At 37.3% G+C, this 72089-nt stretch overlaps 1 protein-coding gene across 2 annotated transcripts; it reads left to right on the top strand.

The window, feature by feature from the left end:
- Nucleotides 1-64522: 64522 nt before the first annotated feature.
- Nucleotides 64523-68521, top strand: IL2 (interleukin 2). 2 transcript variants are annotated; one of them, XM_087866345.1, is made up of 5 exons: nucleotides 64523-64672; nucleotides 64760-64819; nucleotides 66757-66759; nucleotides 67287-67433; nucleotides 68411-68521. In XM_087866345.1, the coding sequence occupies exons 1-5, from the start codon at nucleotides 64523-64525 to the stop codon at nucleotides 68519-68521; spliced, it is 471 nt and encodes a 156-aa protein (XP_087722471.1). The 2 variants fall into 2 exon arrangements, with proteins under 2 accessions (XP_087722471.1, XP_045654595.1); XM_045798639.1 differs by lacking the exon at nucleotides 66757-66759.
- Nucleotides 68522-72089: the final 3568 nt, after the last annotated feature.

The raw sequence follows: 72089 nt of genomic DNA, 5'->3' as shown, positions 1-72089 counted from the left end.
TCAGTATTGCAAAGTAAGGGGTTCTCTGAACTCGAAAGGAAGCTAATGTCCTGTGGGTAAGAAGTACTTCCAGTCTGCTTAGTAATTGCCCTCTTTATTATAAATAAAGGCCCCTGTGATTTGATCTGTGTGTTGGGGTTCTGTTTAGACCCCTTGAGGCCAGCTTTGACAGGCTCCAGCTAGTATGTGGAACAAGGTGACTCCTAGCCCCTGCCTCAGAGGCAGTGGCTTTATTCCATTATCCCTAAGCATCTTCTATTATAATGTGGATATGCTATTTGCTTTTCTTTGTTTTTTAAGATTTTGTTACTAGAAATAAAGGTACTGGCAAAGGAGGGTAAGTATTATGATACACATGGCCACTGCTCAGACCTTAGTTCAAACTGTGACTACTATTTAGTACTTAATGAGCACAAGAGGATTACTAGGCATTTTCCAGGAAACAGATAAAAAATAGGCCAGCAGTTCTTCTCAGAAGAAAGCACCAGTCACTACCAAGGAGTTTGGCCTTTGCTGCTTAGAAAGAAACCTGAACTGACCAAGAGACTTAGGATTTCACTAAGGTAGATGGTTCCAGAAAAGTGTTGAGAAATATTTGAAAAAGAAAATAAGAATGATTTGATATTCAAGTATGGTGAGATTTTCCAGATATCTTACATTGGTATATAAAGATTCATTAAGATTGGAAGAACTAGATTTACTGTGGTAATTATTTCACAATATACACAAATACTGAATTATTATGTTGTACATTTGAATCTAACATAAAGCTATTTGTGAATTATATCTCAATTTTTTTAAAAAAGCTGAACTTCCTTAAAAAGTACTGAAAAGGGGTGACTGGGTGGCTCAGTCGTTAAGTGTCTGCCTTTGGCTCAGGGCATGATCGAGCCCCACGTCTGGCTCTTCCGCTGGGAGCCTGCTTCTTCCTCTTCCACTCCCCCTGCCTGTGTTCCCTCTCTTGCTGGCTGTCTCTTTCTCTGTCAAATAAATAAATAAAATCTTAAAAAAAAAAAAAAGTACTGAAAAGATCAAATTGCTAGGTAATTCAGGGCAGAGCAAAGGAAACAAGAAACTCTGTCGCCCAGTTTGTGTAGGAGGATAGGAACCTAGCTTAGATGGGTGCCTTATTCCAAGATATAACACCATCTCCTGCCATAAAAATGGGAAGTTGTTTTTTTTTTCTTCAGATAAAGTCAATTAGCTAGCACAGAGGATCACTCTAATTATGAGGTAAAGTGAGGATAAACTATGTGTGACAAATGGTACTATCAAACTGTCTTACTTGAGGACTAGTTATGGTTCATCTTAAAGATATGTATATAACTGGGGATGAGATCTTTCTGTCTCTGCAATCTTTTAGCAGATTGCCTGTGATGTGCATTCAGGCTTAATGCTTATTCTCCCTAAAAGACAAGAAAAAGAAAACAGGTTTAGTAAAGAATATGAAAGGAGGTTATAGAGGGAGTGCACTAAATATGGGCACTGTGTTTATATAGCTACCCTATGAGGTAGGTATTATTATTACTATCATTAATACTCCTGTATAAAGGAGAAAAATGAGTGAGTGAGGGGAAGGAAGTAATTTTCCTCGAGTTTCCCTGTGAAAGACATCGGATTCTAATGTGGCTCATGTTCTTAATGCTACCATGCTTCCTGACCCCAGAGTTTGCATTCTTAACCATGATGCTGCCCTGTCTCCAGAAGGGAGTGTAAATCTAGAATAAATTGAGGAAAGACAGGAGAGAGGCTCAAGGGAGGTGGTCCTGGATCTAGCTTCTCAGCATTCCTGCCACACTGATAGATGAGTACAATTTATTTTAGTTTCCCTGGTAATAAATCTCTGTTATTTTATTCCAGTTCTACGTGCTTGAGGGTCTTTCAGCACAGACATGGCATTACTTCTTAAGTGAATCAGACTTCAGCAGAGAGAAACCACTCAGTAGATATATTCAGTTTTGTGACCAAAACTTGGGAATAATGATATCTATAAATAGTTTGATGACAAGTTGTCCTCTAGGAACTAAGATAAATAACACCCATCTTCATCACTTCAGTCAAAACTATGTAAAAAACTGCATACATTATGGAAGAAGGCAAGCATACTATTAGTGAGAGGAAAATCATCATCAAGCATCTCTATTTAGTGAGAGGGAAATATCTGTTGAAAGAAAGGATTCCCTGGGAAGAGAATTCTTTGCACCGAGTTCATGGTAGAGAAGGCATTTCCCCTCTTCTCCATGTGAGGAAAGATAAGAGCTACATGTTCCCTAAGTGCATCTGGGAGGCCTCAAGAGAAGTATTCTTACAGATGACGGTTATCTGCCAGAACAAAACAGGTTATCTATCTGACCTCACATCTCTTGGTGCGACACTTACCATGTGCTGCCACCACCAGAGTGCACAGAGATGAGCTCTGGGGTCAAACTCATGTGTGCTCCCAGAAGCTTAGGGACACATGTGAATAAGAAACCAGAGCGGCCCAAGAGGGTAGGCAGGACAAGAGGAGAGAGCAGCAGTAGGACTGGGCAGAACAAAGATGCCACATGTTCCCCAGGCCAGTTCTGGGTGAATGGGTAGTGGAATGGCCACATTGAGAGCCATTCCTAAAGGGCTCCAACCCAAAAGGCTATCCACTGGGGGGAGGAAATCATGGCAGAACAAGGTCACATGGGGTTACCACCAGATAGAAGCTGATGGGATATCACAAGAGGTCATCTGGAGAGGAAATCACCTAAGTCAAGAACCAGGGCAAGTGGAGATCTCTGAGGAATTCACAAATGTGTGCCATGAAAGGGTCAGTATTTGAATCCCCAGTGTGAGAGAGTATAGTCAACTGCACCGAGTAGTTAAAGCATCATGCTTTACTTCTTATCCCTCTTCTGTCCCTGGCCCTGAAGGAACCAAGGGTAGCAAAAATGTGTGTTTGCAAGGGGAGAGAAAGGACAATGAAAGAGCAGAGTATCCCACTCCCTCCTTCCCTACGGCTGGTTTAAATCCATGAGTCAATTCTAAGCTGGCAAGTAGGAGAAGGCTTAATTGGATGAAAGATTTAGATTTTGATGTTAGACTAACCTGTTCTTATTGGCTGAAAATAGGAATTGTTCCACTATCCCAAAATGACTGTAAAAGATTAGCATCTGCCTCACATATTATCCAGTTTTGGGAGATGGAGAGCTGGTACAGTATTCAGGGGCAGCGATGGGAGAAGAATAATGCTATTATGCCTGCTGAATACATCTGTAATGATAGTATCATATATATAAACTGATATACATTAGCATTGTATATTTTGAAAGAAATAAGAGTAGATCAACAAAGATGAGCATTGTCATTAAGATGGATATAAATTTCCTCTCTCAAAATAAAGACACTGAGAACTAAATAAGCAAAAAAATCCACTACTATTGTATAATTCAGAAGCCATTGGAAATCACTACATTAATTTCTTTAGAGACTTTTAAATTTCATTCTGCCCATAGAGATTTTTTTGCCACCGCTTTGCTACTATCCATTCTACAATACAGTCATTATTGTCAAACTTAAACATGAAACACAATTTATAAAGTTTTGTGGCTCAGATTACCATCAGGTAAAAGAGAATTAAGAGATGTATTATTAAGTCTTTTAGAATAATAGAAAATTATAAGCTCTAGGTGTTTTGTCACACTATATAAATGGTGCATACTCCATTATCATTAATAAATAGATCTGCTTTCCTCACCATGAGTTTAATGTGCTTACAAAGAAATATAATCATTCTCTTCAATATTGTTGATCCTCTTCATCTTTCCTCCCTCTTGGTTCCATGATACACTCTGTCCTAATCTTATTCTTCCTTCTCTAATTTTGTCTTGTCTTTTTCTTTAGCATCTCTTTCCTTTTTTACCCTGTTTGCATTAGTTAGATTACATTCGGTTGAAAGTAAGAAAGACCCAACTATAGTGGTTTATACACACAAGGGTTTATTTTCTCCAATAAGAGAAAATCTAGTTATAGAGTGTCCAGAGCTGGTATGTAACAGCCTCAGGAAGTGAACAGAAATTCAGGTGTTTCTACTGTTTGTGACTTCCTCAAGGCCACCTCACGACCAACATGACTGCTAGCATCAGCCATTACCTTTGCGTTCCAAGCAATAGGAAGGAGAAATGGAGAAAGAGGACTTGCTCTATCCTTGAAGTCCTGTACAACACTTATGACAATAAATAATTGGCTGGAACTTAGTCATGTGACCAACAGCTCTGTGGTATGTTGAGAAATGTGTTCTTTTATTTCAGGAGGTGATGTGCTCGGCTAAAACTCTGCCTTCTCTTAACTAAGGAAGATAGAAGAACGGATATTGGGTAGGTACCTAGCAGTCTCATCAAACCTTTTACCTCCCTCTATATCCTACATTGGTAATCTTACCCAGTCCCACAGTTGCGTGGACAGCCTCTCAAATCTCCAGCCTCATTTCTCTTCAGCTTTTCCTTTCCCATTTACGCATTCCTGTTCAACTTTTCCATCCTGTTCTCTAGATTCTCTAGATTGTATCCAGAACTATCTCAAGTTCATTATATCTAGAACCAAATTTATAATCATCTTACCAAATCGCCAAGCCAGCTTCCACACAATGCTCTACACTCATACAACCAGCTCACAGCACAAAAAGCAGTTTCCCAAATCCTCTCAGCATTTATTGCCTTCGGGTTAAACAGCTTGCTGTAACTCATATCATGTTTCACATCACCATTTACTTCTGATTTTACGTGACTCCCACAACCATTTTGAAAAAAAATCAGGTTTTTTTTTTTTTGTTGTTGTTGTTGTTTTGTTTTGTTTGTAATTTTTCTGCACTTAGCAAAGCCTCCGCAAGTGCCGGACTAGTCTCTTTACATGCCTCGTCATTATAAAGTAAAATAAGCATCAGTGCCTAAAAATACATGAAACAAGTGACTGGAAATATGGTTTTGCAACCAGTTCTGGGTTTGTACCAGTTTGTCTTTTCAGTCAAATTGTTTTTAACCCAATAATCTGGCATGTGCAACATAGCCTTATTGGTGGAGTGATGGTCCAGCGGGGGTGTTTATTGCCAAATTCATTAATACAAATTAGAAGCTGTGCACCAGCTCTGAGAGTTTCTGTTCATATAACAGTTCTTTTTACCAGAACTTGGTGTGCAAATAAGGCAAGAAATAGCAGCATCTTCTCTATGGCAAAAAAAATCTGGGGGAGGAGAGAATGATCCTTCACATAGGAAGAAGGTAAATCTCAGTATATTTGGGGAGAAGGAGAAGGAAAAAAGGAAAGTGAAGAAATCTGCTTCTGGTTGTCAGAAGAAGCTGGGATTCTAAGTAGAGGCTCTAGAAGGTAATGTTAATGCCCTTCTTTTATGGCTACTAAGGAGACACAGGCTGCGGTGAGTAAAATAATGTACCAGATGTCCTTTGTCCACCCCACTGAAATTGATATCTGAGGTCACTGACGCTGAAGGCCCTCGTGTTTATCTATCCTACTCAAGTTCTCTATAGCATAGCATCAGGCACTATAAATTGCACCTCTCTTCCCTTGGTTTTCAAGAATTGAGAAACACTCCCATCTGATTCTTCTACCTCTGTAGTCAGTCCTTCTCAGTCTAATTGCTGGTTCCTGTTTCTTAATCCTTTTATTAGTCCTGCTGTTTCCTGGGGTTAATCTTCCACTTGCTTTTCTTCCCTTTTCTTTTCCTGCTGATCTAATTTATTTCTACAGCATTAACTTTATGCATCAATGATTTCCAAATCTGCAGTCCAATCCAGATTTCCTTACCTCTAGACCTATATCTACTAGATATTTCCACCTGAATAATTTACAGATATTTAAAGTTCAACATGTCATTTTTCTCTTTAAATCTGTTATTGCTCTTGCATTTTCTGTCTTGATTAATTTTGTCCCACCCACCCAGTCACCCAGGCTGGAAAGCCTGTAGTCATCCAAGATCCCTACGTCTTTTTCGTTCCCATTCCCCATTTCATCAGTCACCAAGATCTGTGTATCCTTATAGCACATACCACATGGATCATTGTTTACCTGACCATCCCCACACACCACCTTCACTCCACAAATGATCTGAGAATAGAAATCATGTCTGATTGTAGATTCTTATCTCATATCATTGGACCAGATACTTGGCACACTGACTACTTTGTAAATGCTTTCGTATTGTTGCTGATTCCCCTAGACACATACACATTTACAATAATCAGTCAATACCTTGGTCCAATAAGCAATTCTGAGAGAAAAATACTCTCTGATATATTTGTTTCTCCCAACAGAAAAACATAGGACATGGTTACATTTGTGTAATGAATTACTGTTCACATACCTAGATTTTTAGTTTCTGTAGAGAAATCAAGCCCAGCTTCCCCTCAAAAGGTAGTATGTAAAAAGAAGGATACTGTGGAAATGCCAAAAGGTAAAAATTATCACAGAGTTCCAATGAGGAGAATTAGTTTGGGTCCCCCCAATGAAAGGCCTGAGACAGGGATGTGAGTTCAGGCCTCCTTACATCTCCATGTGGTGATCCCAAGAAGCAGGACTGATGGAGATGGGGGAGTTAGGCAGAGGGCAAAGACAAACAGGTAAGAGGGATTTGCTGGGCTGGTTTCCACCATGTTCAACTAGCTGGGACCCTCAAAGGAGCATGTAGAATGCTCCTTGAGATTGTGTAAGTGCAGAAGATTGGGGCACTGTCTACTGACTCCCCTCTGTCCCTAGAGAAGGATTATCTCTAGGAAAATAAGCCTTCTTGAACTTCTGGACTACTCACATGTTTGGGCCAATGAATTCTTTTGGGTTTGCTGCAAACCCTGGGGCAGGAAAATGGAGAGAATATGACAGATGTCTGAGGAGGAAGATTTTTAGTGGCATGCATAGAAATGTCCACCATGGCTGCAATTGAAATCAGAGGTGGGCCAAGAGGAAACAACTGCTACAAGAATGAAAGTGATCAAACAAAAGAAATAGGTTCCCTGGGTATCTGAGCAGATTGGGTGGATGCCAGGTGAGGACTTAAATGAGTTTGATGACTATTTCCACTAGAAATCTTAAGCACTCTCTACTTTTTAAAAAAATATTTTCATGAGGGACAGAGGAGGAAGGAAGCAAGTGGTAAGAATTGTTTGGGAACCCTGTATGGGTTCTCTATTGGACACTGTATGTTGGTTTCCCCACACCCAAATCCAGCTCTCTACTGACTCTATCTATTCGAGAGGATGTAAAAAGTGAAATAGTTTATTTCCTTTGCCTTCTTTGCTAGAATCTCCAGACATTACCAAGTGATACCATTCAGGCAAAAAGACATTAGAGAAAATCTGCTGACACTAACCTTTTACTCCTTGATCCTCCCCTCTAGTTTCTTGAATGAATAGGATGTGATATCCTGAACTCCAGTGTCCATCTTATAGCCATGAAGTGATACATGAGGAAGAAATCAGTCCTAATTGATACAGAGGCAATGCAAATCCAAATATGGCTGGCTCCCTTGAAGCCTTGGGCTGGCCAGGCCATGCATGAGGTCCTTGGCTACTGCTTCACGTAAACATTTCCTTTATGAAAAGGTGACCAGCTCAAGGAAAATGCTTAAGCCTAGTTCCAATCCAATTGCTGTAGGATAGTCTTACTGTGGCAATACCTTGTTTTTAACCTAGCCTTGATTTTGAACAATTCATCATTCTATCTCTACCTACCCATGTTGTCCCCATCACTATCTCACTGTTCCCAGAACGTACCATGTTTCAGGCTTTTAACCTTTAAGTGGCATTCGTAGCTCTCGTCCCTCTTACCTTGCCAACCTGTTTCAGCCTGGCCACAGTGCCCTCTGTTGCTCCCACTTGCCTTACCCTGTCCTCCTCAGATGGGGCAGAGATAACATTATGAGGAAACAAAGGACTGCAGAACATGAGAGTGCCCAGTTCCCTTTTCCTCCACCTCAAGTTCTGCCAGAATTAAGTCTTTCATTGGCTTCCCAAAACCAGCATTTGTGTTTATGAACTGTTACAGCCAAAGAGGATCAGGAAGGACCCTGATTTTTCTCAAGGTTTTTCTCAAGTATAGTACTATGCAGAAGAGGTAAAAATCTGTACATAGTGAAATATAAAAATTTAGTGGGCTCTTTCTTCTGAAACCACCCCAGCCTTTTTATGTTCCAGTCACACAAATAAAATCAAGAATTAAATAATTCTTAATTCTAAGATTAAACTTTACAAAAGAAAAATCAACACAGAGTTATTGGGCCAGTGAATATATCTAAGGGCAATCCCCCCAAAAAACTGGCCAAGAGTCAATAATTTGTATGCCCATTGTCCCTTGAGACCTTCCTGAATGACATCCTCTCTTCTCTAATATGAACTTATCTCCTTGACATGGTAGCAAGTTCTTTGAGGGCAGGGACTGGAGGCTTCTATTTCTCTTGTAACCTACAGGGAACCTAGCATGTTGTAGTCCACACTGTAGGCCCAAGAAAGCTTTAATGAGTATATGGTAGATCACTTTCTTTATTCCAATCAGAACACCTTCTAAAGTGATTTAGACCATTTGTTAAATAGCAGTCTTCTTAGATGGGAATGGAAAATTCCTGCTCTTTGGTGGTTCATGAGCCAACATAAAATTTGATGGTAGGTGGTTTCTGTTTAGTTACTGTAGGTAGACAACTTTTCTTTCTGAAGACATTGCCTTTTACAGTAATTAGTACTCCCGGTGTTTTTGGTTGGGAGACCAAATGAGTCATGGAGGTCTCAGGTCACAATTGAGGCAGGTTTTAAAACCACATGGGAAAAACATTCTACCTAAGGAAATCAAAGTATACAATTTTCTATCATGATATCATCGCCACCTATTCTTGTATTCATTCAACACATAATTGAGAGGATACTGGGTACTAAGTCATGTACGCTAGAATTGGGGTAGAGCAACGAACGAATGAGATAGAGAAGCTGCCTTTCTACCTTATAGTTTAGTAGTGGATACAGACAAATAGGAAATGTCAACAGAGTACAATTGCAATACAATCAACGGATAATTATGAATAGTCAAAGCAAATCCTGAGAATCCCCATATTTAAAAAATGTAAGTGATGACATACAAATAGACCACCATCCAGTAATCAGGAGAGCTGGAGCAAGAGGTTCTGTGTTTTTCCTGATACTCAAGCTCATAACGACAATAATAATGGCAATGATTCTTCATACTTGCAAAGCAGAGGGGGATTCCTAAGCTGTTGTAACATGTTATACTATTTAATCCATACAACAAACTGTTTGAGAAATATTTTATTATAATACTTTACAGAAGAGGGTACTCTGGCTTAGGGAAGTTAAGTTACTCTGAGGGACTCCCTTCACATTTCAGTGACGACAGCACATGACACTGTTTATTATGAGCATACTCTGTACTAAACGTTATTTGATAATTGTTATCAATTTTCTAAATTAAACCCTGTACTCGTAAATACTGTAAATAAGATTTTTTCTATATAAGCAGGGACATATTTACCCAAGATAAAAGCACCTTATGAGAAATGACTTGGGGACTGTGACTAAAAGACCCAGAACTACTTAGAAATTTCAAGTCTCACTTTCTTTTATCTTGGAATTCTTTTTAAGTTTCTCAATTTTAAAATGTTCCACTCTCTCCTACATGGGAAAAAAGTAAAACCTGTCTTTCTATTTTAAGTTTGTAAAAACATGTTGAATGATCCTTCATAATGTAGTCAATATTCTCAGGACCCATGGTTAACAAACAGACACATCAAACAGCATTTCACAGCTCAATAGATATTAAATAACTACTGATCCTCAAAACACATTCTATAATCATAGTATTATCAATATGCACATCCTTCAAATTCACTTTTCCTTCAAAGCATGAAGAAATGCGAAAATCAGTAAATTCTATTTGTAGTACCACAGTAACAAATGTTCCATATTTACACATACCGGTTATAGTTTGAATACTTTCTTATTACTTGTTAAACCTCAAAATCTAAGAAATAAATTTAAGTTTGTTTTCGAAACCAATAATTAGAGTATATATTGACAATTATATAAATATTTCAATTATTTTAAATGTTTTCATTTATCACTGCAAAATCAATGAACACTTTTTAGGAAAAATTTATCTAAAAAGATACATGGCTATATTATGAAATCAGTTGCTAATATGCCTGAGAAGTCACTCGATTTTTTAAAAGATGTATTTATTTATTTATTTATTTATTTATTTATTTATTTATTTATTTGAGAGAGAGAATGTGTGAGCACACAGATGGAGAGGGAGAGGGAGAGGGAGAAGCAGACTCCCTGCTCAGCAGGGAGCCTGACGTGGGGCTCGATCCCAAGACCCTGGGGTCCTGGAATCATGATCTGAGCCAAAGGCAGATGCTTAACCGACTGAGCCACCTTGAAGTCGCTTGATTTTGAAATAACAGGAAGGAATAGTTTATCTGTAGATTTCTCACAATCTTTTCTGGGGTTTCATTAGTTGGCTTCATTGCTTTTTTAGACCTGAATGAGCATATGTCTTGTTTCTGAAGTATAAGAATGATATTAGGACATTTGCCTGGTTTTCTGAAGGGAGGGCATGTTCTCATTTTTCCCTGTGATTTTTCTTATTTGTCAGACCAAAAAGTCACATCATGTTGGCAGAGGACTATTTAATGTGAAGGAAAGGCAGGATAAACCTTGGGACTCCCCCCTTAAACCGATCCCTTCCACAGCACTAGGAGGGTTCCTATCAATGTGTTTCTATGGTCATATGTTTCTCTCCTTTCCAATTTACATTCTGTCACATTTCTTCTTGGGCTGAATGACATTAGAATGGCATAAACATTTGGGGGGATTTGGTAAAGTATGTTTTCTTACTGAGGGTGATAAATTCCTCCCAACAGAGGCAAAACATCTTACTTTTTATGTATATAGCATATACATACGTTGCATAAGCATATCCATAATATACCTTTGGTATTAAAGTTTCATGTGGGAAGCAATTAAGAGAAAAATATCTATGAATGTTCCATGAAGAAAGGTAATAAAAATGAAAAAAAAAAAAAAAGGTTGAGAAGCACTGGTCTAAGCACTGGTCTAAGGGGAATTACACTGGAAATACCTTTAGTTTCGGTCAATGGCCTATACTTTCCCCATGAAATCAAAATTGTATTGGATGTATCTGGATTAGATTACAAATATGGATATATTTAAGATACATTGTTTGCTGTGCAGAACTGAGAAAAAAAATTGTGCTTCTCAGCAGATGTAAGCCATAAAAGATGTGTTAGTTGCAATGCTTGCCTGAGTAAGACAAGTAGTTATTAAATGTGGGCTCCTGCTTCTAACTGATGAGACTTGGTGGTAAAATGATTAAAAGAAAAAAAAAACAAAAACCCTAACATTTACTGAGCAGTCACTGTCAGACACTATTCTAAGCATTTTAAATACAGTAACTCATTAAATATACACAACAGACACAGACACACACACAAGAACTAAAGGAAGATACTGTCATTTCTCAATCTTTTGGTTACTTAATCACGGAGATTAACTAAGTTACCCAGGATCACAAAGCTGGTAAGTAGTGGAGTTAGAATTGAAACCCTGCAGGCTGACTTCAGAGCCTGTGCTTTTAACCAGGACATTTCCGGCTTCCAAATAAACAACATAGGAATGTGTGAAAAGTAAATGATTAATCAGTGACCCTTTAATCACTGATGGACTGAGGCTCACTCGAAACAAAAGGAAATAGTATCAAGAACACTTTACTGGCTACATCTCAAATAAAGATTAACTTCTCTTCTCTCTGAGGCCAGTAGGGTCGGCAGGCTGCAGGCGGCAGACAAAAGAGCGAGGCCCTGGAAACGACCAAGCTCTAGGTCAGTGGCTCTCAACCATGTCTGTGCATTAGAACCACCTAGGGAACTGTTCGAAAAATACTAGTGCTTGGACCCCACTCCCCGGATATTAACTCAACTAGTGTCAGGGGACAGGCCCACCCACTGCATTTTCTCGAGACTACCCAAGGTGATTCTAAAGTACAGACAGGTTTGAGACACTGCTCTAGACATACCACAAACTCCTGCCATTGTTATTTTATATATCTCCTGTCCTGAAGCTGACCTGAAACCCAACTCTAAACGTCAGTGCCCACCCACCCAGCCCCACCTTCAGCACATTGAAGGTCAGAGCCCTGGAGAAGCCCAGCCACTTTGCGCAGGAGCTTTCACTACAACACCAATCCTGTCCCCCTGGTGGTGGTGGAGGGGGGGGGGGACCTCACAGTGAGGTGACTCCTGCGCTGAGACCAAAAGAGAAAAGGAAGGGTCGGGGCACAAAGTTCTTTGCTGCCCTCCCCACAGAGTGATTTCACTCTACAAAGCTGGCAGGATCAGTGTTTCACTCCTTTTCCTTCTAAAGGTGATACTGGGAAGAAAACAGAATGAGCACCTGATAGAGTTGGGATTTCCCAGGAGCTGCTGATAGAGTTGGGACTTGCCTGGTACCTAGCCTGAGTTCACAGTCAAAGTAAGGACACCAGGATCCACACTTGTAGCTGTCTGCTACTTCCCAGGGAAAAGCCATTGTTTCAGTTGTGATCGTTATCCTTTTTATTGGCTGTTCTAAGTGAATTTGCTTTAAAGCCTCTTTTCGTTTAAGTGTTGCCCACATAATCAATCAGCCTGAGCACTGCAGGTATGACAGACCGCATCAAGGCCGGGCATGGCAGAGCTGTTAAAGCAGGAGGTGGGCAACGCGTGCATACCATTGTTAAATCAGCTAGACAGAGCTAGGGTCAGGGGCAATACTCCAGAAGTTCTGTTGTAGGGGGCCCCAGCGCCTCTGATTCCTAAATGGCTCATGGCTCTGGAAGTAATTCATCCAACCAAGTTTACCTGGAACTTAAGCTCTGCTTTAAAAGCTTGGTGAATTCTCTTGTTACAAGACACATTCTGGTAAGTCTAACTTTACCACCAAGATTCTGTGTTAGAATTCATCCACTGATGCGGAGCTATAGGGGTCCCAAAGGAGATAACCAGCAGAGGGTGCTGACTGGGAGATGGGAACAGAAGTACACATCCTTTTCTAAGAAGAAAAAAATAACTAGAACATGTTAACCAAAGAGAAAGCCAGGGTTTTCTTAGTGACTTCACCTGTTCTCTTTCAGAAGTGGCAATGGAGAAAAACCATTTCTTCCTCATTTTAGAACACAAAGAAACGACCAATCAAGAGTTTAAAAATCTCCATTTCAGGGAAGTTAAAGCCTATAGCAAAATAAAAACCAAAGACATACTGATTCCTGGTATATGTTTTTCAATTCTGGAATGTTTTTCAATTCTAAGTATAAAGATTCAAGGTGAAGAGAAAAGACATCTATACAAGTGCAGAGAAACAGGGCGAGATTAAATAATAATTGATCACACCTAAGAATTTGTAAAGTGCCTAATTGTTCCTAAGTGTTTTTATTTATTTAATCATCTTTTCTGTATTTTTTAGCAATATGACTGATATAGAACTATGTTTTTGTTTTGCCTTGTTTGTTCACATTTTTAAGAATTTAAGTGGGAAAGAATATAAGGTTTTTTTTTATTTCCATGAATTATAAGAAGTCTAGCTGCTGTCAAAGTCAGCCACTGCATTATTAATATTCTTCCCTTTGGAGCCCTATCACCACGCTCACCCACCACCTCTCCTACCAAGGAAGTTTAGATTTAAAGGGATTCACTCACAGGGCAGAGTGAAGGAGATCACAAGGTAGAGATTAGATGAACTTGTCAGGGAGAGGTACCGGTACTGGGTCCTCTCGGATCCTCTGGTCCTTCTAGCTCCACACGCCTTCTCCCCTATAACCAAATCCCCTGGTTCACCCTTTTAGGGATGTTCCTATTGGCATTCTTGATTCCTTCCTCTCTCTTCCACTTGTGCCTTCTTTGTCAAACCTCATCAGGTTAAAGTCTTCCTCCATTCTTTCTATGCTTGCTTTCCACCTTAGAATAAAGTCACAAACCTGGGCTGAATGGATCCACAATGAAACCACCCAACATGACCCTACTTGGGCCCTCACTGCTAATTGACAAGGCTCTCTTTTTTATGGATGCATTGATACAGGTCTCGAGACACCCATTCTAAGTATTTCTATCAAGCCCCGCTGCCATATCCACTCTCAATAAACAGCTTTCATTCTACTTAATTTAGACCAAGGCCACTCAATATCAATCTCCTATGCAATCTTCCTTTTCAACTCACATTTTCTAAGTATGTCTCTCCCTCATTCCCTCCCTCTCTTTCTCTCCCTCCTCCCCCCCCCCCGCCCGTCTCTGTCTCTCTCACACACACACACAAACTCTTCCTTCTTTTATGTCTCTTTCCTAACTACTCCGCCAAGTTGATCCCAGGAGCATCATTCTCTCAAAAAATCTTTCTCTTGACCCTTTAATCATCCCCTCTCCACTGACATTTTTTCTTCTAAGTAATAATCTCTAGCACCTTCCAGGTTTTTGCTTTCTTTTTTTAAAGAACCTCTTTCATGACACCACCACTTTTTACCTTTTGTTAAAATTATTTCTGTATATGTTTACGGATAAAATTTAAACATCTTTTATTTTCTCCAAAATCTAAGAATGAATCTTATACACAGTGTGTGCTTAATGAATGTGTATTGAATGAATGAATGAATGAATGAATGAATGAATGAATGAATGAATGAATATCTTCAGTCTTAAATCATTCCTGGGCTTATTCCTGGTGTCTGAAATAAAATCCATGAAAATGCTTTGAACTTGCTTCAGTGAAACTTATTTAGGGTTTGGAATGCCTGAAATCTGCCCTGGACTTCTCAGATAATTACCTTCTCAGTGTAATGTAATGCCATAGCCCCTTAGTTAATGTTTCTCATCTTATTTAGTGATACTAGAAACTTCACAATTAGAAATTAATTCCCTGACTTACATCTTCAGTCCTCCTTTAAAGTTACAACTCTTAAAAATAAGCAAGCAAGTAAACAAACAAACAAACAAATAAATAACAGTTGTAACTTTCTAGGAGAGGTATTACATTTAGATCAGAGTAAATTAATTTTTCTGATATTTTTCTTTGGACTGAATGTGATACAGAGAACAGAAATACCGTATTTTGTCCACGGGAAACGGGCAGAAATAGGTGTTATGGGGTTCCTTAACAGGGATTCTTTGATTCTTTCCTTTCTCTTCTCCACCTGTGCCTTCTTTGCCAAACCCCATTAGGTTAAAATCCCCATCCAGGCCCAACTCACAGCAGGGACCCTGTGAACCTACAATGGCTCTCCAATAACCTCCTGTGTTGTCCTCCCTATTACGTGATCTGAAATCCCCAAGGGTAGGTGCTCTCCAAGGATTTGTCTCCAGAAAGCCATTATTAAAATGCAGTTAGAAGCAGACTGGAATCTTGTTTCAGTTTTGTCTCTGCTATAAATAAATGGAGGGACAACTTTGAACCTCACCTATGAGTGAATTGGAATCCATTCCTCTGATCCTGCAAGTACAGGTTGTGATTTCCAAAACAGGCCTGTGGCAGTATATGATTTGTGATATTTTTCCTTCTTTCTAAATTTCCATAATTTCAAATGTCCTATACTTCATATACTTTCATTTTACCAGAAAAATGGGCAAACTAAAGCAAAATGAGAGTATATGAATTACAAGCTTTAGAGGGAGAAAACAGGGAAATATCTTTGGGTCTAGAATGTTTTTCCTTAGATTAATTTTAGTGAGAAATGTTCTTTATAGTAAACAATGTCATAGTTAGACCTGGTCTCCACCAATTCTTGATCACCAGGTTAAGAAAGATATTTTAAGAATTATATAAGAAAGAGAAGGCCAAGAAAAAGATCTCTTTATATAAAATAAAGATGCCCCTCACTGTATATAATTATACTAAATATTAAATCCTGGCTACCTTCAACATATACACACACACACATAAGCATACACACGTGTACACAGGGCCACACAGAGGCATTTCTGATTTTCCTAATAGGCATAGATCAGTTTTCTATCAGAAATCTCCAAACTACTATGTCCCTACGCTTGATTGCAGATTTCAATTTCCCCTCAACATCTCCCACAGTTAATTGAGAGCACCAATTCAAAGGGTACCCTTCACATGTGTCTGACTTAGATCTGCCACATTTCCTACAGTGTCCACAGTTCAGAGGGCCATTGGAAGCAGCATCACTGTAGCCCCTCATGAGAAACATCAAGGCCCATGGCAAAGGTGCTTCTCTAGTACTCCCAAAGCTGCCAATTCTGAAGGCAGCACAGCTACAGGGGCTCCACAAAGGAAGCAGTCTTCTCTATAACTTGGTGTGCTTTGTCACTCAGTCTATCCAAAACACACCTCCTTTGCCCATTGGCTTTCTCTTCCATAGCCCAAAGGGTGGCAGAGAATAAGTACCACATCCACCCCATTACCTAGCCTGGTTCTAGGAGCTGGACAGAGGACAGAAGCTATAACATCATTCCATTTTCCTCACTTTCTTTATTCTGTTATGCTCAAACCCCAGAAAACTTCTCCTTCCTTCCCCTTCACCACCCAAATTCTCCTGCTTTTCTGTGGATAAAAAACTAGGGCTGGGTGTGGAGGCAGGTGAAATAAAAGGGGAGGATGTTTTCTGTGTTAGCAGTGTTCAAGTCCTGGGTCAATCAGTCAAATGCCCTACTGTAATTCATACACCAAAAGATACCAACTTGTCCTTCAGTCAGTAAAATCATGTCACAGGCCATCTTAGGATACAAGTTTTGAAACCAAGAATTGTACACCATTTCCTAGTGGTGAAGACTCAACCTCTACTGAATCCTCACGCATGCTAGGTAAATCTAACAGATTGTTTCCAACTGATTCTTCTTTCACTTGTACAAAGAAGTTTGGGTTTTCACAAGTCGATGCAACACCATTTTGCTGCCAGCCCAGCTCTCTACCCCTCACTCTGCCAGGCCTTCTATTTAGACCTAGTTAGTGGCACCTCAAGGTAATGCTGGATGACCTTCAAATGCTACCCCAAACTGACCTCAAACGAAAGACAAAGTTTGGAAGACAGCTTCAACAAACTTGGAAAAACTATTCTGCGTATCACAACTGATCTAACTGGGTTTCTGTAGTCACGATCATCCCAACATATTCAGAGATTTTGAACTTACAAAAAATAACAAACAGAAATCCTTGACTCTACCTGGCTTTTTCCAACTGGCCTTTAAGTGAGATGAGCACGTTTCTTTTTCCTACCATACCCATCAACCCCCATCTGAGAAGTTCTTAAAGGATGAGGGGGAGGAGAAAAAGGGAATGGGATAAGAAGCAGATGGGGGAATGCAGTGAAATAAAGGAATGCAGTGTAAGTGTGAAAAAGAAAGAGAAAGTGAAGAAAGCCTATAAGACAAACTGTCTTAATTTCATCGTAGACAGGAAATACTGCTAGAATTGCTGATTCAAGTACTTTGGGACTACTTTACAACCCAGTGCCTTGTTCCAAAGACAGAACTCCAAGAAAGACAGTTTTCCCCTCTTCGCTTGTTGCCGCACACATGACACTCAGGGAAAGCACACAGCTTTGTTTTCCCCCAAATCACTCTACGACTAGACTTAAGTTCTTCCATTAAGTGGGCCTTTTAAAATACAGCCCTGAATCTAGGAGTATAAGTGGAAAATATTCATTAGCAATCAAGAATCCTTTCCAGTTAGCGGTTAGCTCCTGGGGAGGAATTTCTCTTTGCATGGTCCTCACCTTTGAAGGCAATCAAATGCACTGATGCAAAATAGGATTATGAGAGCATTTGTACCTGGCTGTGGTCCAAGAAGAGGTTTACTGGGCATTACTTAATGAAAGAAAGTTGCTAAACCGTAGTAAACACCCACAGATCTCTAAGACCAGGAATGAATCAGAAAGTTAAAAATAGTCATAAAACCTGATCATTTCCTTTTCTGTGTCATCTACACAGGGGTGAATAGGTTAATATATTTCAGACAGTTAAAAACAGGACAGGATATGGAGTCCTCGAGAACTCCCTCCTGTAGAGAGGCTAGGGTTAGCCTCCAAACCTCAACTTTATCAACCTTGATACAGGTCATCATGATGTGGATTAACAAGTGACAGGACAGGGTTATCTAGCTATGAGATAGTGTACTGTTGTAAAACCAGAAAATACTTGACAGTTGTAAGAATCAGTCATTAAGAATCCAATTCCTTTCTACCTTGTAACTGATTGGCTTTTCTAATGATTAGGGTCCTAGAGATAGCCCTACATGGGTACTTGCCCTTTCCAAAGAATGTTAACACCCCAGTAGCTAGAATTGTAGATTTATGTAAATTAATGATAATTTTTAAAAAATTACACGCCTGGTTGAAAGCGTAGTATGGTTTTATTGTTTTGCTAAGACTTGAGGTCTTCAGGAAACCTACTTACTCCCAAGGTTAGTGCATGGTGGGACCAGCACCACCCCAGGTTCAAAGGAACTGACTCCATATATGTCAATGTTGTAGGCAAATATTTCTGAGGGGTGGCATCATCAACTGTCTGTATCTTCGTTCTGTCTGTATCAATTCAGGAGTAAAAGGCAACCCTCTCATTTCCTTCCCAGAATGAGGAGACCGCTGAGAATGTTACCTGCTTTCTGGAACCTGACAGCCATGATAAACACTAGTGTCTTTCTGAAAGCCAGAAACATACAGTGCTGGGAATATAAAAGTTTGTTCTTAGTCCACAGAAGAATGATTTATCCTGGGGATCATGATCTTCTGCATAAGTCTGTGACACATCGCAAACTTTATGTGGGATTTCTTCCTTCAGTTGAATCAAACACATTTGTGAACTCTAATTTAGCAACATTTCCCTTGGCCATATGGGCCTCAGACAGCAATCGTGCTCCACAATTCTATGAAAAATATCACTCCGGTCCTCTTACAAAGGCTTATACTTTTTCTTTATTGATTCAGTCTCAAGACAGCAGTTGTTCAGTTATAAGGTAAAACAAGGTGTTTCTATGTCTGTTATTACCTTCAGCTTAATTCTCCCTTGCTCTCTTGACTGCTGCTTGATTAAATATTCCCTGGGAATTTTTCCTTTTTTTCAGGGATTTTTATGGCACAGAATTATATCCAGCATGTTAAAATCCAGTCTCCTTTGTTCACTTTATTCGTCAGAATATTATGGTGGGAAAGCTTAAGAGTTTTAATCAGGCAATTTTTCATTTTTCTGTGAAAAGGTTGTAACAAATCTCCCTTAATCTGTCAGACAATACTCATTATGCGATACTTCCCTCCACCATAATTTTAAGACAGGAAGCCACAAATTACTTCATTTTTCACAACTCTGAGCTCTGAGTCAATTAGAAGGGGTGATTAGAATCACAGAACCTAAATCTTGAAGGAAATAGAGAGGTCATCTCACTGACTTATCATGAGAATCACCTAGGTTGCTTTTTGTTGGTTTTGTTTTGTTTTCTTTTTCTTTTTTTTTTAAATACAAGATTCCTTCTTTCTTCTCCCTACCCCAAGAGATACTGATTTTCTAGGTCTGACTTGGGAGTTCAAGAATGTATTTTTACAAGTCTCCCTAGGTGATTCAGAGGATTAGTTGTCAGTGATCCTCTAATGCAGTTCCCTCTTCTTTCAAATGGAGGAATATCTACTTTAACATTCTTGGGTTGTGAACATCCAGCTTTTGTAGGAACAGTATAACAAATGAGACCTTCCCTGTAGAGCTGTGCTTATCACTTCACAGACTGACTGTATAGCGCATTCATCACTCACTCTTTCTGCAAGCATGTGTTAATGCTTAAGCTGAGTCCTAGTACTATTAATAGAAACTGTTTGTGAAGAGCCCACAATAGGCAGGCACTGTAAAAACATTTTACAAATAATATATCTAATCTCCACAATAGCCCTGCAAGGTGGATTTGTATAATTGTCCCCATTTTAAGAAGAAATTTAGAAGAGCTAGAATTTAGGCCCACATCTACTAGGAGCTCTATAGCTCATATGTTTTCAAGTGTTTCATACATACCATCCAGTTTCAGAATAATTACATAGATAAGTATATACACTTTGCCTTTTTAAATTAAGAGAAGGTTTTTTTTTGTTAGCCTCTGGAAGATGCTTAATCTTTTTCTGGTCATTTTAATTATGCAAACTTAATTACAGCCAATAATTATTGACCACTTATGTCCCAGCTACTTCATGTGTTAGATTAATTATAACCTTGGCAATCCCTTTGGGGATATACTATTTATGTCTATAAGAGGCTTTATGATTTTAAATTTCCATTTCTTTACAGACCTTTTAAAAATAGGATAGATTCTTACCTGTTGGGGATGGTTTATACATTATACTACTGAAGAATAGATAGATTCCCAAAATCCATACCAGTCCTCCAATTCTATATGTGGATTATAATTAGCCCTGAGACATCCACTACTGAAAAACTTTCTATTTTGTCAGATTAAAAGCTGTTTCCAGTGCATTTATGGATCAAGCAGACTCTATCTAATCACAATGTTTCGCTTTTCCCATGAGTTCAATAAGTTATATTTTTAACATTTTTTCTGAAGCCAGAATAAAGCCACCCAAAAATCCCAACAAACCCCAAGTGCTATTTTCAAAAGGGAGTTTTTTGGCCACAAGCAGTGGACTACTTTTCAAGTGATTGGAGTAAAACTTAGCCCAAGTTAAATTTAAGGTAGTCTCTTATTTTTTTCTTCCATTCAGACTAAACATTTTTAAATGTCTAGATAAACTAGAAATACTTCTTAACTATGAGAATAACTGTTTTAAACTTGAATCTGTGAATGTAATTCTAATTTTTTTTAAAAAAGGAAGGTCATGTGTATAAAGTCAGAGTAAAATCTAAGATAGTGAAAATTCACTGTATACTCCAAACTTTTCACTTCTTGACTGTTCTTTAATATAAAAATGACTAATTCAGTAAACATTTCCTTATGAACTATGATGTGCCAAAAATCATTTTAGCCACTAGATAAATGGAGATGAATGAGATAAGGGCTCTACTCTTGAGAATTTTCAGGTATACTCCTTTTATATTATTGGATTAAACTGCAGCATATTCTGCCACTTTACCATCTTTTACCCACAAAAATGGCAATTTCATATGGTTCAACCTAACAGTTAATATACTGTATTGCACTGATTTATCTTCAGGAGGATGAGTAGGCATTCCCACGAGGAGACATAGAGTGCAAGATGATAGCAAGACTGCCTCATGCCCATACTACTGAGATTGTACTGAATCCTGCAGCCCAGGAGAACCACTGGAGGTTGCTATAGTGTTCTGGCAAAGGGATGGGGGTGGAAAACACTATCTTTCTGTCTTGTTAAAAAGTAATATAATGTTGGGTAGTATAAGGGATGAATGCAAGGAAGGACAAGTTGGATAGCATGAGGTTAGTTGTAAGTTTGTTCCATTAGTTCAGGTGAGAAATGTTGAGGGCCTGAATTAAATCTATTCTATAAATCTTAGAGACAACATTTATGAAAATAACAAGATGGCTATGATGGTTAATTTTATGTGTCAACTTTACTGGGTCACAAGATATCCAGATTCTTGGCCAAACATTATTCTGGGTGTGTATGGTAGGGTGTTTCTCTATGAGATTAACATTTGAATCAGTAGACTGAGTGAAGCAGATTGCCCTCGGTAGTGTGGGTGGGCCTCATCCAATCCATGGAAGACTTAAATAAAACAAAAGGCTGAGTTAGACTGAACCCTTAACTGATTGACTGAGCTGGGATGTTGATCCATCTTTTCTGGCCTTCAGACTGGAACTTAAACATTGGTCTCCAGCTTGCCAACTGGTACTTCTCAGCTTCTATAATTATGTAAGCCAATTCCTTATAATCAATCAGTCTGTGTATTTATCCCTCTATCTCTTATTGGTCCTGTTTCTCTGGAGAACCCCTGACTAATAGTTTTTGGTACTGAGAGTGGTTCTAGAGAAATAGAATGTTAAGGGTGTGTTTTCTATTATTTCTGGGGTTTCTGGAATTTGTTCTCTATTCTGATTAGATTTAAAGATGTTAATGGTTCTATTTCCAGTAATAAAGAAATCACTGATGTGATCTGGAATAGAGATGTATGGGAAGACTTCTGGTGAAGCTAGGGACATTAAATATCTAAATTCTGATGGGTTTTGTCAGTGGAAGAGGCTTCTGGGCTCCCAGTGGAAGTAGCCTCTCTACCCCTGTCTGAGGGGATTAACCCTGTATTGCCTAAAGAAACTCTAATGACCTCTCTTCAGACAGCTCTGTAAGACAATGCTGATTCTCCCCAGGACCACCTCTACCACCCAGTCTTGCTTCTAGACCTATGGCTAAACTTATATCCCAGAAAGTCCCTAAAGAAAGGTACAGTACAAAGTGTGATCCATGAGGAGATATGCTACATTTTAAAATAACTACTCTAGTTTCCTAGTTTATACAGACAGATATCCAGAAAACATGTGTAGGAACGAATATTAGGAGCATGGGATAATGGAGGAAGGAACATTAAGTTTAAATGGGCCAAATTTGATATCAGCTCATTAAGCAGAGATTCTGCATTTACTGTTGCAATTCAGGGAGTTAGAAAGTATTGTAATAGTTTGGTTGGTTGGCTGAAACACAGATCCAGAGCAAGCAAGTTGGAAATATCAGAATTGCCTTGGTTTAATGTAAAGGAAGGGATTCAAAGCCTTAGGGAAATTGAAATGTTAAAGTGGATTTGTCATTTGAATGACACACTAGGAGGGTCCAGAAGACTACTTTTCATGATGACTGTGGACAATACATGACTATGAGGGGAGTTCCAGCATCCTTAAGAGCACTGTGATCACTGTCCTCTGTAGGCCAGACCTTACAGTGGGAGCTACAGTCACTGAATTGAGAAACCTAAGTGTAATGAGAAAAACTAGATCCTGGGGTAGCAGGGGCCCAGTAGCCACACTCAGTCACCAAAGGCAAGGTGGGTGTGGTTGCCATAATAGACAGCAAAGTCAAAGCAGCAATCGAAATAGTCTGATCACAGACCTATAAAGTTGGCTAATTGATCTTTGTGTTCCAGAAGTAAAATAGATAGGAAGCCTACTAAATTCTTACTTGATCTGTATAAACAGAAAAATTCCAGGTTAAGTGAACAAAAGCCTAACCTGAATTATAAAAACAGAGTGTCCCAGCCCCTCAATCAATTCCTAGATTTGAGCCAGTTTACTTACCTAAAACTGCTTGAATGAAGGGAGGTTGGGTCCATTAAGGAAGGACTCTAGTACACTACCAAAGATTTACACTGTCAGTCTTCCTCCTAGCCTTCCTCAAAGGAATCCATGGCCTTTTACCAGAGTAACTGTGTGCTGCAGAACAGGAAAATCATCAGACCTTTCGGGGACTACTGCATATTGGCTCTGAGCTGATATTAATTCCAAAAGACCCAAAATATCATTTTTGTTCATAGAGTAGGAGCTTATAGAGGCCAGGTGACTGATCAAGTTTTAGCTCAGGTCTGTCTCACAGTGAGCCCATTGGGTCCCCAAATGCATCCTGTGGTTATTTCCCCAATTTCAGAATTCATAATTGGAATTGATATTCTCAGTAGTTTGCAGAATCCCCACAATGGTTTTTGACCTGTGGAGTGAGGGCTAGTATTGTGGGAAAGGGCCAGTGGAAGCCACAAGAACTGTCTTATCTAGGAAAATATAAACCAAAAACAATACTGCATTGAGTACGAAATTGAGAGATGCAGGAGTGGTGATTCCCACCACATTACCATTCAATTAGCCTATCTAGCTCTTTAGAAGATGGATGGATCTTGGAAAATGACGTTGGATTATCATAAGTTTAACCAGGTGTTGACTCCAACTGAAGGTTCTGTACCAGATGTGGTTTCATTGCTTGAACAAATTAACACATCCTCTGGTATCTGGTATACAGCTAATGATCTAGCAAATGCCTTTTTCTCCACCCCTGTCAATAAGGACTACCTTGCTTTTGACTGGCAAGGTCAGCAATATACCTTCACTGTCCTAACTCAGGAGTATATTAACTCTCCAACCCTATGTCACAATTCAGTTTGCAGGGATCTTGATCACCTTTCACCTACATAAGATAGCACACTGGTCTATTACATTGATGGCATTATGCTGATTGGACCTAGTGAGTAAGAAGTAGTCACTACTCTAGACTTATTGGTAAGATATTTGCATACCAGAGTGTGAGAAATAAATCTGACAAAAGTTCAGAGGCCTCAGTGAAATTTCTAGGGGTCCAGTGGTGCGGGACATTGAGATACCACTGCTAAGGTAAAGGATAAATTAATGGAGCTGGCTCTTCCTACGACCAAAAAAGAGGTACAATGCCTAATGGACCTCTCTGGATTTTGGAGGCAACATATCATTCGTTTGGATTTATTACTCTGACCCATTTGTCAGATTACCCCAAAAGCTGCTAGTCTTGTGTGGGGCTCAATGCAAGAGAAGACTCTGCAACAGGGCTAGACTGCTGCGAAAGCCTGCTCTGCCACTTGGATCATGTGGTTCAGTAGATCCAATGGTGCCCGAAGTGTCAGTGGCAGACAGGGATGCTGTTTAGAGCCTTTGGAAGGTCCATATAGGTGCAGGCCCTTAGGATACTGGAGCAAAATCCTGCCATCCACTACAGATAACTACTCCCTTTCTGAGAAGCAGCTCTTGGCCTTCATAGAAACTGAATGCTTAACTGTGGATCACTGACCCATGTAACCTGAGCTGCCTCTAAAGAACTGGTTTTGTCTGGCCCGCCAAACTACAGAGCTGGACATGCACAGCAGCATTCCTTCATCAGATGGCAGTGGTATATATGTTATCAAGCCTGATCAGGCCCTGAAGTCACAAGTAAGTTACATGAAGAAGTGCCCAATTGCCCATAGTTTCCACTCTTGCTACACTGTTGTCTCTCCCAGCTTGCAACTATGGCCTCATGAAGAATTCCCTATGATCACTTTATTAAGCACTCTATATTCATGAAATCACAATGACCTTGAGGTGAATGTCATCATTTCCATTTTCATTTCCATTTTGAGGAAGATGAATTACAGAATGGGAAATACCTTGCCCAGGACAATTCCAGCTGGAGTTATGCTATGACACCAGTCTGATACCAACATTTCCCTTTGACAAACATGCCATACCATATTTTCTAAAATTCCACAGGGCAAATGTTGTTAATTTCTCTTCTAGCCTTGCTGTTATTTTTAGCAAATTTCCATTTTTCCTTATTGGAAGGGATGATTGTATGGGGAAGAGTGAGGAGAGGAATCACACTATGTGTCCAAAAGATACTTGAGCTAAATGGCACTTAGTCAACTTAAATTATTCTAAAAATTAACAGTAACAGAGAAAGTGACCTAGGTTCTTTCCTGTTGTAGACACAGGACTTCTGGGAGGAGTACTATTTATTTTTCATCCTAAACCCCAAAGGACATGAATAGTCATATCTACTGAAGAAATTGAATTTATAATTAATAAACCTTCCAATAAAATTTTTTAGGTCCAATTTCTTCACTGGAGAATTCTATTAAACATTTAATAGAATCTCTTTCAGAAAATTAATGATAAGGAAACACTTCCAAACTCATTTTATAAGGTCAGTATTACTGTGATACTAAAATCAGTCAGACATCACAAGAATAATTATAGATCAATATCCCTCACAAACATAAATGCAAAAACCCTGAAGAAAATATTAACAAATCAAATTCAGGAATATATATAAAAATGATAATATATCATGACTAAGTGAGATTTATCCTATGAGTGAAAAGTTGGTATAACATTCAAAAATTAATTAATGTAAGTTAATAAATGACTAAAGTAATAAATCATATGATCATCTCAATAGATATAGGAAAAGCATTTGACAAAATTCAACACCTTCATGATAAAACTCCCAGATAACTCAGGAATAGATGAGAACATCCTCATGTTGATAAAAGACATGTATGAAAAACCTACATCTAATATCATACTTGATGATGAAATACTGAAAACCTCCCTAAAATCTGAAACAAGGCAAGGTTGTCCACTTTTACCACTTCTATTTCATATTCTTTTGTGGGTTTTTTTAATTAGTTTCAGAGGTAGAGTTTAGTGATTCATCAGTTGCATATAATACCTAGTGCCATCCTTAATGCCCATCACCAATCACCCCTTCCCCCCCACCTCCCCTCCAGCAATCCTCAGTTTGTTTCCTAGAGTTCAGAATCTTTTATGGTTTGCATCCCTCTTAATTTTCACCTTATTTTATTTTCCCTTCCATTCCCTATGTTCATCTGTTTTGTTTCTTAAGTTCCATACATTAGGGAAATCATATGGTATTTGTCTTTCTCTGACTGATTTATTTTGCTTAGCATAATACCCTCTAGTTCCATCCACATCAATGCAAATGGCAAGATTTCATTTTCTAACAGGTTTCTAAAGTGTTTCCCAAACTTCATTCATTTCCCAGCTATCTTAAAAATTTCTATCATAGCTTTATAACTCTGTACAACCACATTTTAGGAATGGCTGAAATAGAAAAATAAAACAGAATTTCAGGAGAAGAAATTTTCTTGAGGAGAGGGATTATCTAAACACACATGTGTGAATAAGATCAATAGCCATTTATATAGTGGATAATTAGTCTGACCTAGCCTACGTTTCCTAGAAAACAGAGCCTGAGGAAAGGTTTGCGTGTAAAGACTTTATTTGGAGGTATAGTCTCAGAGCAGAAAGAGTGCGGGGAAAGAAATATGTGGTAGGGAAGAACAGAAAGCAAATACAAGCTACTGTATTCGCAAGCTGACTGGTTTCACAAGAAAACATGGATAACTGCTCAGTCACATAGGATATATTTCAAACAGGCTCTTTGGAGCCATATTGCTTCCAAACAACCTATCAAGGAGAGGAATTATCAGCCAAACACTTTCCATCTTCCATGTTTCAATAGTCAAAGTTTGGCAAATGGTAGATACATTAACTCCCTTGCACTTCTTGGCATGTCCCACCCCACTTGTCCAGGCAGCTGCTGGAGAAGCCAGATACCACACCTTACATTAAGATGCTTCATTTGAGACCACAGTGATGGGAGGAGCCAGATTCTGTGTAGGTTTGGTCAGATCACATCTGCATTCTCAACAGGCACAACAGAGACCATACTGGAGCCCAGCAATCACTCTGAGGAGGTGGTGACAGAAGGTAGTATTAGGTGATGACTTCCTAATGGTGGCCAGGGTACTCCACTGACCATGCAGCAAGAACCCAAAGGGAAGGTGGGCCTGAGTAAATCTGTAAAGGTGCATAAACGAGGTCTGATACAGTTTCCAAAGGACTAATTGCTGTGGGTCATCTGCTAACAGTTTGAAATACCCATCTAATACTTGGTTCATTTTTGAAATCCTTTCGGATAATATTCTCAAAAATATTTTATATGTTATTATTTATTGGCAATACACATAGAGAGTTGCTGAGTTTTCTCAAATGTTGCATAGAGTAGAATTAATTGAACATCAATTCATTATCTATGGCAGAAGTCTGCAATTTTTTTCTACTATGATGCATACCCACATGATATACCAGGGCATTATATACTCCCATGAGCTTCCCTGGGATGGGGTGGAACTCTTAGCGTACTTGACATAACCTGATCATTATCCCTCTCTCTCTTCTACGCAAGGGAATTGTCTAGTAGAGAGTTACACAGGGATAGCTATATATATATATATGTCACACAACCAAATACCTATAAATCATTTGAAATGATTATTATTTTAGAGAGTGAAGGACAGTGCTTAAATATTTGAGTTCTGGAGTTCTTAAGCAATCCAACTTCTGCCACTTTCTAACGATGTTACCTTGGACAAATATCTTCACCTCTTCTGCTTCATTTATCTTATCCATAAAACACAGATAATAATAATATCCACCAAATCTGGTTGTGTGACAATTTAATGAATTCATCTCTTGCACCAAGAGTGAGAATTGCTGAGCCAGACCAGTACTTAGCATATACTAAGCATTCATTAAATGTTAATTACCAGCAATAGCTAATTACTTGTGATTATCATTTGAAAACTATTATTAATAACAAATGACTTCATTTGCCAATGTGCCACTGGTATTCAATTCAATTCAATTCAATTCTATGAATATAAACCACTGCTTTATAAGAAAAGTAGAAACTGTGTGTTTTGAATTTGCTATAATTTTCTTCTCTAAAGAAACTAAAAATCTAAGTCATGTGTATAGTTCAAGCACCAACCTCAAGAAGGTACATTCTATTTCTATAGGTTAGATCTTTATCCTAATTGTTTTCAAGAGCTGTAAGATTCTGGGTTCTTTACTGAAAAGGTTATTCTGGAATTTTCAACTGGTTTTATTCTCAATAAGCATGGTAAGTTAAAAATTGCAATATATCAGAACTTATACCTTAAAACCATTGATGGAAATGAGCTCACGTACACAGGTAGGTGGGAGAGCTGTAGAGTGAAGTAAGACAGTGTGGGAGTTCTCTAAGTGGGTGTTTGTCTTTTTCATGTGCTATTTTCTTCCTAGGCATGAGTGCTCTGTTGTACTTAAACAGACATTGTTTAGTAACAGTAACCACTTTGGGCACCTAATCATGTATCTATCTACATTTTCTGTTAGAAGCAGCTTCATCCTTTGGGCCTCCCAGGACAGAAGTCTTGGTCTGGTCTTTGTTTCATCCCCTTTAGACCCTACATTCAGTTTGCCATTATATTCTCTAGTTGTTTCATCTAATTTACGCAGGGCCTCATTCTGTACATACCCGGTTTTTATTTGTTTCCAAAATATATTTATCTTCTTATACATCTATCTCCCCCAGGAGATGAACAGCTACTGCAGGGCAGCACTGTCTTTACTTCTCCCTCCCAGCACTTAGCACAAGTGTCCACAGCGGCATTTTCTCAGTGTTTATTAACTGGGCATTGTCTTCTGCTCTTTTGCCTTCTCTCACAAGCTGCTCTGACTTCCCCATCTGAGGACCACCCGCCACAGAGAGCCCAAGAGAGCTAGCAGGACCCTTGGGCAGAACCTATGACCATTCTGCAACAAGAACATCATTTCTCGGAAATCAGGTTTTATCATATTTGTTTGATATAAAATAACGTCTTCAATTACTTACAAGCTAAATTACCTTTCCCCCAAAATCTTTAAGTAAAATCAATGCTCACAAACATTCTGGTGTGTGAGTGGGAGGTGTATACCCCAGTTTGAAAAGCACAAGTCTGTTTTGTCCAGCATGCATCTATCAGTTCAATGTTTCTCATACACATTCTAATCATGACTCACCTCTACTTAATAATTCATAAAATTTCCATGTATTCCTGAATCAAGCCTAAACTCCCCAGTCTGGCTTCTATGCACCCACTGCCTCATTTCTTCCTTGGCCGGTGAACACATCACTCTAACCAGGTTATCTGCTTAGTCTGTCCCTTATGTCATGCTCAATTTTATCTCTAGACCTTCGTATTAATTCTCTAAAATGCTGTCTTATCTTCTTTATTCTGTTTTTCTTAACCTTTCAAGAACCAACTCATACAACTCTAAGAAAACTACAGCAGCTCAGGGGTTTTACCTGCTCTAACATCCTCTGTTACAATTTCTCGTTGTTTCAAGCATTTCCTTTATCTTTTCAGTAACTTTTAAGGCAAGGAGCAAAGGTTGATTTCTCTCTGTATCTTCCACATGGCGCAGAGTGGATAGTAGAAAAATCAAAGAGTATCAGCATTCTTCTAGACTTCTGTGGCCACTTAGTTTAATCTTATATAGTAATACACTCATTTATTTACCAAATATAAATTTTTCCAGCTTTATTGAAGTTATAATTGACAAAAAAAAATTGTGTATATTTAAGGTGCACAATGTGAAGTTTTGTCATATGCATAAATTGTGAAATGATTATCACAATCAAGCTAATTAATATATCCATTACTTTACATAGTTGCAATTATTTACCAATATGAATTGAGGGTTTATTTTGTACAAGTCAATATGTGTAAAATTTTTCACATTAATACATTTGAAGAGGTTATTGGTCTTGCCTGCATATTTGTCATGACAAAAAGCTTAGTTCCTCACAAGGAGGTTTATTTTATTCTTGGACAGCTGTGCAAGTTCCTTTTTATGATGATCTGAAATATGTTTTTTTCTGATCTTTGTTCTGTTTCTGGAACAATTTAGAATAAATATAATATTTCTTCCATATAACAGTCCTTTGATGTTCATCTCATTTTTTTTAACAATTCTATCCCCAGCTGACATTAAGATCCTCATCTTCTGTTCCTCCTTCACTGTTTATCTTCTACTATAACTCTATGCTTCCTAAACGCTTCCCCATCTTAGCTGTCTTCTTTCAAAGACACTTGATTTTGCCACTGTCCCTTGATAACTAAATATGGAAATATCACTGGAATATTATCAGCACAAGTACCTGTTGCTTAATCAGGGCACTTTAACATTTTACCCTAGAGACCAGTGTCTGAAATGACACATAGGCATGTCTTAGTTACCTATATCACCAGTCCAGTCTTAGTTGCCTTCTCATTGTCAAGCTTGTTGACAAAAATCAAATCTCACACTACTCTTTTATTATTAAAAAAATGACTAGCAAAAATGTATTGCAGTTCCTCTTTGGAACATACAGAAATCAGTATGCAGCAGAACCCACTGTGTTCCTGGCATGGTACCAAGGCACTAGGTGTATGGTAGAGAACAGAGATGCCCCCTGTTATCAAAGGGCTTTCAAATTTTTTATAAAGAAAAATAACAAAAAGTAAACAAATAACAAATTAATATAATTGTTATAAACAAGATAAAGAAATGAAGTAAAAATGGTGGGTCCTACTTAGGTTATCAAGGGAAGGCTTCTCTCTGGCGCTGACATCAAGCTGAGATCTAAAGAGAAGAAAGAGTCTGCTGTACTGAACAAGAAAGGTAATCTTCCAGGAAGAGGAAACCAGTTCTGCAATAACATTAGGGAGAACAACCCTGGTTAAGTTTTAAAGCTGGAGGCCAGAGGGCTGGGGCAAGAAGAGAATGAGACAAGACTGAAAAGATAGGCAAAGGTCAGGTTAGGCAGGGGCTTGTAGGTCATGGGAGATCCTGAGCAGGAGAGAACTCAGAAATGGCTTTTAATTTAAAAAAATATTCTGGCTGCTAGAAAACATGCCAGGAGGCAATTGTAGTGGTCCAGGAAAAAGATGATAATGAGTGACTTGGACCAGGGTTGCTGTAGTGGGGCTGAAGACAAGTTGATTAATTTGAGATACATTATGGAGATGCCAAAGACAGTTTGCTGAGATATCATCTATCAAAAAATATGCATCTATTCGCAAATTCCTACAAACTAAAGAAAGGTATTTTCATGTAAGCCACAGGCACAGAAAATAAATAAGTAGTTTTTTGTTGTTGTTGTTGTCTTCTAAAATCCAAAAAACCCCAACCTATAGCAGAGGTTCTGTTTGCACTGATAGGATGTGGCTGTTCATACTTCAGATTTGAAACATCTGGCACTATCTATTCTGAAAACATGAATGAAAAGAAGTGTAATCTAAAATAGTCACTGAGGTTATGCTCCTCTGATCCTTGGAATAGAACAGTGGATCCCAGTCTCATCTGGATCCACATTTTAAAACACTAAATTTGGTTCAGCCTCAGATTTGTGAGTTGATATTCCAGGAAAACAGATTTCTGCTCATTATATGAAAGAACTTTCCCATAGTTGCATTTTGAATAGTTGGTCAACTTCAGGACAAATTATCTGTCACACTTCTATCATCTCCACTTTTTACTGAGTGGCCATTTAACTCACCTAGGGGTATCGAGAGAATGACTTGCTTTGCTTTTGGGAACTTGAGAAATAAAAGCTGAATTTATTAGGTCTCAAGAACGAAATTAGCACAATATCCCAGAAGCTGAAAACTTAAAAAGTGCTTGAAGAATGTTAAGACATTTGAGTTCTGCTGCTAATAGAGATTAACTTTGTTTTCTTGGACAGGATTCTCAATTATTCTGAGACTTCGTTTACCTAAATGTTAAATAGTTATAAAAAATCAATGGTTCTCTCTCCCCCTGTTTCTTAGTAGCAAATTAAAATCTGAAAAATCCCCAAAACTGAAAAGGAAAAGTGAGAGAAAGTACCTAATAGTCAAAAAAGGAAAGAGGGCATTATTGAAGCACCTGGCAACATTAAGTGATCATGACTCAATGAGCAGAGAAAATCAGTGAGTCAAAAATGAATGCTTTTTTTTTTTTTTAACCTGAATAGACTTTTTCTGGTCTGTGAGCCTTATTTTTTCACTGATTTCTAATCCTCTGAAAGGCTGTTGGATATCTCATACTGTGAGGGTGCAGATGTCACCAAGACACTATGACCCCATCCTCATCTTGCCTATTGAACTATGTCCTAAGGTGCATTCAAAAGAGGGTGAACTCTTGGTATTTATCCTTTAAAATGTGGCCTTTGAATTGATTTCATGAGTGGCTTTTCTAAAGATCCCAAAGTAGTAGACCTGTTAGTGTTATTGATGATATCTCTCTCTTCCTGGGCAAGTTCCTAACCCCTCTATACCTCAATGTTTTCATATGTAAAATTAGAATGAGGATGTCACATAACTTATTACAGTTGTTGTAACGTTAAGTGATAAGGGCAAGCTTAAATAAGATTAAAAAAACCTCTTGAAAACATGTTTTATGTTAGTGACATATTATGGATAATGTTAGTGACAATAGATGCCAGCCATTATTCATTTTACATTCTCATCCATAGTCACAACTTCAACTTCCATGTGAGTGCTCACAGTCTGCAGTTACCAACCAGCCGATGTTACCGAACTTCATCCTGTTACAGACTCTTGTAGTCTTCCTCCAAAATTATCAGCCCACAACTGTAACCCTTGTTTACTTAGTTCAACATGTCTACTCCAGTATATTCCCAATTCTGCCCTGGTTATGTCCTTTCCTCAGCCCTCATTCACAGCCCCTCCCTCGCTTCCCCCCACCATCTGCAGAAATGCACAATCATGCACAGAATCCTGTATCTGCGGCTTTGTTCGTGCTGTTTGCCAAACCTGGAATGCCCTTTTCTTGGCACGAACAAATCCTATGCATTCTTCAAGGCCTTCACTACCATCCCTCTTACAACTTTAACTTAACGACCTAAAACATATCTCTATATCAATGTAGTACTTAATTATAGCATCCTTATTTGTGTTTTCATTTGAAAATCTAATTTTTCTAACCAAATTGGAGACTTACTGAAAGTAAAGACTATGTCTAATGCCTCTTCCATATCTCCTACAGAGTCTATCACTAATATAAACACACGTAAGCACTAGTGGACTTTAACTGATTCTCCACTGTTCTGAAATAAGCTTAGAACATGCCATGAAGATGGCTAAGAATGGTAAAGACCATATCTGTAATTTCCTAAAATCTCTCATAATAACTATCACTTAATAACTTATCCCATGTGCCAGACCCCATACAAGGCCAAAGCACAATCAAAGCTCTCCGAAACCTATTATCTCCAGTTTGCAGATGAGGAAAGTGAGATAGAAGTTAAGTATTAATTTTCCTCTGGAGATGGAGCTTGAAGGTCATTACCTTCAAACTGCTAGTTACACAGTTTTCCCTGCATTTAATTACAGACTATATGTACTCCTTTAATCCATCAGCAATGTAACAAAAACAGTCTGGTGTTATTTAATTTCTTATGTGGAATCTTTGTAATGAGAAGTCTTAAACTGTCGGTCTATGGCCATATCTGGCCACCAATGTTGTTTTATTTGGCTCACAGATTTAAAAAAAAATTTTTTTAAAGAAGACATTTTAAAGCAGATGATTTTACATGAAAACCTAGATTCCTAGCTAAATTTGAATGAATTCAACTGAGATCAAATATTTGATTGTGAAAAAAATTAAAGCATTAGAAGAAAACATGAATTGATATTTATATACTCTTGGGATTATAAAAAGACTTTCTAATAAATACATGAAGTCCAAAGATCATAAACATTTTTGACACAAAAATTAAAAACATCTATACAGCAGAGAGAAAGAGACAGAGGGGGAGAGAAAGAGGGGGGGGGAGGGAAAGAGAAAGGAGGAAAAGCAGGTGAGAAAACAGGGAAATCAAAAGACAAAATAGGAAACTAAATTTGCAAAATGTATAGCAGACAAATGCTAAACTATCCCTAATATATAAGAAATTCATCAAAATTAATAAGAAAATTATTAAATTCCCAACAGAAAAAAAGACAGAATTAGGAAGTCACAGAAGAAAAATACAAGTGCCCAAATAAACATATGAAAAGATGCTTAGTAACTTAACAATGAAAGACAGTTAAATAAAAACTGATAAGACAATGATTTTCACTCATCACACTGGCAAATGTTAAAAAGATTAATAATATCCAGTAATGGCAAAAGTATGAGGGAATAGGCACTATTCTACACTAATGGTAGAAATATAAAATAGTACCATCTTGCAGAGGATAATTATATAGCATCTTATTAGATGAAAAGTATATGTGTATATAGTGATCTTATTTTAAAATAATTATATATTTATATATGGGAAAATCCAGGAACATATATATAAACCATTAACAGCAATCTTCTCTGGTGAGATTATTTTATACATTTCTGTTTTTTGCATTTTTAATTAGAGTATATTTCTTTTGTAAATTTCATTCACTTGGGGGGGAAAAGCTATATAGATATTTTATAGTTCCTTTAGTATCTTGTTTCTCTCCCTTATTTCTCTCTAGGGAGTCATTCCAGGAGGCTAGTATCTTGGGCCATCTGGAGAAGAGATTTTACTATTTTCTTTATTTCCCCCTCCATTCAAGGATCCAATGCATTTATATATTTAAAATCAAGCAAACAACTGGGAAGAGGCTAGTCCTAGTCCTATGTGCTCAATCTTCATTTAGGCTCAAGGAGAATACAATCTAGTATTGTGTTCTTCAGAAACAAGGACTATGTATGTGTGCAACCTTGAGCAAATTGCTTAATGGTTCTTAACTTCAGTTTCCTTCTCCATAAAGTAGTCACAATAATACATAATTATTAGAGTGGTTGTAAGGATTGAATGAGAATATAAATGCCTGGCATATGGTAGTTACTTGCTAAGTGGTTATCATTACTATTGTCATCAACTGGGTCTCTTAGGGTCAGGACTGTACATTTTACTTAGTTCAGGTTTAGATGTAAATGGGTCCCCAATAAACATTTTTTGATAGTTATGGCCACATAGTTACAAATGATTTCTGTTCGTGTCAGTTTGAATGAATAGTGAGTCTTGGTATGTTTTTCAGTTTGGAGACTCTGTTTTACAAGTTGACCCTAAGAAATGTTGACCTTGTTCATTCAATCTAAGACTTATATAAAATGCTAGAATTGCCCAGGACTGACTAGCAGTGCTCTGAGAATGGATAGAATATGGAAATGCAGAGGTAAATTTCTCTGCAGGCAGGGCAGGGAAAGGGGTAGAGAGGAAGAAACTGTGTTTGCATAAACCCCAACCCAATCTTCCTTTCAGTTTCCTCATCTTGATTTCGCTAAAGATAAAAACCAGACCTGTCTTTACTTACTACCCCCCCAATTAAACATGATCTTTTCAGGTTTGAAATCTTAGAAAGTTTTTGTAGTTTGATCATTCTTGTCAAAGAACCTCAAAGAAATATACAGGCAGTCCTAACTTAACAAGCCTCTTAAGAATTTGATTTAAAAAATCTATTCATGATTGTGTGTATGAGACACACCATTGTGCATGACTAAAAAGATGTGTTACAGGGAAAAAAGTTTGTTTTTGAGTATGGGCGGGGGATTCCTGATATGATCAAATCATTAGACTATGTTTTCTTGGGTTTGTGATTTAGGAAGGAATTTCATTTCCTCCACAGTGAATTTTCTTGCCTTTGTTGATTGCTTTTAACCTGAATGCCATTGAAAATTGTGCTTTTAAAAAAACTAAAGTTCTGAATGTGGAAAAACAAATTGCTTGCTCATTCTCATTTTCAGTGATGGAAGGTATGACTGCAGTCACTGTGGTGCACACACCTCCCTTACTTTCAGTTTTTCCCTTGTTAAGATATGGAAAGTAATAAAGATGGTAATTTGAATAAAGGTGGGAAGACCAAGGCTTGGGCAAATTTCTCCATTACTTTTGCTTATATTATCAAGTTGATGTGAATAAAAACTCCAGATTTTTAAGGTAAAATTAATGCCAGGATTTCAGCATTTCTTTCCATTATATCAACTCTAATCAACCTCCATCTTTCCCTCTTCAGAAGGGGAAATACATACCAAGGTTTGATATAATGCTTTGTAAGTTGTTAAAATTTTCCATTTTTTTTAAGGGTTTAACTTTTATAAAACTTCACATCATCATGGTCCTGTCAAAATTGAGAGCTATGAATGCACTATGAGTACTCCAAAGCAAAAATTCACATTTGATTTGAAGGAAACTTTCTTTATGTGTATCTCAAAATTATTACACAAAAAAATAATGTTTGTTCCATAATTGAAAATGCACAGTGGGAACCTTTAGCTTTCTCCCTGTGGTTCGCAGGTGACGTAGCAGAGTGTGAGAAAGACTAGCCTGCGCTGCAGGGACACAAGGTGCTGGAGGGAACTCTGGCCTCAGTTTCCCGGCGCTCCTGCTTATCCTCCTCCACTAACGAGGAGGCAGCTTGGGAGCAGGAGCTGAGGGCAGGAGAGAGGTGGGTATTCGCTAAAGGCCTGGCTGGAAGGAGAGTATCTCTGACCCCCCTAAAAAAACCTGCCCCAGAATAAGGAGTCAATCTAGGAGGGCCAGGCAGACAGGGAGAGCTGAAGTCTGGAGATGGACTCAAACCAATACCCAGGAGTCACAGGGCAGAACTGGTGAGTGGAACCAGCCAAAGAGGAAACAGCTGGGATTAATTCCAAAGATCTGTGTGGATATGTTCACTTTATTAAAGAGACAAGGGTAGGGCAAATAACCATATTGACTTCTACTTTTAAAACCCAGAATTACTTAATATTTTAAGAATTAAAGTTAAAAGTGTAATCTGCAACTTCATTTGAGCCCTGAGTTACAGTGGACAATAATTTTAAAACTAACGAAAATTTTAAAATGAGGGAGCCCTTTGTCTCTGTTAGTAAAACTAACAAAAGGTGGGTAAGTCCTTTTTTTTGTTTGTATAACCCATGACTGGCTTTATCAGTTTAGAGGCACAACAGCAGTCATAATGTTCTAATTTTAGCCGCTAACTATTTCAGCCTCACCTGCAAGTCATCAACAAGTCCAATATCTCAATCTTGTGTCCTTCCTACTTCTCAACCCCCAAACCCACATGAATTGCCAAGAAAGCCAGGTGCCCACTCATTTCAGAAAGGTCAGTTTTGATTCTAAGCAACAAGTAGAAAACACTCCTGCATTGGTTGCTGCTGTGGGTCCCACACAGGCCAATGGACACTGTCTCCTGGTTAACTGATGTTCTTGCTGTCCCAGATCATGCCCAAGCTGAAGTACTGCCGCATTGGGCTTTAAGGAGAGAGCCAGCCAATCCACGTGTTCACAGTCTTTGTTCTAAAGACTGAGTTCTAGGCCAGAGGGGCTCCCTGGGGAGGCCTTCCAGCCTCAGCCATGTGGTACAGATCTCCCTCTGCCCCATGAACCCATCAGACCAGGCTCCTCATCCTGTATGGTACGCTTTCTTCAGGGATCTCTTATCTTTTCAAACTGTAGGAAAATCTCAATTAGAACCATCCTAATTCATCAGAAAGGTTCTAATGAACTGAACTTTAAAAGGTTTTCCACCCCTTTTTCTCTCAGGAAGTTGCTTAGCATCTATTCATATCTGTCTACCTCTTTTCCAGAGACTAGCCATGCACATGAAGAGGTCTTAAGGGAGGTCTTATGGTCAGGCCATATTGAGATTCTGTTTTACCCTTCTCCTGGGGCAATAGGTATCTGTGTGCCTTTTGTTTGTATAATTATGTGAGATCACTCAAATGACTATCTTGAAAAAGAAGACCCACTGTGCTTGCCTATAAGTTCTGGCAGCTTCAAGTGCTGGCTGAAGTTTTTACATTTCTATCCCACAGCACTTTGTTGGATCTGGAAGCCCAAATCGAAATTCATGGAAAATAGAGTGGGTTTGGATAACTTACGCCATATTCATTTTAGAATACAGGGATGTCTGAGCATATCTAGAAGGTCAGCAGGGTGCCCCAGAATTGGCTTATTTGCCTAAAGGATTTAAAAACCTTCTGGGAAAGAAAGAATTCATTCAAACAAACACAAGTGGCCACATCTTAAGTTTGGTTCAAGAACAAAGGATCAAGGTGGGCAGTGGGGAAGGAAGTCAAGGAAGGGAGTAGACCATGGTGTTCACTACTCAGATTGTCTTTCAGTCCAGCTCCCATGGACTTAATTCAGGTGTTCAGGGGGGAAGGGGCTATGATAAAGCATGAATAAAAACTAAAAGAGTTGTTTCACTAACCTTTATAGACCTTAAGAAACACAAGGTAGTGCTTTCCAGAGAGGAAAATCAGGAGAGAAGGGAGTTTTGTCAGAAGCCAACAGGGCCCTGACAATATTGGCAATTTGGAATATCACCACAATGGGCTGGAGAAGAGAGAAGGAATGGAAAATGCTAGGTAGGAGCAGAGACTAAGTTAGCAAACACAAGTGACCTCCCACCGGGCTTTTCAGAATTAGCTGGGAGCATCTGCAAAGCAGGTAGAAGCAAAGCAAGAGAAATACTATTTTGTGACTGTTACTGTGACTCTGCTTGTACCCCAGAGCTAGGACTGGGGACACAAAGCCTAAAATATAATTGAAGCTTCAACATTTGTTCCATGGAACCCCACCAGGTCTTCTGCATTCTATTTGTTTTCTATAGATAAAAATGTTTCAAAAACTATTTGACAGGAATCCTTATAAATGGTAGCAGCTTCCTGGGGGCTGAAGAGAGAAGAAATCAATTTAGAAAATGGGCCTATATTGTTGAATAAGAATAAACTGTTAGGAACTGAATGATTACAGTAACATTGTCTTGTCAGTGGTAATATATATTCATGCCTGAGGCTCAATGTTCTAACAGGTGCTCTCTGCCCTGAAACTTTTTTTACTACTTAGAAATGTCAAACTTAAGGAATACTTGCTTGCAAATTTCTTTTGAAAAGAACCTGTACGTCAAATTCTGAACTTACATGTTCTCATTGCTTATAATTTAAATCAAAGCTAACTCTCTCTGTGATGATTATGGCCAATATTATATTTTCTTTTTTAAAGAGCTGTTTTGATTTTTTTTCTTTGCTTTTTATTGAATAATCTCTTAGAAGATTCTTTCCTTTTTCTTTATCTAATTTCTCTTTTAACATTCTTTCATAAGTGAAAAGAAAGAAACAGAAGAGTATCAGATTTGAGGATAACCCATAGCTGATAAAGGCAAAGCTGAGACTATTTTTCTCCCACAAGGAGAATAGTCTTTATTGTTACTGTTACTATAAAGGCAATACTGCTTATGTCAAAAAATCAAAAAAATATAGAAAGATATAAAGGAAAAGTAAAACAATTATTTCAAAATCACACTATTCAGAAGATAATCACTATTAATGTTCTAGGACAGAATTTACATGTGTCTCTCCATGTACATATAGACAGACAAAAAGAGAGGGAGAGAGAGCTTGTGCAAGAGCCTTTCTAGGTTCTTCAAGAAAAGCGTGGTACTGCCCCTTGAACCAGTGCCTAAATGTTGTCACCTAGGGAAGAAAGACAGATAAGCAAACCCCATGTTTCAAAATTACCCATAACACAGCAGCTCCACAGATCAAATTAACCACACAGGACAGCCCTAAAGATCGCTCAGGAAAATTGCTAGAACCACATTGTTATCTTGTTTCCAGAGCGAATCAGAACATCTTTGAGGAAACTCATAAGCTATAAAGCATTGTCTTTGACGTACATCGTCATCTGATAGGGGCCACAACTCTTAAGTGGCTCAAAATACCACAGAAGTGGGTGGGGAGTGCATCTACTCAGGGAGAGTCCTTTAACCTCATTTCCCTGCATCTGATCTTTCAGAAAGTCCAAGTAATTTTAATTTATCTTTATAATTGGAGAAGGCCTCCCAGAAAGACTTTAACAAATGTTTGGAATCCATTAGCTGCTGCTCTGCACCCAGGATAAACTGACTTACTTTCTATTAAAGCAAGTATTTAAAAACAGCATAAAGTGAAACAAAACAAAAACTTTTATTAACAGAGGAAGAGGACTGATGCTGTGTAATCCCTAACAAGATTTTCAGTGTAGGAGTGGCGTTCCCTCTTAGTGGGAGAATAGAAAGAGTCGAACTATGGAATCACATTGTTCTGAATCAAATGCCACACACTTAGGGCTGTATTATTGTCTATTGCATGCAATATTTGGGACATATTTACACCAAAGAAGTATTTGTTGTTTATCTGAAATGCAATTTTGACTGTGTATCTTGTATTTTTATTTGCTAAATCTGGCACCCTTACACTCCTCAATGTATGACCACATACAAGGTACTTTATTTCTCAGAACCTCCAGCTCTATATAGGTAAGTTGCAGGATAACCATAACTCTTAGGTGATTGAGAAGGACCTAGAATTCACTCATTAGTTATTTACTGAGTGTCTACTATGGCGAGGGCTCTGGCCGAGGCCAGGAAAATAGAACATGTCCTCCTGAAGATTACATTAAACAGTTAACTGCACAACTAGTTACTTACCTTAAACTGTGATTAGTACAACAGAAAAATATAGGATGTTATGAGATGGAGATGTAACCAGTCAGAGCAGCTTTCCTTGAAGAAATGACATTTGAATATGGATGCATATATTCAAAGGGACATACTTGAGTACTTGAAACTCAAAATGTCCAAAACTGAATTGAATACCTTTCATCTCTTCCTTGCAAACCAGTCTTCTGTCCTAGTCCTTAAACTTCAGTTAAAGGGATAACATTCATAGGTTGCCCATGCCAGAAACCTGGGAGTCATTCTGAACTCATTCCTGATAATCACTCTGTATATCAATTCAATTATCAGTTTTTCTTCCAAACATTCCTCAGATCTGTATACTCTTTTACATCTGTACTACCACTGCCCTCACTGTCTCTTGCATGGATATTTTGATAGCTTCCTAACCAGTTAATATACTGCTAGTTCTACTCCCGTAAAACTTATATTTTACACTCAAACTAAAAAACTAAAAAACTAACTTTTAGTGACTTCCTTTTACCAAAAGCCCAAGATTTCCTTCCCTTTCCCCTTTATAACATCTTTAAGAATCATTCCTGAGCAGCCAATAACCTATTCAGGGAATCAGAGATGTGTTTTAAAACCAAGGATACACCATACCACCCCAACAACAGAGAGAACTGAAAGACTGTTAGAAAACCAACATAGGGCTCTTCTGAGTACAGCAAAGAGTAATATGCCCAGCACTGGGATGAGAAAAATAACCCAAAACCTTATAAAAAAAATTTGTTCTTCCAAGCAATCAGTGCCTATTATAAACTTAAGCCTCTTTGCCAAAACCTGAAGTGTTTGGAAAAGAAGAGCTCAGGGAATCCTGGATACATGTAAAATGCTGTCACCACTTAGCTTCTTTGGATTTGAACACTTTCTACTACCTAATTTTCATTGCCTTGGAAGCCACACCTGTTCACGAGTTGTGTTTGGATCTCTGGTGTTGATGCTCTATACGTGTATCACTTCTATGGTTGAGCAACCAGTTTCAATCAAAAAATGAAAATATGTACTACATTCCTTCATACACCAATTGTGAAAAACCATTAGCCAGATCCCTAGACTCAGAAATCTAAAGTAATTTTTTTATTTCTCTTTGCCTTAGAACAGAACCACTATTGTGGGAGGGGTGAATTCCATGATAGGATTTAAGAAGCAAGCTCAGAGGGAAGTTCATATAGAGGAGAGCAGTGCTGTTCTAACAGAGAAGAGAATAGGAACTGGAGGCAACAGAAGACAATTACCTCCTGCTTGCTGCCTTGGTTCCAAGTAGGTCTGGGATTCCAAGAGTCATCAGAAGGGCTTCAGTCTTTTCTCTATTCAGACTAGGACGAACCTGAGAATGGTGGAGGTGTGGGAAGTAGGTCCTCCAGTCTTGCCCTGTTCTGCATCCAGCTCCTAGATGCTGTGGGAACAAAGCAGGACTTAATGAATGGCAAAATGAAATCCTTTTTGCTATAATCCTTTCTCCCTCTACTGTACCTCTTTACACCCACTGTCCAGTGAGTTATAAGAGATAAAGAGAGGAGATAAGAGAGTTGAAGCAAAGAAGGGGACAACTCTTGAGGCTTAAGTAAGGAGGGAAAGTCTTCTCCATAGTCTGTCAGAGCTTGCCCATCCAAAATAACAAAGGCCACTTCCGAGGACAGAGGAAGAAAGATAGACTTAAGTAATCACTTATTCCTCACATGGACACTGTGAAAGAGTTATGAGAATAGATCATGCAGGCTATTTGTAGGGTAACAAAAAACCAGGTCAGCCACAGCTTCCTCCAGTCTCAATTGTGATTCAATTCACCAAACCAACTGGGCTCTTTTGGACAGGAACCCAGGACGTTGGGCTGAAAACCAAAAGGTAAGAGGAGGCCATGGATAGTATAGAGTCTCCCATGTCCAGGAGAGCTGCCACAAGTAGACAGCCTGAAGCATTCATACAGAACAGGTTGGCTAGATCGGACATATATAGATCCTTATGCCTATCATCACCTATAACTCATTTCTATCTTCTGGAAGAAATGATGAGCACTGGGTATTACATGCAACTAGTGGATCATTGAACATTACATCAAAAACGAATGATGTATTATATGTTGGCTAATTGAATTTAATTTTTTTAAAAAGCAAATTACTCTACACTGAATTACATATGCTTACCTACATTATCCAATTTGCAGTGTGCAGAAGACATTATACTTGTTTTATGCAGATACCTTCCTCTTAGTCACCTACCAGCCAGGGAAGGCCATGGGTCATTCATTAATTCTGGCTAATTATATGTAAGTAGGGCCACCTTTCTGCCTTCCTCTTGATTAAAATATAAACTTGATATCTGAAATTGCAGCAGCCATTTTGTCACCATGAGTTGACAGACATATATAAAAAAGACTGAAAATCATGGACAGTAATCTTGACATTGTCAAGCTACTAAGCCAGTACATGAAAATACATATGCTTAGCTTTCTTATGTGACACAAAAAATTTGTTTAAGCCACTCTTTTGGGGTTACTGTCAACCTTAAAGCTTCCCTAAATGATAAAAGGAGTCCAGCTGCTTTACTGAGTTATTAAAGTGTTGGTTACTGACAAGAGAAAGGATAAACACCATATGATCATTTCCATAGATGCAAAAAAAAAAAAAAAAAAAAAAAGCATCTGACAAAGCACAACATCCAATCATGATAAAAGCCCTCAGCAGAGATTTGGAGGGAACATACTTCAACATAATAAAGGCCAGATATGAAAAACCAAAAGCTAATATCATCCTAAATGGGGAACAATTGACAGCTTTTCCTCTATGGTCAGGAATAAGACAGAGATATCCACCCTCACCACTGTTATTTAACACAGTACTACAAGTCCTAGCCACAGCAAGCAGATAACAAAAAGAAATAAAAGGCATCCAAATTGGCGAGGAAGAAGTAAAACTTTCACTATTTGCAAATGACATGATACTATACTTAGAAAACCCTAAAGACTCTAGAAAACTGAACTAGAACTAAATAAATGAATTCAGTAAGATCTCAGGACACGAAACCAATATACAGAAATCCATTGCATTTCTACACACTAATAATGAGGTAGTAGGGAAAGAAATTAAGAAAACAATCCCGGGATGCCTGGGTGGCTCACTGGTTAAGCGTCTGCCTTCAGCTTGGGTCATGATCCTGAGGTCCTGGAATTGAGCCCTGCATTGGGCTCCCTCCTCAGTGGGGAGCCTGCTTCTTCCTCTCTCGCTCCCCTGCTTGTGCTCTCTCTCTCTCTGTCAGATAAATAAATAAAATATTTTAAAAAAAGAAAAGAAAACAATCCCATGTACAATCACATCAAAAATAAGCAAATACCTCATAATAAACTTAATGAAGGAGATGAAAGACCTGTGCTTTGAAAACTATAAAATACTGATGAAAGAAATTGAAACAACACAAGCAAATGGAAAGATATTCCACGTTCATGGATCAGAGGAATAATTATTGTTAAAATTTCCACACTACCCAAAGTAATCTACAGATTCAAAGCAATTTCTACCAAAATACCAACAACATTTTTCACATAAATAGAATAAACACTCTTAGAATTTGTATGGAACCCCCAAAACACTGAATAGCCAAAGCAATCTTTTTTAAAAAATATTTATTTATTTATTTATTTGAGAGAGAAAGAAAGTGCAAGCAGGGGGAGGGGCAGAGGGAGAGAGGAGAGAGAGAATCCTCAAGCCGACTCCCCACTGAGCACAGAGAGTGATGCAGGGCTCCATTCCAGGACCTTCAGATCATGACCTGAGATGAAATCAAGAGTTGGATGCCAGATTTCAAGAAATACTACAAATTTATAGTAATCAAAGCAGTATGGTGCTGGCACAAAAACAGATTCTTAAATCAATGGAATAGAATAGAGAACCCAGAAATAAACCCACAATTACATGGTCAATTAATCTTTGACAAAGGAGGCAAAAATATGCAATGGGAAAAAGATAGTCTCTTCAACAAATGATGTTGGGAAAACTGGATAGCTACATGCAAAAGAATGAAACTGGACCACTTTCTTGCACCATAAACAAAAACAAATTCAAAATGGATTAAGAACCTAAATGTGAGACCTGAAACCATAAAGATCCTATAAGAGAGCACAGGCGGTAATTTCTCAGACCCTGGCTGTAACAACATTTTTCTAGATATGCCTCCTGAGGCAAGGGAAACAAAAGCAAAAATAAGCTACTGGGACTTCATTAAAATAAAGGGCTTCTACATGGCAAAGGAAACAACCAAAAAAACTAAAACACAACCTACTGAATAGAGATATTTGCAAATGATATACCCAATAAAGGGTTAGTATCCAAAAATACATAAAGAACTTACATATAACTTAACACCAAAAATACCCCCAAATGATCCAAATCAAAATGGATAGAAGACATGAACAAAGAAGACATATGGATGGCCAACAACCATGAAAAGATGCTTAACATCATTCATCATCAGGGAAATGCAAATCAAAACTACAATGAGGTATCACCTCATATCTGTTAGAATGGCAAAAATCAACAACATAAGAAACACCAGGTTTTGGTGAGTATGTGCACTGTTGATAGGCATGCAAACTGGTGCAGCCACTGTGGAAAACAGTACGGAGGTTCCCCAAAAATTAAAAAATAGAATGACCAGGAGTGCTGGGGTGGCTCAGTCAGTTAAGTGTCTGTCTTCAGCTCAGGTCATGTGCTAGGGTCCTGGGATCAAGGCCTGAGTTGGCATCCCTGCTCAGTGGGGAGTTTGCTTCTCCCTCTCCCTCTACACCTCCTTCCCCTGCTTGTGCGTTCTCTCTCTCTGAAATAAACAAAATCTTTTAAAAAATTTTTTTAAAAACCAGAATTACCATATGATCCAGTAATTCTATTACTCGGTATTTGACCAAAGAATATGAAAACACTAATTTGTAAAGATATGTACCCTATATTTATTGCAGCATTATTTATAATAGCCAAGTCATGGAAGCAGCCCAAGTGTTCATTGATAAATGAATAGGTAAAGAAGATGTGGTATATACACACGATGGAATATTACTTAGCCATAAAAAAGAATGAAATCTTGCCATTTGCAACAACATGGATAGACTGAGGGTATAATACTAATGAAATAAGTTAGAGAAAGACAAGTGTCATATGATTTCACTTATACGTGGAATTTAAGAAACAAATGAATAAAGAAAAAAAAGAGACAAACCAAAAAACAGACTCTTCATTGTAGAGAACAAATTGATCGTTACTAGAGGTGAGGTGGGTAGGGTGCATGGGTGAAATAGGTGAAGGGACTGAAGAGTACATTTATCATGATGACTGAGTCATGTATAGAACTATATAACAACTACACTGGAATCAAAGTAAATAATAAAAATAAAGTGTTGGTTGCAGACAATGACTTAGCCAAAACTAAAATGACAGATGCATAGCTTTGTCAAATAATTTTTCTGCCAGTATCTACTCATGCATACAATAGAGTCTTCATTCTAAGACCTTCAGTATAAGAGAGCACAAGGAAAGTTGGCTAGAGAAAAGGTATCAGAAAGTTAGGACTTTCATTTGCATATGAATATGCTTGCAAAGACCTGGCTATAGAGGATATTGGAGCCAATGTTCCAACATCTACTTTATTTCAGAAGATTAGTGTAAGCCAATCATGAGAAGACTATGTCCCTGGGAAACTGTTAATTGGGGAATGAGTAGATCTAAGCCAACATGGATCAAGGACCTACTGGAGTTCCTGGGGAAAAGGTCTAGTTTCATTCTCCTGCTAGAAATAATCAAAGTATATTATTTAAGCTGTTGCTGGCAACCATATTATGACCATGAGAGTAACCAGTTTTGGCAGGAAGTCAACTCCATGGCAGCTGAGAATTGGGGTTCTTAATGACATCTCTAAGCTGCTAAATCAATTTGCTCTGGAGTCTAACCTACTTTTAGACTTCCTAACATGTGAAATAAATGTGTTTGGTGTTCAGACCAATTTGAAGCAGGGCTTCTGTTACTTATGGCTGGGGGTATTCTATCTGTCATGGAATTTGGTACCTGAAACTGAAGTGTTATAAGTCTCAGACCCTAAAATGTGACATGGAATTTGTTGAATGGAAAAAAGTGGGACCAATAACAACAGGCATTCTGTTGTTATTTCTGGTTGAAAGGTTCTAGAAACTTGCTCAAGAAACAGTAAAACTTTAACTTGGGGGACAGATCTATGCCTACTAAAGCTGTAGTATTTGAGGAAATGAAGGAGAAATTAAGAATGTTGGAATGCATCAGATGTTTCTTGTGGCCATAATAAAATTCTACAAGAAAGAGAGAAGATGAAACTAAAGGTGGCTCATTTGATAGCAGAGAAGGAAGAAAATATAGATCTTTTCTGGGGGTGGCCTTTTCTGTCTATAGCCTATATTCTAAGTTTTTTGAAAGTCCAATAATTTTGATCCTTGCATGTTGAAAACAGACCAAAAAAATTTTTAAAAAAGCCCACAAAAACCAAAAAGCAAAAAGCCAAACTAGCAAAACAAACAAACCCAAAAACAACAATAACAACAAAAAACAAAGTCTTTTCTCCCAAAAGGGAGGGATGGGGTAGAGTGTAAACATCCATAGAAAAGGTTTGGAAGGCTCCCAGAAACTCTAGATAGGATGATTAATGAAGATCTTTCCTTACTGAAACCAAACCATAAAGACTGGGAGAGGTGGCTGTTTCTTCAAATATGAAGACACCAAAGCAAAGCTATAAGGAACATAAAGATTCAGGGAAATATGACACAACCAAAAGAACAAAATATATCATTATTAACCAACCCTAAAGAAATGGAGATCTATGTATTTCCTGATAAAGAATTCAAAATAATCATCCTAAATAAGTTCAGTGAGTCACAAAAGAACACAGATAACTAAATGAAAACAGGAAAGCAATATATGAACAAAAGGAAGATATCAACAAAGACATAGAAACCATAAGAAAGAACCAAACAGAAATTCTGGAGCTCAAGAATAGAGAGCTTCAACACCTAACTTGATCAAGCAGATGAAAGAATCCATGAACTCGAAGCCGAATTACTTGAAATTTTTCGGTCAGAGGCACAAAACATAAAAATAATGAGAAAGAGTGAAGAAAGCCTGAGGGAATTATGGGACATCATCAAATGTAGCAATATGCATATAAAGGAGGAAGAGAAAAAGGAACAGAAAGTTTAAAGAAATAAAAGAATTTCAACATAATAAAGATTATATATGACAAGCCATAGCTAACATCATACTCAACAATGACAAATTGAAAGCATTTCCTTTAATATCACTAACAAGACAAGGATACCCATTGTTCCCACATCTATTCAACACGGTACTAAAAGTCCAACCCATAGCAATTAGGCAAGAAAAAGAAGTAAAAGCCATCTGAATAAGAAAAGAAGATACATTGTCTTTCTGCAGATGACATGATCTTATATGTAGAAAACCCTAAAGACAACACACACACAGACACACACACACACACACACACAGACACACACACACACACACACAAACCTATTAAACTAAAAAGCAAATTCAGTAAAGTTAAAGGATACAAAATTAACATACAAAAATCAGATGCATTTCTATAACTATCAATGAGCTATTTGAAAAAAATTAAGAAAACAATCACATTTACAACCATATCAAAAAGAAAAAAATACTTAGGAATAAATTTAACCAAAGAGGTGAAAGACTTATACACTGAAAACTACAAAACATTGGTAAAAGAAATTAAAGAAGACACAAATCAATGGAAAGATAACCCATGTTCATGGGTTGGAAGACAATATTGTTTAATATCCATACTACCCAAAGAAATCTATAGATTTAATGTTATCCTCATCAAAATCCCAATGACATTTTTTACAGAAATAGGAAAAAAAGTCCTAAAACACATTTGGAACCATGGAGGTCCCCAAATAGCCAAGGCAATCTTGAGAAAGAAAAACAAAGCTGAAGCCATTATATTTCCTGATTTCAGTATAGCTTGTCATATGTGCAAGATGAATAGGTTCTAGAGATCTGCTATAAAATGCAGTGCCTATTGTTAATAATATTATCTTGTATGCTCAAAAAATAGTTAACAGGGCATATTTCATATTAAGTGTTATTGCTACAAAAAGCAGGGAGAGTACAAGATAGATATGTTTATTATTGCCTTAATTGTGGTGATGGTTTCATGGGTATGCCTATGTCCAAACTCATCAAATTATATACATTAAATATGTACATTTCTTTGGTATATCAATTTTACCTTAATAAAGTTGTGGGAAGGGGCACCTGCCTGGCTCAGTTGGTTAAGTGTCCAACTCGTGGTTTCAGCTCAGGTCATGATCTCATGGGTTGTGGAACTGAGCACCCTGCTAGGTTCCACACTGAGTGGGGAGTCTGCTTGGGATTCTCTCCCTTTCTCTGTCTCCCTCTGCTCCTCCTCACACATGCACTGTCTCTCAAATTAATACTCTAAAAAAAATAAATAAACTTGTGGGGGAAAAAAGTTAATAAATTCTGAAAGCATTTGTATTCTTAGAAATTAGGTTCAAATATGGTTGAGCTAGCTCTTTATTGTGGTCAACCATAAAATGTGAAAAAATTTTCAATTTATTTAATAAAGTGTTTGCTCATGAAATAATACTCCTGGTTACACGAGGCTTTTGAGTCACACACACATTGCTGACAGAATTAAAATATAATCGTTGTTTCTATGACTATTCATTTATGGAATATCTAAATCTCTCTTGTATGGCATGGGTTTGTGGTTTTATCTTTGTTTTTCCATCTTAGATCTCACATTGACTTAAAATTGGAGAAAGAGTTACTTTTTCTCAGAAAGTGAATCTCTCTGTGGCTGAACACCTGAGTAGAAACAATCGGGAACAACTGAGTAAGGGGAAACCAAGCTCATTGATGCCAATTCCCCCCTCTTCCCAAGCTTTCTTAGTGTCTTTGGAGATGTAGAACAAATAATTTGGATTGAATAGTAAATTTGGAGATAGAGGGAAGTTAACCATTTCCCACTAACTTAGTTTAATAACGTTCATGTTTTACCTACACTGTTTTTAGTTATCAATTTATGAATGACTTGGATAGGAATTTTAAGCCCGATATATATGACCAAGCAAACACTGAAATCCAGTGGAATGATTAGGGGGTGGATATTTTAAAGAATGTAAAAGATTTTAGTAGGCGATTTTCTTGGTAAAATTCTGCAAAAACTGCAGATATTCCTGGGTAAAAGTAGATAATAAAAGATTAGTTTGCCTCTATTTGATGAAATGGAGGTAACACTTCAACCCAGAAACACTCTATTGCACAGAAATGGGAAAGTAGAAAATGACATTTCTCTCTGCAGTTATCACTCTTACATGAGACTAAAAGCACAAACTTCATGTAACTCGGGAATTTGAAAACGGGTGTGTCTCGGTCATATTACTACAACCTTCTCTTAATAAACATTTTTTCATTTTATCCACGAATCCACTCTTAACATTCTGACATTTTTGTTTTACAAAATTAAAGATATTTGCAATAATTGTTTAATTATAAACCACATGAATCCAAGAAGGAACAGGTATGAAAAAATAAACCCAAGAAGAAATATCACAAATGGGGGAACTAAGTTTTCCTTTGATTGTTACCTGCTCAGCAGGACAGAAGCAATAGTCTCTCACTTAGCTATCAAATTTAAGACAACAGCTCTTTCAGTTCTTTATGGCCAGAAAATTAGCAATATGTAAATTAATAGAAAGTACACTCTAGGAAATAAACTACATGTTGCACTAAATGGTTATGGTAATTGTGAAATACAAACTTTATCCTCGTATAAATACATATCACAATTTTTCTCAAAATATATGGCCTAATCACAAAGAGAAAATGATAAAAGCATGTCATTTAACTATGAAGAGTAGTGTTAAGATGGAAAAGTTCCATGGAAAGGCCAACTTTTCATTTCAGATTATAGGCAAACATCAAAAGAAATCAGAACATACACTTTACCATACATAGTAGAAATCAACAAAGGAGGTTGTTTTTATAAGGGCACATTCTTCTACTCCCCTAGAATTCAGGCACTTAACTATTTGAGCAGTTAACTTTTTCTATCCAGAACACTATAAAATGGCCACCTACTAAGGGCGATTTTTTTGCCAAAATAAAAAAAAAATAAACAATTTCCTTGCTTACTCATGATGAAATAGTTTTGTGTCAGAACTTCAGGTGGATTACTGTACACATCTTTCTCCCCACTCCAACCTCCTCTACCAAAACTTTCAACACTCTTGCTGATTCCACATTATGATAGCATTGCTTCATTTAAATCTCTTAATACCACATGATAAATTTACATACAAATCTGATGCTGTACCTTATCCTCACAAATTGGTAAACAAAATGCAACTTTATCTTTTATTTAATTAATCAAGGCTTTTCTCAAGGAAATGATAAATTATGTTCCCAAGCTATGTTCAGGTCCAAATAAAGTGTTTCTGCAAAATTTGGACATGAGAAAAGGAAGTCATTCCTGTGTTTGGCTCTTCCAATTTCTCTTTGATAACATTACTAGAGGAATCTTTGTAAAATGCAAATATAAAATCTATCAATAGCTAAAAAAATAATAAAATAAAATCTATCAATAGCTTTCCATTATACTCAGGAAGAATCCTGCTTCCTTAGAATGACATACTGTAAATATTTATTGAAAGACAGCTATGTGTCAGATACTGTTATAGGACCTAGGGATAGCAACAGACATCCCTGCCTTCACAGAGTTTATATTAAAGTGGAAGGACACAGACATTTAAAGAATAAATAAGAAAATTGTGCAGTGTAATTAGAAGGAGATAATAAGCTGTAGGGGGGAAATGCAGGGAAGGGAGATAGCTAGTTTCTGGGAGGTTAATATTAATAAGGTGATCAGGAAAGAAAGACATTTGAGCAAAGAACTGAAGAAGGTGAGGGAATAAGTGAAGCGGTTATTGAGGTAGAGAACATTTCAGGCAGAACAGCAAATGCAAACCAGTAAGATTTCTTGACAGATTGAATATGGGCCACAAAAGAAAGAAACAAAGATGATTGCACAGATTTTTGTTTTGAGCAGTTAGTAGAATATGGAATTCACAATAATGAGTGACAGAGAAGACCTATGGAACCATCTTTTCTGGAACCATTGCCACATTTTTTTCCTTTTTTTTTTTTTAAAGATTTTATTTATTTATTTGACAGAGAGAGAAAGAGAGTGAGAGAGGGAACACAAGAAGGGACAGTGGGGGAGGGAGAAGCAAGCTCCTGGAGGAGCAGGGAGCCTGATGCGGGGCTTGATCCCAGGACAGGGATTGATCCCAGGAGCATGACCTGAGTTGAAGGCAGATGGTTAATGACTGAGACACCCAGGAGCCCCTGCCACATTTCTATATTATTTGTTGGTACAGTTATTTATCTTACATATATTTTTTAAACATTCAAATATACTGATGTGTTGAAGGATACCATTTTCATTTGCTACTCAAAGAAAAAGCATTACCACTTCTTCAATATTTGGGCCTTAATTCGGTGATGATAACTGGCAATAGGAGTAGTGATTGAAGCCCCTGTGGTATCTTTTACTATTTAAGAATGACAATCTTAAGTTTTAATCTATTGATTTCATTCTTCTTAATTTTAACAATACAGTTGTTTTACACTAGTTGTATACACAATTCTTAGAGATAAATATAGTTTCATTTGGGGACATGTTTATTTCAATATAGCCACAAACCAAAAGCATACTGCATATATTTCAACCACAATTATGAAACTAGAAAAACAAAATAACAACTTTGAGATATAATCTACATACCATGAGTATACACTTCAGTGGTTTTTTAGTATATTCATGAAACTGGGCAACCATCACCACTACCTAATTTTAGAACATTTTCATCACCCCAAAAAGAAAGCCTATGCCCATTAGCACTCACTTCACATTCTCCCTTATTCCAGTCCCTGGAAACCAGTAAACTACTTTCTGCCATGATGGATTTGCTTTTCCTGGCTATTTTATATAAATGAAATCATACAATATTTGGCTTTTTGTGACCAGCTTCTTGAAATTAGCATAATATTTTTAAGGTTCATCCATGTTGTAGAATGTATCGGTACTTCAGTATTTCCACTGCCAAATAATATGCCATCATATGGATATGCAACATTTTATTTATCCATTCATAAGTTGATAAGCATTTGGGTTGCTTCTACTTTTCGGCTATTTTAATTAATGTTGCTGTGACCATTTGTTTATAAACTTTTGGATATGTTTTCATTTCTCTGACATATACCTAGGATGGGAACTGTTGGGTCATACAGTACTCTAATATTTTGAGAAACTACCAGTTTGTTTTCCAGAGCAGCTGAGCCATTTTTTTACATTCCCACCAGCAATACATTATGGTTCTATTTCTTCACATCTTTGTCAACACTTGCTATTGTCTTCATGTTAGTTATCCTAATGGGTATGAAATGGCACCTCATTGTGATTTTGGTTTGCTTTTCCCTATTGATTAATGATATTCAGTATCTTTTCATGTGTTTTTTGGTCATGTGTACATCTTTTTGGAAAAATGTCTATTCAAATAATTTGGCCATTTTTAAATTGGTTTATTCACCTTTTTATTGAGTTGCAAGAGTTCTTTATACATTCTGGATACAAATCACTTATAAGATTCATGATTTGCAAATATTTTCTTCCATTCTGTGAGTTATCTTTTGACTTTCTTTACAGTGTCTTTTGAAGGGCAAAAGTTTCATATTTTAATAATGTCCGATTTATTTTTTTGTTGATTTTGCTTTTAGTGACATATCTAAGGAATCACTGACTATTCAAAGTCAAGAATATTTACTCCTATGTTTTATTCTATGAATTTTGTTATTTTAGGTCTAAAATTCAGATCTATGATTCAGTTTTGGTTAATGTTTGTATTTGGTATGAAGTAGGGGTCTGAATTCATTCTTTTGCATATAAATATGCATTTGTCCCAGCACCAGCTGCTGAAAAGTCTATTCTTCCTCCCTTTGGCAAACACCAATTGACCATAAATTTAAGGGTTAATTTCTGGACTCTCAGTTCTATTCCACTGAGCTACATGTCTGTTCTTATGCCAGTAAAAACTAGCAAATTGTACACTTAGCAATTAATTGCCCACCTATCCTTTTACATTCACAGTTTTATATTGGAGCATCCCTGTATGTCTGTCTTTTCCTACTAAAATGTAAAATTTTGTAGGCTAGGGATAGCTACCTATTTTTGTCCTCCTACAGCCCATGATGTTGTTCAATAATGTACCTTAAATATTCTGCAGTCAAAAAACCCCAAATAGAACTGTCTAAGAAGAACATGACCTTATGTACTCATACAGTGTTGTTAACTGCGTATACAGCTGACCCTTAAACAACACTGGTTTGAATTGCACAGATCAGATTTTTAAAATAAACACAGGATAATACTCTAAATGCATTTTCTCTTCCTTATGATTTCCTTAACATTATCTTTTCTCTAGCTTACTTTACTGTAAGAATATGGTATATAACACATAGAAAGTATAGTATGTTTTAATCAACTGTTCCAGTTATCAGTAAGGTTTCCAGTCAACAACAGGCTATTAGTTAAATTTGGGGGGAGTCAAAGGTTATACATGGATTTCCAAAAGTGCAGGGGTCATTGCCTCTAACCCCTACGTTGTTTAAGAGTCAACTGTAATGAGAAGCCCAAAATAACAGTGGCTTAAACAGATATGATTGTTTCTCTTTCACATAAAAGAATTCAGGAACTAGGCAATCAGAGTGGATTTGGCAGCTGCATGAAATCATCAGTATCACAGCTCTTAGCTTTAATATCCCTAGAGTATGATCCCCTGTCCTTAAGGTCCAGAAGAGTTACTAGAGCTCCAGCCATTATATCTTCATGGCCACACTTTGTTGCAAAGGGAAAGTAGGAAATACGCTCTTTATTGAGGAGCAGCAATATATCCCATTAAGAATCAGGATTCTTTTTCTAAGGAGGGAAGAATGGATATTAGGATGAAATTAGCATTCTCTACAACAGAAATAACAGAATACCTTTTCAAAATCCCTTTGAGCCTGAAAAAAGCAAGGTATTTGGGATGCTCCAAGGTGATTCAGTATCATGTAGCTGCCCCTATAGGACTGGGCTGAGATGAGCCTGGGATGGATGTGGAGCTTGTTCTTCCTTTACTTAGGCTCTGACGTCCTCACCAACTGGGACCCTTATGTAGTTCTATCCTGACCAGGGGGTTGTGGCACTGAATTTATATTCCTTAGGAAATAGTACCACACAATCCAAATCTAAATCTTCCCTAAATACTTAATCCACCAAATTTAATTACTTCATGTTCCACTTTCACAAGAACTTACTCTAGTGTAGAGAACAATCAATTAATCTCTTAAAATCAAAGAAATACTAGGGTTTTATTAAACTAATTCTTCTAAGTAGTATATGAGCAAGTCAACAGAACTTTCAGTGATATTTTAACCATGCAAAAGTATTTCTAATAGTTGGGATTTAGCCACTACCTAGCCAACCACAGAGATTGACTGTAGGGGTAAAAGACTATGTTATCTTGGATTATATAACTGGGCAAAAACTTATTCTTTGTTTTCTGTATATTCTACACGGAAAACATGTTATCTTTTGCCTGACCTGTATATATACTTTCAATTCTCAAGAATATTTTTTATACTTTTATGTTGCCTCCTACCCTGTTCATAGGTAGTTCTAAATCAAACAACAGTGATTTCTCATTTGAAGAAATAAAGTTCTTCAGCATAATTTTTCTTCCTGCTATATTCAAAACATTATATCATCATTCTGGTCCATGAAGCAGCCAACCTGTAGCCACTCTTTCTTTTAGGAAATGTACCTGCATCTTAACTGAGCAAGTATTCTCCCTGGAGAACTCTTATTGTTGCCGCCCCCGAGCCATACCCCAACTCAGAATAACAAAACTGTAAGGATGTCCATTATACACACAACATCTAGGGTACTTTCCATACGGTGCCTGGAGTACTCCAAGGGTTTACTCCCTCACCTTAGGAAAGAAGAAATGCTAGAATAATTAGTTGTTCTTAGTATGCTTCATATTTTAAAATCAGCTAAATGGTTTTATAAGAACTGCCCTATTTTGCAGACTCGCAATGTGGGGAATCCATGAAAAGTGAGAGTTTGAGAGTAAGAGTGAGGGTGGGGGATGAGAAAATCTCAGTTTCTCCAGGTTGATTTTGCATTGGAAAAGTGCTATTAATGTGAATATTTTCAATGACTATGTGCCTTTAAGATGGGTAGAAGCTTTGTCATATTTGTATACAAGGGCTGATACAAACTGTCAGCAAGCTTACTTACAAGATTTTATTCCTAGGTTAAAATAACCTTATCTATTAATGATGTTTATGGCTCACAATTTATGAATCAGATGAAAACATCCCAGAGACTTGCCAATGCCTGTAAAGCCCATAATACATTCTTACTCCATGGAAAAAATTGCCTGAATCTTTAAGAAAGAAGAAATAATTACAGATGCATATACACATACACAAAAAAAAGATAGAAGGTCTGTCTGGGTTAGTCTATAAACAGGCGAGGCCTAAGAAGTAAAATGAACTCTATAAGAATCTTAATATCATCAGGTAAGTAGTTCAGAATTATTTGCCCAATACTGTGGGACTAGTCTGCTATTTATCAAAGACAGAGAAGAGAATTAAGAATTAGATGCATATTTATATATTTAAAAAAACATCAGAAAAAAGGCAAGTTTGACTCTAAAATTAGCCACCTATATAACTACTTCTGAAAGCTCTACCAGTGTAAAAAGTCGAGTTTCCATGACGTGGTGTGAAAGCTTTCTCTCTGGTTCCTAGTAATAGAAGCTATAGGTGCATCTTCTTTGCAGAGACTGGCTCCTCCTACCATCTCTATGGGTTGCATGGGTGGGCCCTGACAGAGTGTTGATTTACTTTATTTCCTCTTCTTCTCTAGCATTACCGTCTTCTATAATAATTTTTTTTTGCCTTGACTTGCAGATGTATGAAGTGTTCTCATTTGCTTTTGCTCTAATATCAAATTTGTTTTTACCTAAACCATTTGAAATGGAAATCTCTCCTTAAAATATTAGATATACTGTGGCTTCCTAAACAAAGCAGATATAAACAAAGCAAAACATAATTTCAACATTTTTTGAGGAGGTGGGAGTCATTACTGTTATTACATAGGACTCTTAGGACCTGTTGGGGATGCATGAGATGACTGGGTCATATACTAAGGTTCCAGAGGACCGTACTTTTCTTTGGATCCTATATTTATTTCACTTTTTAAATACTTCAGGTGTTTTTCATTTTTCTATCTACCTCCTATGCCGCATCCTTTTAAACTGTCAGTGGTCATTTATTCTGCACACAGCCCAATTCCCATAAGGTCCTTCACAGCTACCAAGCTCTTGAAAACAAATAACATAGCTGGGTAGATTTGGGCCTAAAGAAAGCATAGGCATAAGAGAAATAAAGAGCTAGCATCCAGGCTATTACTCTACATTCTAGAGCCCATTTCAGACTAATATCCACAACATGTTTCTTCACTGAACACAGAATTATTTTCAGTACAGCACTCCAAGCATACACTGCTAATAGTTCAGCACATGAAAGAAAACCCATTAACCATCTTCACCGTGAGCTTGCACGAAGGACTTTTAAAAAATTAATTTTCTGGTTTTTGGTTGTTTTAAAGAAATGAGTTTGTCTCTCAAGTCAGATCAGGATAGATCAATTTTGATGGCGAAAAGTAGCAGAATGTGCCACCCCAAAACATGCTTCCTTGGCATCAGGATTATTTTGAATTATTTTGAAAAACTGCAGGCCCAGGAGAGGCTCTGAAAATAGAGTAGAAGTTAGTCTTTTATATGGGAAAACTATGTTTATAAGGAAATTTACATCAGGAAGGGGCCTGTGCCAGGAAGAAAGCTATTACCAGAGATAAATTCTTTACCTCAGAGACTTATTTGCATGGCAAGGCATCTTTTGTTTACGAAAAATTCCTTCTTCCCATGAATTATCTTCCCCTCTTTGAAGCCACAGACCCCCATCCCTTTCCTTAGCCAGGGTGGGATATAAGCTTCAGCTGTTTTGATGCCCTTTGAGTCTCATATTTTTACGGGGCTCCCACAGATATGAATGTATGTAACTGAAATTGTTAATTTTTTCCCTATTACTCTGTATTTTTTTATGGGGGGGGTCTCTGCCAAGCACCTAGAGGGTAGAGAGAAAATGATTGTTCCTTCTCTACAATGGACAGAGATCCCCTTAGATGGGACTGACATATTATGTAATAATAACCTTATCTCTAATAACTTCACAGAATGATTAAAAATTATTTGGTTAATTAAATTAGATTTTGAGTTTAATTTGGGTAATATTGGCATGGTAAATTTTTCTACCTGTTTCTTTCTCAACCCTCAAATTAGGCAGATTAATAAACCTGGATATATTAAGATATGCAAAACAAATGCCATCATTTTAAACAACATCTTAGTAGAAAAGGGCAAAGTGGTAGCATATCAGAAACAGATCATGGGATCACTTATTCATTCCAAGTTTACAAATTAGTGTTGTGTGCTTTCATTTATGCTATCTTGTTTGTTACTCGTAAGAGTCCGGTGAGGTCCATATTGCCATTTTAGAAATGAAGACATGCTTAGGGAAGTTAAATAATTTGTTCAAGCTCACACAGCCACTGAATGGTAAATAGGACTCCCATCCAGGTCTGACTGACTCCCAATTCCAATGATGGACTTGAGCATATTAGTATAACCACAAATCAGCACACATTTCACTAGATCCTCTTCTTTTTCCCTCTTGCCCCCTCCCCTATTTGATAATATGGAACCAATATAGGCAGCACAGAAAAACAGGCTCATACCAATGATAAGGAATATTAAATTTTGATGAACTTTCTGAATAGGCATCAAAAGCCTTAAAATATTCATAGTCTGACCGAGTAATTCCACTTCTAGGATTTTATCCTAAGAGGATGACTAAAAATTTACACAAATATTTATGTGCAAAAGATTTCAGTGAATTACAGCACTGCTCATAACAGTGAATGATTGGAATTAATGTAAACTCTGATAATAGAATACAGCCACACAACAGAATTCTATGTAATTATTAAACATAATGTTTTAAAGGAATATATAATATAATATAATATAAAAGATATTTATAACACATTAAAAGAAAAGTAAGCATGGAAAACTGTACCACAGAAAAAAAGACTAGACTTATACCAGTATATAATATCAATAGTTTCCTCTATCTGGTAAGATTACAGTTGGTTTTCACTTTTTTTTTCTTCTTTGTAGTTTCTAAATTTTCTATAACGAATATGTATTATTTTGCAATTAGATAATGTTATATTATTAAACAAAATATCAGGCTGTAGTGTCCAAAAATTATTAGTGATAAAAGCAAGACAACAGGTTCAAAGTGAAGTCAGTTACGCTAAGCCCCATATCACTAAACCAAGACTCAATTACAGCTTCGGTTCTCCCAGGAATGAAATCTTAAACCAGTCAGTCAGGAATCACCTGATCAGCACTAGATTATCTAGTGCTGACAGACCAGTGCCATCCCCTAAAAGAAAGTAGCCTTGTAATAACCAACTTGGTTTTTTTTGTTGTTTTTTGTGGTTTTTTGTTTCTTTTTGGCCTAGTATAACTTTCTTGTTCTTGCTCCCTCTGGCTATGAAAGTCTTTCATTTCATACAACTCTTCAGAGCTCCCTTCTATGTGCTAGATGTGATGCTGCCCAATTCAAATAGATTTTTGCTCACATAAACTCTTAAATTTTTAAATACACCTCAGTTTATCTTTTAACACGAATGATGGAACAATGGACTGTCGATGATACATCCAAGCTACTGTAGATGAGGGAAGAACAAATGGTTAACAGAGAACTCAGAAACAAAGTTAGACAGGAAAAGTAGTTAGATGAAGATAAATGTTAATAATTTTATTTTCACAAGATTTTAATGAAAGCGCTTAACTTAGTAGAGGAGAAAACTAATATTTATCTGTAAGTTCCAACCTTAATTCTTAATATACAAAGAAAATAAAGTTTTTAGTGAAATACATATAACCAGAAAACTTTTCTTTACCTATTTTGCTGTAAGAGGAGATAAATAGATGTGAAAATGTTTTATAAACTTGAAATGTCTTGCAAATCTATTGCTATTACTGTCAGATTATCTCATTCTACTTCTGGTAACTGCTGTGTAACTTGACATGGGTCTTATATTTACAGAAAAAGTAAAGTTCCTAGGGTTTTGAAGATACTCCCATTCTCATTACATTTAGGCAGTGAAGTGTCTTTAGGTTGCCAAATGCAGACAACTGCCTCGTGTGATATCCCCATGTCAGCCTTGGAACGCTGTACTCCTGAAAGTACAATGCAATTTAAATCCACAGTAGATGCGATCATTTTCTTACTTCAGATACAGAAGTGTTAGGAAACATTAAGTGCTCTACTGCTTTTAAAAGACCCCAGAAAGAGATGAAAAAAAACATGAGAAAAACCTAGCTTAAATAGCTGTGTGAATTCAGCTGCTCTAACTTCTTAGAAATCCTAAAACTGCTCAAACAAGGTATAGGTTAGGCAAAGGTGGATGATGCCTTGCCTGACTCATCAGCTATCACTGATAGAGTGAAGTGAGATGGAATAGCAGGAACAATCTAATTCAGCCTTCTCTGTGTAGCCTAATGCACCTAGAACTTAGCATCACTATTTTACACCGGAAATACACATGATCTTTAGGGGCCAGGAAGTCTTGGGGTTTTGCTCTAACTTCACCACTAACTTAACAATGTGATATTGGGCAAGTTACTTAACTTGTACAAACGTCAAATTTCTTATCAGTAAAATGTGACTCAATGAGATAATGAATTTGAAAACACTTCATAAAACTAAAAGTACCAAGGAAATAATTCTTCCATCCCAAAAGATTATGAACATCATTAAAACTGACCACATGGAAGAAAAGCACACACGAATGAGACTTAACTGTGATCCACAGATAGATTTACAGTATTATCACATCATGGAGAGCCACAGGTCTGATAAATACAAAGACTAGGCACCAAACTATGCCTGAGGAAATTCAGGTTTTCATGGGAAATACAGAGCTCTTAACTGAATACTCTCTGGATGATATGGAGATTTTTCCCCAATATGTCCTAATTTCAAAGGGAGATATCTGTATCTTGAAAAGCCAAGAAGTCTACAGAGACTAACAAGAGATGCACTAATATGGGCATCAAGCACCAGTCTAAATTAAAGTCTTAGAAAGCAATGAGAAAGGGTCAGGAAGAAAACATTCTTGCAGGAGGTGGAATCCTTGAAAGTCAGCTTTGATGGATGGACAATGTGGCAACAGGTAGGCAGCTTCAGGGACTAGGGCTTCCCTTTTAAAAGTACTTGGGCTACTCTTGAGTCTAAGAGGCTGAGTTGCAAACAATGCTTAGCAATGAAAATAGCTTCTTATTGAATAGAATTTTATTTTCAAAGGGGAAGTAGGGGGTGTGACACATGCAGTAGCCTGCAGTCTCCTACTGACTTTACCACCACTATAGCCAGAGAAGCCAGCTGATGTGTCAAACATGTTAAAAAGTGAAAGTACGCCACAGCGTATGGTAGTTTTATCCCCAAGCATTTCAAGAAAGAAATTACCAGGCCAGCTTCATAATGGTGCCTGTTATGCAATAATAGGGATAAGCCAGGGGCTTAGGAACTCAATTTTCTACAGGGTCCCACCAACGTAGCCATGTACTGACCCATTCTCTAATGGAAATAGCTGGAGAACTAGAAATATCAAGACTATGAGAACATCAAAGGCCTCATTGGAAAAGCCCCCACACAGAAAAATGTGTGGGCCTGAATTCTTCCATTCTGGAAGGGTAAAGTCCTGAGCTGATGATGCTGGGATGAAACACTGAAGTCTTTAGAGAAGCAAAACAAGTATAATAAAGTTGACCCACAGATAATCAAATAGCCTTTCCCTTAGAACTAATACTTAATTTTGATTTGAAAGGTAGAGATATTTTGCACTTTTTAGCAATAAAAAGAAAAGAACATGATCATTTGTTCCTAACTTGTCTCTGATCTTTTCTAAAAGATCATTGATCTCTAATCTGGCTTTTCCTTCATTTATTTCCACCCGAGGAACTATTTAATGCTTATTATTAAATTTTACAAAGATGTTTTATATACTTCAGAATGTTACCTAATGCATAAATAGTACTAAACGAAACCATTTTTCTGTTTTTTTTTTTTTTGTAGTACAAATGCTCCTTAGAATGGTTAACCTTTCCTGCCTACCACCCTCTTCCTAATCCTAAATTTACATATCTACAGTTTAACCATGTTGTCAAAATCCAGTTTGAAGTCATATTCCTTCTCCAAAATTCTTTATATCCACTTCTCTTGAGGCAGCAATTTTTACATTTTACCTGGGATTACACTCGTCTATGTACATATCTTCTGTATTGCACATCAGGTTTGTTAAGAAGGAATACAAATGGTAAGAGTGGACTTTGCAGTCAGAATATTCTGGTTTCAAATCCTTATTCTGCCACTTAATGGCAGTAAGGGCTTCATGACCTAGAACAAATTAGTTAACGCATCTGAGATTCAGTTTTCTAATCTGCAAAATGGGAACCATCACTTCACAGGAGCGTTGTAAGGTTTAAACTAGGCTGTGTGCGTTCACATTGTTCTTTTTTCTCCCTTTCTATATATCTGAGGTGCTAGATAAATATCTTTATTTAAAGACTAGACACAAAATGAATAAGGTAGTAAAACGGGAGGAGTTACAAGCAATCTCTCTGAGGAAGGGTTTCCTTAATTCTCTCCAGTTTAAGTTACAAGTATATACCTATACCATCATTATACTGAAGCAGTTAGTGCATTATACTGAGGAAACATTAACACATGTCCTAAGTATCCTACCCAGTCTACCGACTTTAAGAATATTGATCTGATCTTACTTCAGCGTTATTATTTTACACTCATAGTGTCCCAGATATTGTAGTGGATAAACCTGTCTATTAAAGAGGTGAAAATATAACAAGTAAAACCTTATGAACTGGTTTACATATAGAACATATAAAGTCTATTATAAAACTAGCATCAGTACCCTTGGATGCAAAGCATTTTCTGAATATTTGTCATGAGTTGTTTGTAGTACTTTATTCATTTTTTTCATAAAAGGTGCTCTAAAATTATAATGGATACCCCTTCTTAGTAACTTCTGTTGATTCAATTCTGGCCTATGTATAATAAGAATCATCTTGGAATAAATGAGCCCAAATATCCCTGCTCTGAGGACTGTTCTTACTTCACAAGACACATGCGCACACAAATACCCCACCCCATGACCTGCCACAGCCTCCTAGGCTATTTACTACCATGCGTTTCTCAGCCCCAGCCACACTACTTAGGCCAGTATTGGTACATCTCAAGCTAGCCAGATCATAATCTCTTTCTCCTAAAGAATGTACAAATACTGTCCAGAAATTTCAGTTAGTAAGCTTCCCACAAACAAACCTGGTGATCCCCATTATCCTCAAAATTTTCTGCCTTATATTTAAAGAAATATAAGCAATCTGTTGAATAGAGAGAGAGAGAGAAATGAAACAGACATAAAGTGAGAGAAAAGATTTAATAGCTCAGCTGGTCCCTGAGACCAAGAGGAAGAAAAACCATCCTTGGTTCTTCTGACATTCCAACTCACCTTACATCCCCTTAATGCCCAGCAAAAATAATAAAGCAGCAAAAATATATTTGTCCAAACTGCCCTCCCCAAAACTAGCATTAGTACCCTTGCATGCAAATTCTTTTCTGGGTATTTGTTAAACATCATACCCATTTAAAAAATGTACAACAGCTATTAAGAGATTAAAACAGATACAAGAAACATTAAAATTAAAATAGCATAAAACAGTACCTCAAGCTCAATGAGCATTTTATGTATTCTAGTCTTAATTTTTCTAGCTGATTGTGTAAGAAGTAATCTATCATGTATGCATTAACTCAGTCATTGTGTAGATCAAAAGGTAAAACCATCCTAAACAGGAAACCAATATTCTTCCTGTTTAATCAACAAATCTAAAAATTTATTCTTTTCAACTATTTACTCTTGTCCACCACACCATAGTGCTCCACATGTTCATCATAGTTTTATGACAAAGAGAAAATTTTCATGAGCCACTTTTGTATCCCCACCCCCTTAAAGAAAGAGGGAGGAAAAATTGTTTCATACAGAAGGCGTTAGTTGTATGAATTACAACTGCCACCTAAGTGTGGGCTCATGTAACCAACAGGGATTTTACCTACATCCATTCAGTCAGTTTATGGGGGTTTAAAGAAATTCCAAAGAGTCATCAGAAGAGGAAAAATAAAGGTGATGCTTTTTGCCACACAGGTAGAATCTTTGAAAATATGTGTAATATGTAAAACATTTTGACACCCCCATAAATATTTTTCCAGAATTAAGAGTATAAATTGCTTCTCTTGTTCAAGTGCTTCCTATCAGCTTCTGTAATCACTACTCACTGTAACCTCAACTCCTGCCACAATGTACAAAATGCAACTCTTGTATTGCATCGCACTGACTCTTGTACTCGTCGCAAACAGTGCACCTACTACTTCAAGCCCTACGAAGGAAACACAGCAACAGCTGGAGCAATTGCTGCTGGATTTACGGTTGCTCTTGAATGGAGTTAATGTGAGTATATTCCCTTTCTTACTAAAATTATTTTAATTGTTTTAACTGGAGTTCATTATTTAATGAAAATATATTATGCTTTCTCAGAATTATGAGAACCCCAAACTCTCCAGGATGCTCACGTTTAAATTCTACATGCCCAAGAAGGTAAGTTTAACTTTCCACGTTCAACTTATGTCTTAATAAAATTCAAAGTAATACAAAAATTTGTAGCTGATCAGATTAATAGCACTTCATCTGAGGAAAAGAAATAGTAACTTCAATATTTAAAAAAAAAAACAATTTGGTAATGAAGTTTTTGTAAAATAGCTTTGCCTATATATTTTTCTGTGTGGTTGGGAGAGGAAGTGGGAAGAGACAAGAATAATATTCCCAGTTTATTGATGGGACAGTTTTAAAAGATCATATTGACTTATTTTTATTTAAAAATGTAATACTTGAGAGATATTTGATTATATCATTTTATCATGCAAATTATCAAAGTTGATTTCCTATTTTTAAAAATCCTTTATTGTTTTAGGAAAAATTCCTAAGGGTCTACCTTTGAAAGGTAGCGTAGTAGTGACCAATAGCATAGTCTCTAGGGCCAGATTATCTGAACTGAAATCCCAGCTCTGTTATGTCTTAGCTTTTGTGACCTTGGGCAAGTTACCTCTCAGTTTCTTAACTACTTATGTGAATGATAATTATATATACTTTATATAGTTTTGTGAGGATTAATGGGTAAATGTAAAGTACTCAGAACAGTGTCTGACACAGGGTAAATACCATATAAGCATTAGCTATTAGTAAAAACAAGGTTCTCCCTGGGAGTATAAAGTAAAATTTTGGACTTACACATCTTTTATGCCAATAGACCTAGAGACTTATGATGCTATATGACTTGTTTTCCAAGATTTGGTCACATGGGCATTCAGATAGATATACATAGATTATCCAAGCTCCTACGGCTATACTAGGAATATAAAGTTTCCTAGTAGTTGTGCCAGTCAACAGAGAATGAACATAACTTGGTGCTGGAAAGAGTTTGTGCCAGGGTGAATCCAAGCCTAGGAAAAAAAAATGGGATTTAAAGGTCATGGATGCAATCTCATTGATCTCTTATTAATTGAAGGAAATTATGCTTCAAACTACTCTTTTGAAAGATGAAAATAACTTAGAGATGCTTCTTCAACTTAACCAGAGCCATATAACTCTTAACTCCAGCACCATAAAGACACTAGACTGTTTTCTGTGGGAAACAGCTCCAAGTTGCTATGCCAAAAACTTAAGCCCTGAACTTGTAGTAAGTTGAAAGGGCAGTGGATGGAAATGTCATAAAATGTGTGTGGTGTAGTCCTATCTCTCCCTTCAAAGATTTTTAGAAAGGTAACCTGAGATTATGTGCATAATCTAGGTGGTGAAATTCTTTGAAATCTAACAGTTTCTAAATGACAACTCAAAATCTATTTGAAACCCGAAGTAATGTGATAAGCTCCATTCATTTGTTCATTTTACCACCATCTTATGTTTGCAAAAAAAATTTACAAAGTTATAAAAACATTTAATTCAAAGGATGCTATGTTAGAGCTATAAGGAAAAAGAACTAAAATTCAATCGTGGCTCCACCTAATCACGTGACCTCGGGAAAACACTTAAATTCTGAGATTTAGTTTCCTTATTTGTAAAATAGAGATAGCATGGCAACGCTATCTCAAGGGGTGGCTGTGAGACTTAAATGGGCTTGTTTGGGAGAAGACACTTTAAAATTACAATGTACCAGAAAAGTATGAAATACTATCATTATAACAGACCACATGGGCATGTGGGTGTATAGGTCTGAGTTAGGAGGGCCACACAAAAGTCCTTCAAATATTCTGATCTTTTATTTGGTTGGGACACATAATTTTTTAATTCACTTTAATATATTATAGGAAAGTAAAAAATTAGGACAGTTAAATGACTTGCTATATTGAGAGTCATTACTATACAGTTAAAATTAGCTTATCTATAAAATGCTGGAAATGTGACAGTATTCAAGAGCATCTCTGTCCTTAACATTCTATGAGTCTCAACTCTTAGATTATTAAATGTTAAAATTATAGAATGTGATCCTATACTTCCATGCTGTGACTACTCTGATTCTAATAATTTCTACACAGACTGGAAAAGAATTCTGCCTATATCTGTGATTTGCATTTGGGTACAGAAATGTTGACTTTTGGCAAAGCCAAATTAAGCTGAAATTATTGACTCATTATTTAACATTAATTTAATTTAATTTATTTTTATTTTTTAGAGAAAGGGAGTGAACACGAGCAGGGAGAGGGGCAGAGGGATAGAGGAAGAAGCAGTCTTCCTTTGATTCCAGGCCTCTGGGATCATGACCTGAGCTGAAGGCAGCCACTTAATCAACTAAGCCACCCAGGCACCCCTCATTATGTAACATTTAATGCTAAGCATGGGTAGATGAACTCTAGTTTTTCCAGTCTTATAAGCTGTATTGGTCCATCTTTACAGTAATGCTGAGAACAGGGAGAATAGTAAAAAACTACTCTTAATAAAATAGAGATTAATTTCTGATTCTGACTTTTAGGGCAAACTGACCTGATAATTATTTTTATTATTATTCAAGGCCACAGAATTGAAACATCTTCAATGTCTAGCAGAAGAACTCAAACTTCTGGAGGAAGTGCTATATTTAGATCAAAGCAAAAACCTTCACTTGACAGACATCAAGGAATTAATGAGCAATATCAATGTAACACTTCTGAAACTAAAGGTAAGGCATTACTTTATTTGCTCTCCTGAAAATAAAATAAGTGGAAGGTCATTTTAAAGTGGTATATAACATTTTTATAATTTGTGAAATTCTCATGCATTTTAAGACCACTGTAAACATGAATCATTTTTATGTTAGACGATACACTATGGAGTTGGGAAGTATAATTTAGAGAGTTTCTGCCTACCATTCACCCAGAGATAACCCCATAACCCAGCACTCTGTCACCTCTCTCACATTAATACAAAACAGGGAATGGGAAAAGACAACTGAATTTCAGGGAAAGCAGACAGGTTTTATCACCTGTTAGATTCTAATTCTTTCAGATCATTTTCCAGAATAGCCAATACTAATTACCTGAAAGGCTTTTAAAATGGGGTTTCCCTAATATTTGGTGGAAGGATTAAGAGATTTATCTAAAAAAAAATGGAAACTACTAAAATGGCCAGTGGGTTAGATAATTAACTCCTTATGTAGAGGTAATACTTCCAAGAACTTAACTATTTTTAAACGCTCAGGAAATACTAAATATACAAGGGACTCAGGTGATGATGTGAAGAGATTCATGGCTCTCTTTTCTCATCCCATCTGCCAAAGTACAAACTTCATGAGTTAACCGGCATCCTAAATAGCGTAATGTTAATTGCAGTAGAACCAAGTTTCTAAAATTATGTAATTCCAGTTGTTTCCAAATAAGACATTGTATTAGTAGACTGTTTCTTTCCAAAAGAATACTTATGTTCACTGAGATTGACAGAATTGACAAATGAGGAAAATCTTAGTTTACATGTTACTATCACTTGGTATCAACATACAACTTTTTGGTATGTCATTTTGATCATTTCAAGAAAATGTGAATGATTACTATATTAAACATACTTGAAAATAAAGGGCATCAGTCATAAGTTATTCAACTGAGAATAACTATATGTGGAAAACTACCTTGAACTAAAAAAATTCATTTTTTTCTTTCATAGGGATCAGAAGCAAGTTTCAAATGTGAATATGATGACGAGACAGTAACCATTACAGAATTTCTGAACAAATGGATTACTTTTTGTCAAAGCATCTTCTCAACACTGACTTGATAATTAAGTACCAGGCTTTCTATTTATTTAAATATTTAAAATTTATATTTATTTTTTGATATATGATTACCTTTTGTAATTATTATTCTTATACTTTGTATGATAAATATGGATCTTTTAAGATTCTTTTTGTAAGCCCTAGGGGCTCTAAAAACTCATTTATTTATCCCAAAATATTTATTTTTTTATACTGAATTGTTAAACATAATGTCTATGTAGATCAGTTAATAAAATTATTTAATAAAGTTGATGAATAAAAACAAGCCCAGCCATTTATTATCCTGGAAATAGCACAGAGTAAAACATTTCTGAATTACTCATGTGAACTTATAAGATATGTTAAGATGCTTACAAAACTCACTCTTCCCCAGGAGAGGTATGTGGAATAAGGAAATACGCTTCTCAAAGTTCTTGCTTTCTCCTTTCATAAGCTGATTGGATCCTTAGTTCTAGTTTGAGAAAACCTCATCCAATCACACTACCTTCCTTCTTTAGGTTATGACTTAAACAAGATGCCGAAGACATTATTGAAACTCTTCATATAATGGGTATACCTCTCTATCCATTCTCCAGCATCTTACAACTTTCTGTCAGGAGGCTCACCTCACATATATCAAAGGTCTCCCCTGCCCTCTGGCTTTCCAATAGGTCCCACCACTGGGGAGCTCTGGTAAGATGTCTGAGGAACAAAAGAGATCCTGACTCTCCATGTGAAGTAGCTTCTGGATGGCTGTGCCTCCTAACCAAAGAACCCAGTTTCTCTCAAGACTTTTTCCTTCTGGGTTCTGCTAACTTTTTCTTCCACTCCTCCCTTCGGCCCTAGGGATAGTAACACTTCCACGGTTACTAGCTGCAGGGTACTGCATTATCCCCTGCAGCTTCCCTGTACTATGACCATAGTTTGGTAAATTGTCTCTTCATTAGATCCTCCTTGACTTATTCTGAGTATGCTCTCTTCTGGCTCAAACATAGTAATCATGCCAGGAATAGCCCCCCAAAATAGACCATCAAAATCAGCTCTGGGACTGGGTTCATTAGGAATATAATGATGTATAGGATGTACTAGCATCCTGGTTACTCAAATTATCATCATTGGTAGCACAGGATGAAATGCAGATTGAGGACACGGTGTGAGATCAAATGGCCATGACATTTAATTGCTATAGGAACAACAGTTACAAAAATTATGATTATCACCTAGATTTTTCTGATGGTCTCAGAGAAGAGAGGTGTTAAAAATAACATTATGAATATACAATTAAAAACATGCATGGGCAACCAGAAGTCCTTGTTAGCAATTTTGAAGGAGACCCTCATCCCCTGTAGTCATAGAACACGTATGACAAAGGACAAAGCCAAGAGCCTGATGTAAGGTCTGTAAATGTACAGAGCCAATTAAAAATTTAAACTTTCTAGGCTTCTTACACTAAGAATGGAGGAGGAGTGAGATCATGAGATATGAGTTGTAGATATTTTGCCAGTCATAGAGGCTGAGAATTTTAAACATCCTATTGACAGAGGCAACCCCTTTTTAACAGTATCCTTTTTGAGGAAAAATCACCCCTCTGCTTAAAAACCTTCCAGTGACTCACAAATTAAGGGAAATTTTCCTCAGAACTCACCTCTACCACCTTTCATTACCTCTAGGCCTAAAATGAAAGTTAAGATCTCAACAACGCTAAGGCAGTGAGATAAAAGGTGTTTAGACCAACAGGGGTGAAAATTAAGTCCTGGGTAGGCTGATATAATTTAGATCAGTGCAACTCCTTGGGATTCAGAATTTAACGATAACTTGCAAACAGCATTAATAGTTGGTTGAATGAATTCTTGGACTTCACAGTGCCCTTTTTAAATGATATTTAAATGCCAGAGTTTCCCTGTAGAACAGACAGTCCAAAGGACCAGTGAAATGGAAATACTGGAATGGATCTATTATGTGCAATCTTCTCATCTTGCCTAGGAAGATATTAAGAAATGCATTGGTAAGGGGGACACCAGCATCCCCTGAAGTTGTGTGGTGGTTTTTCTTCATTAAACCAGAAATGGCAAGTGATGGTGCAATGGAATTGGTTTCCCTGATCTGAGAATAATGGAACCCTGGAGTGATAAAGTCCAGGTGACAGCATTTAGCCCTCAGGGACAAGGTGGAAACAATCCCTAACTACAATAAACTATAGAGCAAAGTGCTAATCAAAGTGTCTTGATCCAAAGAGATCTGTAATGGTGACTGACTGATCACAAGATCCCTAAAAATTAAAAGATTCTAATTCTGCTGGGAAGAAATACTTGAAAATCATAATTGGGATTCGTGGCCTGTTTCCAGTTCCCAGACTTGAGCCATTTCCTAGGCCTGGTCTCCAAGGACGCTGGATCCCTTTAAGGAAGGCCCCTTAACATGGTCACAGATACATACTGTGAAATTTTCTCCCAGGCCATTTTGGAAGAGCTATTTTCCAGGGAGACCATTTACTGAGGAATGGAGAATGTCTAGATATTCTGGAGGTTATTAGTTAATGGTTCTGAATGTACCCTGTAATTCTGAAGCTCCACTGTGAGCCTCCAGTCAGAATGGGACTTATGGAGGTCACACAAGAGATGGAACATTAGCCTGAGTCCATCTTAAGAGGGTCCAAAGGGATCACAGACCCTACCTGTGACATACCTCTGTAGTGGCCAGGGTAGCACACTGTTCAGGACCCCTTCAAGACAGCCTAGTAGACTGGCAATCTCTAGCTGTTGCCATTTGCATTTACATGAATGAGCAACAGAATAACTTAAATGTCTGGTCCCAAGGATATAATCAGTTCCGCTCTGTTATAATTAGTCTAGAGGGTACTTGATCTTATTATCTCACAGAATATCATCCTGGTCCATTGCATTAGTGATGTTATGCTAATTGGATATGATGAGAAATAACAGAGGTAGTGCCTGAGCAAGGCATATGTTTGGTAGAAGAAGGGAGGAAATCCTTCAAAAGTTCAAGGATGTATCAGGAAAATGAAGTTTCTAGGGGTCCAGTCATTTCATGCATACTAAGAGAGTCCTCTAAAGTGGAGGATGAGATGATGTACGTGAACAGCCCACTCTACAAAGAGGTTCAAAGCTTGGTGGACTTCCTTAGTCTGAACCACTTGGTTGGGGGAGGTAACCCACTAGGCTGTCAGTTTTCAGTTTGGCCCATAGTAAGAAAGGGCTCTATAACAGGTCCAGGCCTAAATAAAATTCCCCACCCACATGCACTTTATGACCCAGGAGACCCAGGGATAGTCAAAGTATTAGGACAGAGATGCCGTTAAAAGTCTCTAGAAAGTTCCTGGATAGTTTTCAGAAAAAACCATGCCCTACTGTGCAGATAACACTTCATTTAAAAACATAACATGGCTTGTGACAAAACCCTGGTAGAGGAAAATTTCTGACCACAGGACACCAAATGATTATGCCACCTGAACTTCCCATGATGGGCTAGTTACTAACTGATGTACTGAAACGATATTGGGTGAACAGAGCAGCATTTCATCATAAATGAAAGTGAGTAGGTTTGAACAGGTCCAGGAGGGAGAACTAAACT

Source organism: Ursus americanus, chromosome 13, assembly GCF_024610735.1.
Source record: "Ursus americanus isolate L20-20 chromosome 13, mUrsAme1.1.p, whole genome shotgun sequence".
Lineage (NCBI taxonomy): Eukaryota > Metazoa > Chordata > Mammalia > Carnivora > Ursidae > Ursus > Ursus americanus.
This window is presented reverse-complemented; position numbering and strand designations above follow the sequence as displayed.

What these genes read in the sequence shown, in the direction of transcription:
- IL2 (XM_087866345.1), top strand. Translation starts at nt 64,523, where the DNA reads ATGTACAAAATGCAACTCTTGTATTGCATCGCACTGACTCTTGTACTC. An exon ending in TGCTCTTGAATGGAGTTAAT is followed by an intron (nt 64,673 to 64,759) that starts GTGAGTATATTC and finishes ATGCTTTCTCAG; the next exon opens with AATTATGAGAACCCCAAACT. An exon ending in TAACACTTCTGAAACTAAAG is followed by an intron (nt 67,434 to 68,410) that starts GTAAGGCATTAC and finishes TTTCTTTCATAG; the next exon opens with GGATCAGAAGCAAGTTTCAA.